The following is a 72,089-nucleotide window of genomic DNA, read 5'->3' as shown; positions in this document are numbered from 1 at the left end:
CCTCTCTCTCCTCTCTCCCTCTTTTTGATAAACAGAGGAATAGGATTACAATTTGGACTGGTCCCGGGGCAGCGTGGAAGCCTGCCCTGCCTTTCAGCTGCATTCTCTGCTCTGGTGAAAAGGAGCAACAAGAACGGCACAAATCTGCCAGACGGGGCTTCCTGGGTGGGGAGTCCTATAGTGAGAGAGGATAGAAGGGCATGTTGTCAAAGAGCAAGGTGTGGAGGTTGGCTCATAATAAAGAAAAAAGAGAGGAAAAACTATTAGATTGAAGCTCTGGTTCGCCGAAATGACAACATCAGAATTTGTCTCTTGCGCTATTAAGCCACCAATCCGCATAGTTTGGGTATTATTTGCAGAGGTTTTGAGATCACTGAAATTTCTGATTTCTAGAAAGGAATTTAGTGCCGCTCACAGCATAAAATATATATATAACGGCCATGACTATAATGCATTATAAAGATACTTTGGCTTGTAGCACTGTATAATTATAGTTATAGGCACTCATAAATATTCATAATACTTTATAACAATACACATAGCACATTATAAAACATTTTGTAAGGTATCATAATATAATTATTGCATATTGAAATAGCAATTCAGTATACTTGTTTTACAATATGATGGTTTATTATGATTCCCAATGTTGTAATACGTTATATGTTTTTCATAATGCATTACAATGTGACTTTAAGTGTATAATTAAGTGGTCATTGATAAAGTGAAAACATATCATTCAATTGAACAACACTAAATATTTTTGAATGTACTTAAAGCAATGACCAATCAGAGTCTCTTAAAATTACATTAAAATGCATTATAACGGATTATAATGAATTATGAAAAATATTGTACTTCTTGGGAATTATAGTAAAATATGATGTCAGTGAGTGACCAGCCAATGTGAATTATTATGGTACTTATGTACTTATAAAATGTTATAATGTGTTATGATTATCGTTATAACACATTTTGAATATTCACTAGTACTATAGCTAATATTATACAGTACTATAAGCACATTATGACACGTTATAAGTATATTTAGAATGTATCATAGACATAGAAAGCGTTACCTCAGTGGTGCAGTGTTACAAAGGACATTTATCCAAGTACCCTGCTGGAGTATTTTCTTTTTATGCTGGTTATGCTTACTGACTCCACTTCCTTTATCCGTCAGATTACATAATCACATAACAGATTATTGTAGGTTTTTATAACATATGATCGTCCTATAAAACTCGCATTGTTATAAATCAAACTGTAAAATAGTTGAAATGAACTCCACCTCTACAGTGACATGCTGACACACACATCAGGTAGTATAGTCAAATAATATCATGTTTTATTCGTTCTATACTCTGTATAGTACTTTTGATACTTCATAAAGTACATTTTTCTGATAATACTTATGTACGGTCAATGTCCAGTAAAAATCCTGTACCTTTTTAATTTTTCAAATAGAATTGAATGATATAGTGCTACCTTTTCCTAGTTCTTACGCTCAATAGACACTTTAATCATCTGAACATTTTTAAAAGAGGAGAACAGGATTAACAATTTGGAAGTACTTGGTTGTTTTACGAAAGTGACAATCCTCAACTTAACTCAACTAATTTTAAATACTCATAACGGAGCATTCAACATCGTATTATTGTTGTTTCTTTAGAGTAAAAGATCTAAATGCATCTACCTCTGTTTATTGTACGCTGTAACATCAATCCATCTACATGGAAACTAGGTAAATAAGAAAAATATTTTGTCATAATCCACACGAATTTTAATATATTTCTAAACGATGAAAATTGCATTTAACATTTACAAGAGAAACTGTTTCACACACTTAATATGATGACAAAGTAGTAGTAATTGGATGCTGGCCTTTTCTCCTCTAAAAGTAAGAAACATTACTCCTGTGATGACAACACAAAAGCTAGCGCTGTGGTTGTTTTGTCACTTTGTTCAAGACACAAAAGGCTCGCTGTTCTTCCAGTCCCCCTTGCCGACTGATTGGGATTTTTTTTTAAACGTTAAATCTGCAGAGAGTGGAGAAATAATGTTGGGACAGCGACCAGAGCAGCAGGGCAATTAAGACAAATTAATTATGGCGCGGGGGGGGGGGGGGGGGGGGGGCTGAGCCCGGCTAAAGCGTGAACCCACAGAGGTGTAAACTTCACATATAAGAGCTCTCCAAGAAAGAGGCCGTGGCACTGGCCCATTTGCTATCTCATTATCTACAAGGAAAAGGAAAATCCCACTTGGTGACCCCGATGCGAAGAGACCCCTAGTCTCGGATTGTAGGCGCGGCTGTCCGGTAAATGCATGGCCGAGCAGAAATGAAACGTGTGCTCCCGCTCCCTAAACCAGATTTCTTCTCCGAAAAGACCCGTTTCCTTCCCTCTCATCTACATGTACATAAATTCCCTTTTCCCGCTAAGATTCGCTCACTGAAATATGTGCTATTCTTCTCTCGCCAGGTCGTTGGCGGTGGCGTCCGGGGAGCTGTGTGTGACCTTTTCTGATTCAGAAAAAAAAATCAACGCCGTTTTTCTGGGACAGTGAAACTCACTAAAAGTTGGAGGAGCTATCCATTTGGTCACATGCATTTTTTAAATATATATTTATATATATATATATATATATATATATATATATATGCAACTCTTTCTTTTGCAATACATTTTTTTGCATAAATATCTTCCATGTGCTGTATTTGTGTGACGTTGGGTGCAGTTGAAAGAGAGAAATACCAAAGGACACACATTTTGCACATTTTGCCCTGCACCTCTGAAGCACTGAGTTGTTAACAAACGATTTAGCATTGTAGCGGTAGCTTTAGCTTATCATATGCATGCGTTCCTTTGTTCCTGGAAGTGAAAACTTGTTTGGCAGCACTAACTCCGAGCGGCGACAATTGTTTTCTTCCAATAGGATCAGGAAAACAGGAAGGGAATCGCGAAACATCTCATCATAAGCTGCGGGCAACAAGTGAAAAACATCCCCAACCTGAATGAGCAGAGACACTGACACAGATCCCCGCTTCATTCTTTTGTAACCAACCAAATCCCTCTTTTCCTCCTTTCTCAGCCATAATATGGCTTCCAAGCGAGGTCCAGCCAGAAATCTTGCGGCAGGGCCGTGAAATAAAGGAAGTGCTGCCATGCCTGACTATGCCAGTGAATAAAGCCAAAGCAAATTGCTTAGGGAGAGTTTGGTCCAATTGGATGCCATCCCTTGGTATGTAATTCCCATGGCGCGCCGTTTGGCAATGGCGTCGCACGCCTCAATCAGGTGTGGGGGCCTGGAGGAGGCCCCGCTCATTTGCATGTCCAAGTATGAGGGGAATTCCTCTTAGGGAAAGGAGCCAGGCTTTGATGTGGGCATTCCCACTTGGATTTACGGGACTAAAATAGACAGTAATGGATCAGTGAAGTCATTCATCACCAGTGAGCGCTTTGCCCAGTCTTCCTTCACCTCCTAAACCACGCTCGGCTTCAAAGAGAGCCGTCCGTTTGAGCTCCTTCTGCCCCGGCCTCTTCGCTGCAGATGAGGCTGATGTAAATGAGCCGGGAAGTGATGACATTAATTTGAGATCTGGTTTGACGATCCATCACCGTCGTGAGGTCAGTTCTACCTGTCGTTGGCAGAATTGGGACACGGGGCTAATATTGCTTGACTTTAAAAGGTAAAAATATTTTTTCAATGTTTTACATATCTGTCATATATCAGAGACACAGTATCTGTTTTTCATTGCTAGCTGGACATCCAAAGTAAAACTAAGTTACTGCCTGTGATATAGAAGTAGCAAATCCACAAATCGACATTTGCAATGAAGCACAACTCACCTAAATTACAATAACGTGACTTTGTTGCTGGTTTTAGCAGCCGTTTCCCACAAGCCCGAGCTCGTTGCAGGTTGAACGTATCTGGCCTCGTGGCGAGCCATGAGGGTGGACAGGATGTGCTGGCGATGGAGGTTGGAAAGATGATATTAGAAAAAAAGAGTGGGTAGATGTCGAAAACAGAGAAATCAATACAATCGTACCCATTAGCTTTTTTTAACGCTAATAAATCCATTGTTGTTTACATTACACGTTGTCTGTCTGCCAGGCCGCATACAGTGGCGTTTATAGAGCTTTTTTATGCTTCGTCAATTATGTTATGTGAAAAGCGTCATTTCAATTTACATCAATAACTTAAATAAAGTGGCAGAAATGTTTATTTTTACTCAACTTTACCAAGAAGTTCTACCGTTTTTGTTCTGTTCGAGTTTGCAACATTCATTTTAAAACCGCCACTGTAATGCGGGAGGAAATGTGTTTCCCTCAAGACGTATATGAGAATGCGGTTTAGTTTTATGGGCACGTATTGTTGAAGGAAACAGGTTTGTCTTGCTGTGGCTAGACACGATTAGGATGAGAGCTGAGAGAGTGAACCAAAACAACGAGCTGAAAGTCGCTAAACTCGTTATGTTGGGCGATGATTCACTGTGGGTTCACCACTGTGAGCGACTCTTTATCATCATACAGTCATTTGAGTTTGTTTTAGTGCAGCTTTAACCAAACCTCCAACCACTGAAGGGGGCAGATCAGAAAATACACATTTGGGACAGTTGGAGGCAATGCCAAACAACGATTTTATTGAAACATTTGCTAAAAAAAACAACACAAATCCACAACTTTGACCTAGCTTTGTGTTGGGTCTCGTGGCTCATCCACTCTGCAGAATATGTGTGTGAGGGTCACGCCGTCTGACACGCAGAGACTTATTTAACAACGCTCAGTCATCCACGGCAAAATGAGTGCTCTATCACAGCGGAGCTGTTCTCCAAGTGACGCTCAGGACACAGAGGGGTTGAGAAGCACTCGTGCATGAGACATTTCACTCGCTGCTTTTGTTTTTTTTTACGAATCGGGCGGGCGAGGGCCCACTTCTTGCTTCGGCGTCTTCGTTTGATAAGCTTACACACGTGTTGGCATGTTAAACTCACTGTCAAAGCAAATGGCCTGATATGGATGGAGGTGTTTTTTAAATTTTTATTTTGTTGATTTGTAATTCATTCCTACTTTTGTACTTTTCATGATTTTTAAGCGTCTATGAAAACAAATTACTTCCTCACCTTAACTACATCATATTGGGTCAGCCCTGCTGGTTTTTGATCTCTCACTGAATTTCTGTGGACATTGAACCCGCCCGCTTTCCACACAGCGCCAAAAGAGTTTCATTACCGCGGCCGTGTATCTTACCACAACAGGTAAACTGAGAGAGGACAGTTGCAGAAGAATGAGGGAGAGAGGGGAGAGACATGGGAATAAAAAGATAAACAGTTTGACCTTCTGTTTCTGCCAATTTCCAGCGGTCGCCCCCCCTCCTTAGCCTTCTCTTTCCCCTCTCTCGCCCTCAGCCCTGTGTCGGACGAATCCTTTTTGGAGGGATAAATAGCACCGCTGCGCTTTGATAGCCCCAGTCCCAAACAGCAGCTACCGATAAATAAAAGGAACTTTCTCCATTTATCTCTGCGAGAAAGAAGTTCCTATTAGGGTCCCCGTAGCCGCGGGGCCTTTCCCTCCTTCACTGCACAGCTTTGTAGATTGCCTGCTTGGTTTAAGGTGCTATTGAGTGCTCACCAGGACAATTACATGCCAGGACCCCCCTCCGGAAATGTCCCTCCCCTCCACTTCCCTCTCCCCCCGTCCTGTACCTCTGTGCCAGTGTTGCAAGCGAGATGCTGTCCGCGATACGGGCCCTGGATGGGAGCGGTGTGTGCGGCGCGTCGTGTAAGTGTGTGTGTGTGTGTCTGGGTGTGTGAGTTCCCTGCTGGAAGAGGGGACAGAGGGGGTAGAGTGATAATGGCCCTCTGAATGGTATGGAATAAAGTATCATTGCTTAGTGCCTGGAGTCAGACAGTGATGCTAATGCAAATGGTTTTTACCCCCCACCTTTCTGTCTGGTATAATGATAGCCCCACAAACAGTATGTATGAAGAAACAGAGCGAAGGAGGTACATAAATAAAAATAGCGCACACCTCGGTGAAAATGACTTTTTGTTGCCTTCAGGCAATTTGAGACGCACCTTTACACTTTCCCTCCAGGCCTCCTCTATTTCCTACTTCTCTTGATATATATATATATTTTTTATCATTTGATAACATAAAGATTAAAGTAGAGATTTCTGCAAGGAGCAATATAACAGTAAAAAAAAGAAAAAGCTTTTTTTCCTTTTTCTAAGAAAGACTTGGCCCTCGACCGGACATGTCAATCTCATTTCCAACAGCCCTCTCAAAATCAAGGTGTTTCTTTTTTGCACATAACATGAGATGCGTGTGTTGGTTACAGGGTGCGGAAATTCCAAGGCTTCACCTTGAGAAGATACTGATATTTTCCTGCGTATTGTCGAGGCACAACCGGATGACACTGGTGTGCTTTTCAGACACGCTGCCTCTCGCCCCCCTGATGAATGGTAGTCTGAAGAAGACGCGAAGAGTCTGAAGCCATTGTTTCATCTTTTAAGCACCAGAGTCTCTGAGGGAAAAGTATCGTCACAATCGAAAGTGTGGGCATGTTTTGAGCCAGAGCGTATGCAGAAGAAGAGAGATGGGGGGGGGGGGGGGGGGGGGGGGGGGGGGGGGGGGGGGTGCCATAAATCTCCTACCACAGAGGACAGAACGGGGAAAGGCTGATCCAGGATCGAGCCGAGGATCTTAGATGCCGGAGCGCCCACAGAAGGCGTCTATCAGAGCGAGGGCAGCCCCGCACACTCATCTCTACAGATGCATCGTTGGGATGCAGAGAGCGGCGGCAGCAGCTTCCCACCACGGAGGAGGAGTCCACCGGACCACGGAGGGGAGACCTGCTGCCGGAGGGCTTCTGAAGACGGCCAGCCTGTGAACTGATAGAGAGGCCGGCGCTAATCAAGTAGCCTCCAGGCCTCTGGGCCCCGCTCCTACATCCCCACTCCTGCGTCTGCCTTCCGCTCGCTTCAGTTTTACTGCCGGAGCCTAAGCTCCTTTTATTTATTTCATGGTGTCAGTTTTCAAAAGGCTTGTCTTTTGTCTTCCGGAAAAGCCGCGCGACTTAGCCGTCCCTTTGTGGAGTGGACTCGCCGTTGAATTGTTCAAATTGTCTCTTGTACAGAAACAAAATCTTAAAATGAAACAAAACACACAATGATAGAAGTCATTATTAGAAATGACAATTAAAAAAAATGACGTGTGTGTTAGGCTAACGGATAAAATGCCCACCTTCGGGGCATTTCTGTTGGAGGCCGAAACTCTTCTGACAGCTGGGGCAGCCTTATATAAACACTATAAATGGTCACCTCCTCACACAATGCCTTTGTAATATATCATTTGGCTTCACAGTGCCCTAATATCTGGGTAAAGTTTCATAAGGGTGCCTTTTTGGCGGCCTGAGCTAAGTGGTCTTAGCTGCCTGTGATAGGCCTGTGTGCTGAGCAGGTTCTGGAGATAGCAGCTCTCTGGTGGCACGGCTTCTCTCACAGGTCCCTGCCTGGCAGAAAGCAAAAGAAAGGGAATAAAGAGGGGCTGGGAGAGAAAGGAAGGAGGCAGGAGGGAATTGACACAGAGCTTGGCGAGGAGCCAGAGCCGGGCCTCCTCGCGTCTAATGTACGAACGGGGATTTATTTAAACAGTGAGAAGAGAGGACAGCTTCACAGTGCCAGATTAATTCCGCTTTTTATTCAGAAAATAAAAGAGTCTTTGAATTATTAAGAGATAGCGGGATTAGAGGCCTCTCTTTCCAACCCCAATCTACGCTCCTTTTAATTTCCACTTTATTAGAATTCTTTTTGAAGTATTTTAGTGTGGACAAAAGGAGAAGAAGAGAGAGAAAGCAGAAAATATTAAATATCAGTTAAACTGCATTAAACATAAGCCCGAGCCCTCATTTTTTTCTCTCTCTCTCTCTCTCTCTCTCTCTCTCTCTCTCTCTCTCTTCCACAGTCATATTGATCCTACTCTTTCACTTCTCAATTATCAACTTTTATTGTAGGTTCAGCCAAGTGCAGAGGCCGATTTTTTTTTAAATGAAACGGCTTCTATCTTCTATTCATCCTCGGGGCTGTGGGGCTGTGGTGGGGTTTCTCGCTCCCTCACACTCCTCTCCTCACTTCACTTGCTTAAACCCCACTCAAAAATGTGTCCGCGAGGGCGATTGTGTGGCGCTCTACAGGAGAAGGAGGAGGAGGAGGAGGAAGAGGCTGCGGTTCTCACGTCCCCTCGGCTCCGGGTCAGCACAGAGGGGTTCGGGGCAGGATGGGATCAACAGGAGTGGACAGGCACAGGTCAGACTGTCCTGGTGAAGTGCACTCCAGTGGACAGCAACAGCCACGTTCCTTTTGACAGAACAAAATCATGTCAAACACTGTCCTCACCGTGCTACCGTCTGTTTACTTAACATGCACTTCATGCAATATTCGCGTCTCGGCTCTCCATCCCGGGAAACGGCTTGGCCTCGCGTTGCCGGCGAGCAGTGTTGCGCCCCCCCCCCCCCCCCCTTCTCTCTGCAAATCTCGGCAGCCATAGGAATTTGATTGTACCGGAGGATTCTCTCTGTCAGACAACCGGTCCATAATCTCTGGCAATTCTTTGTGCAGGAGGATTACCACTGAAAGTGTTACCACATATTTACAACTACTCCACTAACTCTCAACAGGCTCTCCTGCATCCGGCCCAGCCAAAGCTGTAAGCCTACGGTTAACATAGGAAATCAAGCTGAGATTTAGGACATCTCCTCTCCAAATCTAAGGGCAGGCTCTATCTGTTCAAATAATAAGGCGCCGGGGTCTTTCTCGCCGTTGAGTTTAGCCCAGATTTAACCCCGAGGATTACCTGTGTTCGAAAAGAAAAAGAAACACATCTGTTTATGTGCAAAGCACTTGACATCGTGTTCCCCGGGGATAGATCAGTCGCCCCAGCAGTAAACAAGGAGCCATTCATGTGAAAATGATCGCTCTGTAATTAACAATTCAGGTTTACACAAGAGTGAATTGCTCGAGAGGGTGCTGTCTTTTCCCCCCCCCCCCCTTCCCCCCATGATGCAAATACTCCCACGTATATGATAGGAAACAAAAGGAAGCGAACAAATAGTCAAGTTTAAGGGTCATACAATAGACACTGTGTTCACTGCGTCCAGTTTCCTTTGCTCTTTCCGATAGTGAAGCGAAGCGAGGGTCAAGAGGCCGTTTTTTAGCCCCCCCCCCATTTTAGCATCTGTGTCTTATCGCTCCATCAGAGTCCAAGTGTTTCATTCAAAGTCCGACTCGATAGGCCTTGTGTCTGGCTGTTGTTATTGAAATAAACTGGGGGCCTGTGTTGCCACCCCTGCCTGCCCCCCCTCTTGCTTCTGTCTATTCTGAACAAGTGTATCTTCAGAAACACGCCAGCTTGTTATGGTAATGACCTGAATGCCCCCCCACCCTCCTCCATTCTGTGTGTGGGTGTGTGTGGTGGGGGTAAGGCTTCGCTTTTTTGGGGGGGTTCTTCAGGGGGCAAACCCAACAGGACGTGCTGGGGCAGGGCTTTTCATGACAAAACACGGCTTAAATCATCCAAAAAAAACCATATCCAATCAATGTACATGTACAGTAAATTATATATTATTGGAGATTCTCGACATTAAATACAGTTTTAATCAATACAGAACAATGTTTTACACAAATGCAGCTTTTGCCTCCGGTTTAATATCCATAGACGGTAAAAGTAGTCTGTTAACTACAAAAATATTAAAACTGACATCTCGTAATACGTTTTTGTGGCTGATACGTCTGCCACATCTCAAACACACACACACAGACACACACACACACAAACCAAACTATTATGTCAGCCAGACTCGTGGCATATGTAAGATCTTATTTCCATCATTACAAAAATGCTAGGCACAAACTGACAAGCATAACCTGAGCACTAAATGGAAATCACCCAATATCTGATGCTAACAACAGCCAACAGTAGTGTGGAAAAGAGTCGCTTCTTTGACAAGAGAAATCCCTGGCAAATAATCCATCCGGCTATGTCGACTGGATGGGTTCAGGAGGGAAAGGACTACAACTGCGGCCGGGCAGGAAAAATATTCCTCACACAGTCGGTCCTGCTATACTGAGCGGCTATAATTAAAATAGCAATGAATTCAACCCCCAGTCAGGAGCCTCTCTAAAAGCCAATTGTTGGGGCTAGATAGCATATATATATATATATAAAAAGAATTGTGCGCAAAGAAAAATAAACAGAGAACAATGTCAAAACTCTGCGTTGAAAGAATAGCGATAAGGATCACCTATTTAAACAAACCTAATGCTTGACTGCTTGTTGTGAGCCACATTTCATACATAAAATATGTTCTGTCACTGATATTGCCCCCTTATCTAAAGGGAGAGAGGCAGACGAAATTTGCAGCCTGTGTGCGAGCAATGGGCGGTTTGTGGAGAGTGATAGAGGCCCAGAGCTTGGAGATGCACCGCAGATAGCATCTGTCTGTCTGTCAGGCGTGCAGGCGGGCTGGAGCGGTGGGGAAACACGGGGAGACAGAGGGAGGGGAGGGGAGGGGAGGTGGGGCAAGAGACTGAGTGGTTGGGGCGCGCACGGTGTGGACCGGCAGACCAAAAGGCCCGGCCTCCTGAGGAAATAGGTGACTCCCAACACGCCCAGCCCCCCCCCCGACCCCCCTTCCTCTTACATCACGCAAAAAGCCTGTCAAATGCCAGTTCACTTGTAGGATGTTCCCCAGTGGGCCGTGACAACAAAGAGAGGAGAGTAAACAATGCGCAAGCTGCCTAGGCTGCGGCGGGTGGTGCAGTGGATGTGGGGAACGCCAACAGCAACAGGGACTCTGTGTCGTGTTAAGTCCCGGAGGGTACAGTGTCATGTATATATAGACGGTGGTACTGGGCCCCGGAGAAGGTGGAGGGGCCCCATAAAGAGAGCTGGTTCTTCATCAATGTAATGGACGGATTAACGGGGCTTTGAATGTGTTTCAGATTACCACCAAAAGAATATGCAATAGTTAACGAGGTTTCCATTGCTATATATACTCTCAAAAAGGGCAAAACCATCTCTGTCATGGTTTTTATTTATATTTTAGTTTAAAAAATAATCAGTAGCAATCTATAACACAATTACATGCTTACTCTGAATAAACTATTAAAAAGAACTATAAATAAACTATAATGAAAACTATTCAATTAAGTATGCAGTGATGATTGCTGGGTAATATGTATGTTGATGTTGTCCCATGACGTTACTATATACGGTAGTTAGGCCTGGTAGCTTTTCTCTTTGACTTTTCCCAATACAATAGCCGAAGTAACTCGTTCAACTCTAAAATCCTGCACATTCTCAGTAGAATATATATATATATATATATTATATATATATATATATGTCTAATGGTGTGTGTGTGTGCTTCATAACTAGTAACTAGCGTGCATCGTAACTACCTCATGCCACTGTGCAGGTTAAATGTGATGCTGTTAAGGTGGTCATCTTTGGACCTTAACTGTGATCCAATCGGAGCTTTGCCTTTATCACACTGACCCCCCTCATTATGGAGCTGACCTTGGCGTAAGAGGAGCGGCCATGATGAATTAGCCCGCTGCACTGAGAATAGATCAGCACAGCAAAGTCAAGGCTGTGGCAGCCCAGGGGGGAAAGATGCTGTTAGCTGGCAGGACATTTCCCATTACAGAGGGAAAGAGGTCAGGCGACCGCTCAGCCCTGAAGGCAACGCACAAAATAAAACACAGCAAGAATCCTCTTACAGAAGGGGATAATTATCCCAAACCGAGCCACTAATGTGCACTATTGTTTGACGTTTTGCATGTACTATATGTAGGTATTTGCGAGGCCAAGGGTGCACACATGCATAAGTATGCACGTGTGAGCGTTCAAATGCAATTGCTGATCTTTCCCCACCTGGGCTGTGTGAACCAGGCCGGATATTTAAACAGGATTATCTGTTGGAATAAGGTCTGAGATGCAAGATGCTACCGTGCTGAAAAATTCCATTTGTCAGATCACTGGCTTTCATGAATACTTAAGAATGGAGAAGGGGGGGGGGTACAAATCAACTGCTGAGTATCCCAGACTAATTACACTTGTAGAACACAGTGAGGCATATGAAAAATAAATATATGCACTTAATTTAAAGAAAGAGAAGCGCTTTAAAGTCAAATATCGCCTACATTTGGAGGGTTGTAGCGACTCGCGCTAACCACGGAGGCGAACGGCGGAGCAGGAGGGATTACCAGGCGATGTCGCGTTGCAGATGATTGACCTGAAGATGAACACTGCTCCACTTCCCCTCCACCTATTTGCACAGGACTATTAGCGGAACTCAGCTGAGGAGTGAGCCTGATGCCGTGTCAAAATTTGATTCGAGTGGGGAAAGAAAAAACGTACTGGTTATCAATATGCAATGCCATTGTGTGAAATCTCTTCTGGATACCATTGTGTCAGTATTGTCCGGTTAATTTGAGGCTGCTTGGGGAAAAATATCACTATTGTTTATCCAAACTGATCAATATTCACTCGCTCTCTTGTGTGAATTCCGTGTTTTTTTCCCAGAAGTCTAACGGCAGAAACACAGCCATGCACATGAAAGTCACCACAGCTGGTGCTCAATACATCAGTAGACATTGATTAGACCTTGCAATGACATTCATACATTTTACACAACCCGGCTGAGGATCCTTTAACTTCAAGAAAAAAAAAAAGCCCTTTAAGATTATTAAGATCAGATATGACAGTAATGCAAACGACTGCCTTAAAAATCAATGGCATACCTAAGCCCCACTGAGTAATTATGTCTGTGATTAGTATTGATCAGCGACTCGGCTATGTCAAGTTTCCATTTTATTGGTAGAACAGTGCCGAGACACCTGACACAGTGCTGGAGACGAGTGTGTCTACGAAGGAAATTCAATCATAAAGCGCCTGCATGGAGGCTTTTTTTCCCAATGTGGTGACTTAGATGAAAATATTTAACCCACTCAGGTGGTTCTAACTCAAGTTTGTTTTCTTTTCTGTGCACTTTTATGCAGATGAGACAACCATGTGTCCTCAAATGTATACACTGCTTATTAGTTATATCAAAGATGTTGTGCAGTAAACATATTGCTGCCCTTTTTATGTTAACTGCCAGTAAGTTCTGCATTTTTCTGCACCACATGAATCACAGGAAGGTGGTCGACGTGGACGGTGGCTGTACACAAAGCACAGGACTTTGACACTAGAGTCTTGGATTTTGCATCTGGACACCGTGTCTAACAGGCGGCAACTTTCGGTTCTGCCAAGTGAAGCCGATGCGGAAGTGTCTTAAAACTTTCATTCTCTCTACTGACCAGCAGGGGGCGAGGGTAGCAAAAAGAAGTCCGACTGTATAGAAGTCTATGAGAAAATGACTTTACTTCTCATTTAATTTATTACCTCAGTAAACATTGTAAACATGAGTTTATGGTCTAAATCTCTAATTTCAAGTCTTCTAAACAGCATAATGTTCATTCAGTAAATGATGGTCCCTTTAGAGCTTACTGTGATTGACAGGTCGCTCCCGCTACCAGAGCTGTATCTGGCGTCTCTACGTCTCTCCTCTGCATTCCAAATATGGTAACTTCAGTTCATTGGTTGCTAAAAAAAACAACATGGCGACGGCCGTAATCCAAGAGGGATAACTGCGGTCTACAAACCAATGAGTGACGTCACGATGACTATGTCCACTTCTTATATATACGGTCTATGGTGTCTACACAGGCTGCATAGTGAAAACGGCATGTTAGCAGCGCAGCATTAGCTCAGAGCCTAATCCAGAATCACTGTTAATGCGCCGTCAAAAAAAAAAGAAAGAAATACACTTTAGTTGACTGCTACGTGAATAAAGCATGAGTGAAACATGCTTCCTCAGGCTGCATGTCGGCAAACAAGCTTTAGAGACGTTCACATGTCGGTATCTTTTGGACTTGTGCGTACAGCTTGTATAACTGGTTTTGTACTCGCGTCACGACAGAAGTTGTCTTCACCTCTCTTTGCTTTCAGGTATAACCTGATGCCGTCTGTAGCTTCAACAGCAACCCTGTTTCCTTATCTGCATCCACAGTTTGAAACACGATTAAAACAAAACAAAAATGCTACAAAACTACTTGGCTAGCTGTTTGGCATGTGACGGACAAAAAAAAGTTTCAAACATATTTGTGATACGTCGAACGCAGACTTGGAGAAAATAGTGTTTCCCTAAAAATGGAATTTACAGAGTAGTTTTGTTCTATGGGAACGTAACAGGCTGTCAACGGACATTAGAATGGTATCAATGTTGTCATCTAAATAAACATATTTCCCAAAATATGAAAACCGGGAAAAGATTGTGGTTTTAGTTAAATGTTATTAAAGTAACCGGTCTCACGCATGCCTAACCCCACTGCTTCAGTTGCTATGAGCAGGGATTGTATTCCATGCAAAATTGTGCGAATTTGCATATATGTGGTTCATTAAAATGTCTAATTATGTTGATTAAAAAAAGAGTAAATTTGTTGCCTTTATGTTTCTATTGAAACATATTTGCTGGTATAAATTAATAATATATAAGAGTCATTTCTAGGAGACGGTGGTTAAAAATGTTACCACTTAATATTGTTCTGTCCTAATGATTTAGATGTTGTGTTATTATAACTTATTATATTATAATTATTTTCCATTCTTAGCGTAGACTTTTAGGTTTAAGTCACACCAGCACACATTTTTCCTCCACCATGTTCCTCCGTGGTTACGGCCGGAGGGAGAAGAGGCCGAGATCAGTAAGACAAGTGGGTGATCTATAGTCTTTCCCTGAGACAGATTGTCTGGAAGGTTGCAGAGATTAGTCACATCTGGGGCTTTTAAGAATGCTGCAAATTGTGGCCTTTCTTTAACGCGGCCGATAAGGCATTAAATGAAGGGAGCCGCCTTATCAGCCCGCTGCTACCCATAAATCACAATTGCCTGCTCCCCTCCTGTACCCCTGGTGGTTTCTATCTGCATCCTGGGGGCTGGCGAGATCCCACCATCGCTGCCACTACCACCACCACCACCACACAATAATCACACCATTTGCCTCCTAATTCACCCTCTGCAGACATTACATTCGGAGCATTCTTCCATTATGTTCCCCACTCTTCTGTTCTCCCTCAGTCTCTGCTTCTGTCTGTTCTTCTCAGCCTTTTTCTGTCTCCCTCTCTCTCCTTGTGTGTATTCACAAGTCTTCAAACGGGGGAATCATTCTTGCTGCGAGTGCTATCAGACTTTAATCCACAGGAAAAAGAAGAAAAAAAATAACACTGACACTTCAGCACCAATTCAAATGAATAGGATGTGGAAAACAGCCTTTAATGGGATATTGTTCTCCTTTTGTCTCATTCAAACCAAAAGGAAAATAGAGTGGATAGCATAAGCTTTAATGAGCTTGTGTAAGTGACTCACATTTAATTATTTCTTTCTTTCTCCCTCAATAATTATATGGCACTGACAGTGATTTTGTTGTGCTTGCCTGACAGTTGAAATTGCCAAGAGCTCAGGAGCAACTGAAACAAAAAATACTGACAATCCGCTATACAGGAACAATGTCAGAGCAAGACATTCTGTTACAAATGTGGTTTCTAATGAGAAACCCAACAGAGTAACTGATAAACCAACATAGGGGCATCCTTCTTTATTAAAAAAACAAAAAAAATAGCGTAGCTTAGCATAAAGACTTGAAGCAGGGGAAACCGCTATAGCGTGGTTCTGTGCTGTTAAAAAATACATCTAAAAGCCTCCAAAGTGCACTAATTACCTGCCGCCACGGATGTTATGTTTTAGCTGCGGTTCCTGCAAAATTCCTAACAATATAACAGAGCTATGTCTACAATGTTGAAATAATGAACACGCACAAAAGCTCTAAAGTTTCCTCCTAATTACTGTGAGACCTTTCCGCGGCCGTGTGTGCGCTTATCAACGCGTACCTGTGTGGCAGGTGATAGAGGTGAGAGTGGAGGCAGCCCATGTGGCAGCTGATGGAGCAGCTAAGCCCGAGGAGGAGTTTAAAGGCGCGGGCCTTGGCCCGTGCGTTGTGCTGCCGGAGACCTAACTGGAGACAGATTAAGGACTGTGCATTTATCTTTTGCTTGTAAATGAGTGACTGGCCAGTGTTGTTACTGCCAGGCCAGGGTATTGGAACAAGAGGCTTAAGATGTTATCAGAGAATGCTGTGCCTGCAGGCACTCTGAAGATTATAAGGCACGGTGAAAAGACAGTGGGAAAAGTGTTGACAAACAACCAGGGGTTATTATTAAACATTAATTATATGCTAAGCTAACTCTCTCCCTGACCCGTCAACACAAAGCTTATGAGACCTCGGGGGTTCGGCGTCCCTTTATCAAGGTCAGAAGGCATCGGTTCAGTTTGATTGGCTCTGAGCTTAAATAGACAATGAGTATCATGATGGAGCAAAACAACGGAGATACAAGACAATTAGCTTCTGAGAACACTCTACCAGGTTGTTCTTTAATGCAAACCGGAAAAAACTGATGGCTCTGGATCCTCATTTCTGATTGGCTGAGTCAAAAACAGCTGGTGGAGCTGAGCGAGTCTAAAACATAATGTGCCGCAACTGAAAGCAGTAGTCACAACAGAACTTCCGGTTCTGCCAAGTGAAGCCGGGTGCGTAAGTGCCTTAAAATGTGAATTCTCTCTACTGACCAGCAGGGGGCGAATCCAAACGCAGTCTCCAAAAGAACAGCTGACCGGCTACACTCTGACTGAAAGAGTCCAGACTATCTTTGCAGTTAATTATTATCTCTGCCAGGAGAACCGTGCGATTGCTTGAGTGTGTGCGTGCGTGTGTGCATCTCTGTGTCTTTCCACGGCTGATCTGGCCGGTTATGGCTGCATGCCTTTTTATTGCCTGTTTTATACTGTCATCAGCCCCTTTCACACTCGTCTGTTCAAGGCGGGAGTGTTGCACCGTTATCCTGCCTCGCTGTTCTGTATGAAACGTACGGAGGTGGAATTGGGAGGACAGAGTTGTTCTGGCGCTGAGCCGGCAGTGGAGGTAGTCACAGAGCCGAGCCGACGTCTTTATGAAAAGCTGGCATTGCGGGACTGGCTTGACATTTTGATGACATGTTATTTGTGCGCTTCAACCTTGGGAAGATTAAAAAAAAAACAATCCTAGCGGCAGTTAGCAGCTAACCCTACAGCAACCGAGAATGTCAGCGAATTGGGGAGACATTGAGACCCAGAGCTCCTTGCCCTCGGAAGCAGAGGACCTCAGCACAATAGAGAAATGGTTCATTTCAGTGATTGAAGCAAACAAAAGCCAAAATTATTGATTGCAGTATGACGGTATTCTGCTCCTGACATGTGTCGCCAGTAGATCTGGTCAAATGGGACGATGCCAATGAACTCTGCTCTCCGGACATTTTTTTTTTACTGTAGTGGGGGTATCTTGATTTCCATTTTTTTGCATAATCATCTAAATGTATTTAAAGTGCTTTGCATACATGGGCACAACCCTCATTTTGCAAAGACCATGGAGAGAGTATAAACATAGTTGGGCATTATAACACCAGTTATTGTGACTTATATCGACGTCTTGAGAAGCTAAAAGACTTGTTGAGCCATGCCGGCTTATAGCCAGAAACACAAATAACGTGTTACACAGTTTTTGACCTGATTTGCTTCGGTTTGACTAACTGTCCGTTGTTATTCAATCCAGACCTTAATACAAAGTTGATCTCTACTTCTCTACTGCAGTTAAGGCTGATAGGACAGATATTTAGTTAGCCTTGGAATCTAAAATATTATAAAACATTAGTATCCTTACTTAAAAAGAAAGTCATGCCAGTGGTAGTAACCAGACCTTACTTTACCATGAACCTCAGAAGTGTCATGTAATACAGAAGATGTTAAAGGAATACTTCACCCCCAAAATGACCAATTATATATCAATTACTCACCGCATGTTGCTGTGCATTTTTGAAGAAAACGTAGTGTTTTTGGCATGCCTCAACAGAAAATACCAAAACAGACTAAATCCTTGATGAATTGAAGTATACAGGGTTTAACAACTGCTGTCAGGTTGTCTTCAAGAACTCAAGGTGGTGAGGAAATGATACACAAATAATAATTGTGCGGCTGAAGTATTCCTTTAAGAGTTTTTTCCCACAGCTTTTACTCATACCACCACCTGTCATTGTCCCGTATTACACATTTGATGTAAATTTCAAGCAATTCAGACGAACCGTAAAATACAGTTTAAGGGGTACAAAAGGCTTTGGAGTGCTCAGTGATGGTCGTAGTAGCTCGACATGATCATGCTATGTACAAACATGGATATAGTAATGATGTATTGGTATAGAAATCATCCATCTAAGTGCATGAATTACACTTCATACCGAACGTGTTGGGTTGAATCAGACCCAACTTGAATTTGAATGCCTGCGACTCATGACTCACTTTTGGCCTCGACAGCTGCTGTGACACCTTGACATCTGTTCTGACAATCTCCCTTTGCCTGGCAGATAAATAAAATACTGTTTTTCAGGGTTTTTTTGAGTTTCACATCCACTCTGAACCAAAGCCACCAGCAGCCATTGAGAACACTGTGAATGGAGATTACCTCCTGAAATCTCCCGTATCCCTCCTAGACACCACCCAGCTGCGCAGACAGTTACAAATTGGTATTTGGAAGACATGCCTCTGAAGATAATTAGCTTTACTTTCAAGGATTACGCTGTGAACAACAAAACAAGAACTGCAATTTGCAAGACCCGAGGGTGGCACATTGCAGGCACAAAAAACTACAACTTCAAACTTTGTACCATTTGAGATTAAGTAAAGACAGGTTCGACTAAAGGGCTGGTTGGGAAAGCTTTGTAATGTAAAGTAACGGTTTGAGCTGTACTAGTAATTTAAGTGCTGTTTTTATCATTTCATTGGGAGAAGTAGGAACTTCCTTTAATGTGGATTGGTTGAAGCTCATTGGACTTTGGAAAACACGGTGAACTCAGGGAGATCAAATTCATTAATTAGCTTATATATAAACTTTACACATTGCTAAGCAGTGCGTCGATCAACACTGGACAATTTGTTATCCTGGTAAAGATAGAATTTATGTTCTATTGAATTGCATTAGATTTTACAGGTGTACCCAATAAAGTGGCCACTGAATGAATATTCCATTTAAAACAATATCATATTTCTGAGACATTTTTGTAGGTTTGCACGAGTTGCTTGTTGTTGCCTTGAAGCATCTGAACCAATGTCCCTATTTTTTCAGTCGTCCACATTGTGTGTCTTTTTAGCTCCTCTGCACAGAAACCCCCCCCCCCCCCCACACACACACACACACACACACACACACACACAGGTCACTGACGTATTCACGCTATTATGTCCTTGCTGACAGTTAGCTACTACTACTGCATGCAGTTGTGTGAACCAATTTGGCAACACTTCCCATTGCTGGAATACAAAACGCTGTCCTTGAAAAGCTGTAAATGGCATCCGTTTTGGAAAGGATTCGACATTTGAATAATTAAATGCAAACACACTTTTCAATATAGATAAAATAAGCACAAAATGCAACTTGTACGCTGGTTGAGAGAATGAAAACAAAACAGCTTTTTCAAATGTTGGAGTTCTGTTTATTTTAGTGACAGGAAGACCTTAATTTGCCGTCATGCTGTATCTGTGTTTCCTTTCTGGTTAACATCTACATTAGGTCATGTAACCTTTTAACAATACGAGAAATATCATTGGAGGTTAATTAATTCTCGTTAGAGTCAAGGCAAGTGGAAATCTGAAAGCATAAGGTCACTGCTGCCTGGCAGGCTTTCTTTGGAGAGGAACTCAAGCACACGTGGCAGACAGACTCTCACACAGGAGCACGTTGACACAGCGGCGTTTTACACTTACTGCTGCTAAAGGGGAAAATAATATTGGCCATTAAGTCTGTACATCTTGAGTTATTTATACAGAGCTTTCTATGCTTCATTTCCAAGTGCGACTCATTCTGCATATGTGGGAAATGATGATCTATCCACCTGACTGATGAAAAGAAGACAATTACTTGAAACTTCCATAACTTCAGTCTTTTTTTTAGTGACCTGTTCAACAAAACTTTATAAAACACGCCTAATGTGCTTGGAATCGATTCAAAAATAAAAAAATAATAATTGTGTTTCTTTTGTTGTTACTCGATTTTTTGGTGATTTTCTTGTGAAATAAAAAAGATGAAACCTAAAGGGATAAAAGATCACCTGATCCTCATCTGAAAGTCCTTTGACTGAAACAAAGTGATCGGGAAAAAGCTAACATGCTAACTACAGAGTGCACATTTGGTTCCCCCGCGCAAAGACAATGGGTTTTTGAATGTGTTTTGGGTTAGATGTCTGTCTGTGGTTATCACAAGCTTAAGAAATTTAAATGTATTGTTCTACGATATAAAATATGTCAGTAAATACCCCTTTTGTGAATTTCTAAAACTTGCGATTGCTAACATGTGGCTAAATGAGACTGCAAAACGCCATCACACCGACTCCTCCTTCTCAGCCTTGTTGTGTTTATACTCACGCTCACATGACCGTAGTAGTACAGTAGTACTGACGATTATATTCAGGCCTAAAAAATCATACAAGTTCTGTTTATTTGTGATAAGTCTCTTGCTGAACAAAACCACAATATTCCCAAAACCAATGAAAAACTTCCATTGGCTTTTTGTCGAGGAAGCCGGTGCGAAGTTAACTTACAAAAACAACGTCAGCCCTGCAGCACTCTAGTCATGTCCACACTAAAGCTTGTGATCAGGAATCATCAATTTTCAAGGAGTCACAAGGCAATTACTTACAATGCAACTTTGAAACAAATAGCAGAACACCAAAGACACAGTGTAGCTCTCCAGCAGCAGGGACATGCTGAAGATGGTGTCACGGGGGGATGGAGTGGCAAACAGCGAAGGCTGTGTGTTTCCTGTGTTGATGTTTTGGGGACTGGGCTTCTGTCATGACATCAGCTGACCTCATACAAGGACTCGGAGAATGCGGATACAAAGGATGAAAGAAGCAACAGATGTAATAAACCAAGGCTTTTGGGCATTCTGAGCAAGATTATGTTTGCCCTTCTCCCCGTGCCCTCCTCGCTGCACCGTACTTCAAATAATCCTGCAGGAGACGGTGGATTGTGTGTTCCTTGTTAACTTCACGGCTACTGCTCCTTAAAAAAGGTCACAAACTTTGGAAGTGTGAGGCAATAGTACAACCTGGCCACGAATAGCTCGGCTGACACTGTCAGGTTTTGAAATTTTCATTACAGGTCATAGGAAAGCAGGAGAACATTCGTGTTAGATGTCATGTTTTGATGTCGGCCCCTCAGAGTCAAAGAGCAAGGACTTCTTTATACACAGGATTCTGATGTACAGGACGGAGTCATACCAATTCCTGCACTGACCGTGCCTTCAATAGCCCATACTGCAATACAGACACAAGACATTCTTTTATTCAGTGAGGGCCATAGCTGTGATCATAAGGACCATGTTAGTGGCGATGGGAGAGTTTTCACCTCGTAACATAAACAAGAGCTTATAGAATAAATGTGTCTCAACACAAATTACAAAAAAAACAAAAAACACCATGCAGGTCTAAACTGACCTTGAGGGATATGAACTCTTTTTTGTTATTTAAATCCCATTTGAATTTAATTTGTCTCTGAAGTTTTTATTACACTGATTGCGGATGTGCACTTGGTTTTTGACCCATTATCATTATAAGAACCTTGTTTTCTCTCGATATTGTGTAGTCTCCAGTGCATTCACACCTAACCAGGTGTTGAGTTAGTTAGTTTGTTTTTTGGAGGATATTTGGAACAGATATGGTGCCTGGAGGAAGACCCCTAATTACTTAACAGAGAGTTCAAGTTTTCACTAATCCAGTTAAGGATTGCAACACTTATTGGACAGATTGGTAGACGGTCATGGTTCCATATGATGTATTATAAATAGAGTTGTTCTGATGCCAATATGAGTGTTGTAAATGCCTCCGATTCAGCCTAAAATGCTAGATCTGGTATTGGCTATAGTACGCAAGTCCTTGCATCGATCCGATACCTAAATATCATATTATTTATCAGCTAATTTATGCTTCACAGGAGCAACCATAACACGTGTCACTCATTACCCGAAGAAGAAGATGTTTTCACAGCGATATAAATATATTTTACAGAGGCAATCATGACTTGTTTAACTTTTTTCTTTTTATGCTCTGGAATTGGATCTGTACTACTCTGTATTGGCTGATAGGCTAGTTCAGGCATCGCTAGCAAAGTAAATAATGGTATCGGAACATCTTTAGTTCTATTTGGTGATCCCTGCCTTTTCATCGAGTGCCACAAGCGAGTCAAAGTTCTCAATAATCCAGTCAAATATCTCAACATGACATTCATGGATCTCAGATGATGTCAGATCCTAAAGATGTTGGTGATTCCATAACTTCTCCTGTGGCTCCACTGTGAAGTTGACATTGAACCAATGGACCGACGATTGGCTACAGAAAATCATGTTCACCTCAGGATGAACTGTAATCACTATTCATCTAACGCCATAGTCTGTTCAACAATGCGTCCAATACTTTGGTTTATGACCAAATACCTACAAAACAAAAAAATCCACCCCCTCAGATTTACATTGTGTTTACCTCTGATTGGCAAACATTTTCATTCTAACAGACTAAACTAAGATAGTGAACATGGTAAACATTGAACCTGCTCGACATTAACATGTTAGCATTGTCATTGTGAGCATGTTAGCATGCTGATGTTAGAATTTAGCCAGAGTCAAGCCTCACAGAGCTGCAAGTGTGGCCATAGACTCCTACTCCTGTTTATGAACTCATATGTCTCATGATTACAGGTGCTTTTCTTGTCTGACATCTAAAATGAAACAGAGGGCTTTCAATTTGGTTCCTCCCTCTTGCAAATCCTGTTTATTTGTGTGGATATCATTCTGCTTGTTTGTGATGACTCGGTGATCGCTGCAGTGAAATAACTGGTGGTGTGAAGAAAGTCACTGTGTGCAATGCGTGCCAGTGATACTTCCCATCTATTTATACGTCCTTATGTCCACTTTAATTCACGTTCCATGACATTTTCTTCTACTGTAGATTCATTCTGTGACACAAAGGAAATAACTACCCGAAGTAAGCAATCCTGCTTAAGAAAGATATAACAAGTTGATAACAGGTAAGGGAGCACAAGACTGTAATCACAATCACAGAATGTAACCACATATCGGTCATGTGGACAATTTTGTACAAAGGTGAAACACATTTTCTAGAGACACTGCAGGGTTAAAAATGGGTAACTAACTTTGGACCATGCTCATTTAACTCTGGAAGCTGGGTTGATCACTCAAACCAAATATTGCTTCATATTGACTAGAATGCTAATGATTTACCTCAAACATGCGTCATTATTATTTTCATGTTTCCTTTCAGTACAATCTATAAAATAAATATGGTTTAAAGGTACTAAATTAGATATTCAGAGCAATATTTAATTGATGTTTAAATCTGATCAAATGAATGTCTACAAAAAAAAAAAGAATCAGCTGGATTTGATTGACTTTTGAAACCATCTCAAGTAATTTAATGGCAATGAATTCTCTGCACCACCCACAAAATGTCACTGCAGGCAATACGAACCTGTGACCGAACTGTAATCTCTTTTGACTTTCATGTGTGGACGGAACCTTTGATGTCTTCATGCTGCTTGATGTACATGAAGCGTAATGTAATGTTGTACTTAACATAAAGGGATGCACTGTACATGACATTGGCAGCTTAGGCAAAAACAGCTGAAACAAACAGCTAGTATCCTCTCTGCACATACAGTATCCCACAGCCATCTCACACATGATGTAGATGCATACAAGGGTAATCCCGTTTGTCGTTACATTATTTTTGCATTGCACAGGCTTATTTTAATAAGAGGAAAGGGACGAGGTGGTTCTGTCTGTGTGTTGGTCTATTTTTAATATTAACATTTTGAATTGTTTTCATTCTTTCTCACATAACATCGCTGTAAATTTCCTATTTAGCATTGAACTATGTGTTAATTATAACTATGACCAGTGGATGTGGACATTCCTTGCTTGTTTTTATTCTATGCTATTTCATACTTTTACTCCATTACTTTAATCAGTTATGGCAGTATGTTCAGTGGCAATATAAGATTATACATACAAAACATGTCTTATCTTATCAAATATGCTATCTAACCATCCATAGAAATATAAAACCCAACAGTACTTTTGCTGGGTTTTTCTGCTGATATTATGTACCTTAAGTTAGTAAGTTTATTGTATTTAATAAGGACATCATCACAGAACAGCATTCACTCTGTGTTTAATGTTTACAACACCTGTCCACAGCTTTATCTTAATGTCTTTTAGAATTTAAACTTTGACTTGTTCATACCGTGGTATTAAGAAGGGTTTCCGAATAATTCATCCACCACCAACTATTCTGTGTGAAGACGTCCGTTAAGTGGCTTCGGTTTGATGGGATTGAATCATGAATATAAGAAAAGGTATTGCCTGGTGTTATTCATATACTACTTCTTTTACTGGATTGAGTGAGATGAATGAAATAACACTTCCTGCAGTTCAACTTGAGGTTTTGTCAGCTCTAGCATTGTGTGTTCATGATGCAGCATAATTCCGACAGCTTTCACTGCTCTCATCAGAGCAGTGAAAGCTGCTGCCAAGTTGTGTGCCAAATGCGCACAATTCTATCTTGTACGAAATGTGCAAAAATGCAGTTTGGAAACCCTCCATTGATCCTTAATATGTTCTCAGAGTAGTCAGTATGGTCAGATCATTTCATTTGGGTTTTACTAATTACATTAAGGCTCAAGTCAAGTGTCCCAGTAAACCACGACAGTGTGTCAGTGAGCCGCAAGAACAATACGAGGACCCCGGAACTGAAGCAGCTAAATGGAATTCAGCCATCTCTAATTTAACATTTTACACCTGTGCTTTTCCTACATGTCAAAATGTCTTCTGTAAAAAAAGGACTGTTGCCATTGTATGTGAAGCAATCAAAAGTCAGCTGTTACCATCAGAAGCAGCATGTTAATTGTAATCTAGCTAGTAGCCTACTGCCCTTATTTGACAAAAAAAGCAACCATAAAGGATTGAATTGTCTTTATTATTTATCGTATATTTTAATATATTCTCCCAAAATATACTTTTACTTCATAACATCATTGAATTGAAAAGGTCAGAAGAAGAACATCTTTTAGTCTTTGACAGAAGGGATGAATGAATGAATAAGCTGTATTTTTGTCAACATTACTTTAATTACTGTAATTTGTAACAAATGGACTGAGCAGGAACTGAGATGGCTGTAAGGCAGATGCTGGATCAGTAAGATCCTGAATAAATATGAGTAATCTCGCACAGCCAGAGCCGACAGATCATCTATTTAACATGTTAGCATTAGCATGTTGAGCGGAATCAGAGCTGCGGTTCAAAAGACAAGGGAAAAGAAGGCTCATGGTCTACTGATATTGATTACGTTTCTATATTATTACTTTCTTTTTCAAATGTTCCACATTTGACAAGAGTCTAGACTCTGTTCCAGAGGGAGGGTTTTTTTTTATAATCAACACTTAATATATCACAAAATCTAGACAAATCACCCAACATAACATTTTGCACCCCTGTCTCCTAAGACCGCTGTACACTTGTAAAGGTTAAAGGACGTTATCAAGTTCTTTGCTCTCCTCCGGCACAAACCAAAATTCATTTCAGCCTTTTGCAACCTTCAGCGATGCTCAGCCGCACTTCCCTCACCCCCCCTTTTTATTTCTCAAAGCAACATGAAACAAACCAGAGAGCAAGCAATTTTATTGTTCAGTGGTATCTTTAATTGTGATGAAAAGGATTATGTAGATTTTTGTAAGCCTCCTGACAAGACATATTTTAAAGTGAATAGGCCATAGAACAGGAATATGTGTCAGTGGTGGAGGCTTAGTGGAACGTCTTCTCAATAATAGGGTAATCCTGGAGTCTAGGGATCCCTCATTTACCCTCTCAGCCGAGAGATGATGTGCACTGGTCTCCAATTATTGCCCATGGTCTCTTAAAAGACAAAGGAAAGGACTCAGACTGTGTGACTAAATGTCATAAAGATATTGCCTTTATCTTTATTACTTCTTACAGAGAAGTATTGAGCAGCATTACGAGGGGAAAGAAATGTGAAAAACTGTACCTTATTCTACAAACACAAAGAAACAAACAACAATGCAGTTTAGATCACATTGGCAGACGCCTTTGTTCAAAGCGACTTAGAATAAGTGGTTTGTCCGTTCTGGGCTACTGTAGAAACATGACGGCCGGCTCTGTGAGTAGGACCTGCTCCTTACGTAGATATGAACGGCTCATTCTAAGGAAAGGGAAACCCAATGATTGTTATTTTCAGGTGATTATAAACTAAAGAAAACATACCTATCGATATTATATTATATTTCTGCCAATAGATCCCCCTAAAGGCTACATTATAAACTTAACAACGTGATGCATCTTCTGTCCAAAGCCACCAGTCGGACGTCTCTATCAGCTGTCACTAAGTCCCACCCTGAAACTCTAATTGCGTATCAAACTGATAATCATAGAGCCCGACAACGTTGGCAGCATTCATTAAACAGCCATTTCTTTCTCACCGCTTCCGGTTCAAAACTATCGACAAACGTATTGAAATACACTGCTCTGACGAGGTCGCTAATTACGCATCGGCGGCTCACGTGGAGGGATTTCCTCTGGGGATAATGAGCGGTAAAGCCTGCATCTTTTTGACAGAAGCACTTCCTTGGTTTCTCTTTGGGGACAAACTAATTTTTTATTTTTTTTGACCGGATATGCACAAATTCAACAGAACCTGGTGATGTAGCTCCTCTGAGAAGAAATTACAACGTGCAAACCGTTATGCTGTTTATCTATCATTGCTTGATTTCACCAGAACACTAATTAAAAAACAAGAAGTGAAGTGAAAATTGACTTCCCGATGTCTGCGGGTTTGGGCTGTTTCAGTCCACTGACTCGGCTGAAAACAAAGAGTGTGAAATAAAGAACGGAGAGAGCTGTGTGATGTGTGTGGAGGATAAACAAAGACTAATTGCCGCTGGAGGTCAGCATCCCGAATGCATATTCAAAGCGCCGGGTGTTGCCGTAGAATTATAGCGGTCACAGTTATTTAATTACCTGAATGGGCAATTTCGCAGTGAATCTGCAGAGAAAGGGGACAAGAAAAGTTGTGAAGAATTGATGATGGACTCTTTGAGCGTGAGCGAGATAAAATTGACCATGAAATCTGCAGCTTGGGATTAAATTGGTTGGAAGGAGAAGGGGGAGGAAGGTGTGAGACACAAGTGCCTTTGTGAAAATGCCAAGGTTAATTTGCACATCAGTTAAATGCACAATTGTATGGGAGATCTGTTTGGACAAAAGAAGCCCTAATAGGGAGAAATGTAGTAAATAGCTGAGATGGTTAAAGTGATTTGTGTTCCGTTTGGCATTTCTCTCTAAGGGCCTGTGGGTGTACGCAGCTCTTCCTCCTGTGGATTCATCGGGAGTTTTGAAGGACCAAGTCTACTTTGCAAAACATCCTTCTTCATTTTTATCGCTCCGTCGTAAATAACGCATGAACGTGAATGAAGGCTCCAATTGTTTGACCTTTTCAGACATCTGCGAGTAGCAATGCGTCAATGCGGTATTGAAATCCACTTGTAGAAGCTTGAAACTTGCTTGAGATGTTTGATAGTTAACTTTTTTATTTTGTGCCAAGGTTACATTGCCTTTTCTTTTTTTAAAAGTCTGCTTTTGACGGTACATTCAGGGGCTCTCGATAAATACAAAATGCATACATCAACTAAAAAATCTATGGCAAGCGTCGAATAAAAAAACACAATTTTGCGCTGTGCTCTTTGCAATGACTGTTGAATGATCATATTGCTGTGGTGAATCAGAGTCAAGTTCATCTCTGAAGTGTACAGTGTCAGCAGCTCCACAATGACGTGCATAAACTGATAACTGAAGCCAATAAGTTGGATCCATTCTTCCGTGGGCTGACATTAGCACATGAACCGGGTTATTACTTTTTCTTTAGTGTTCTGAATGATCAAGGATACCTTCTGATATCAGGATAAGGGCATTCTAAGGATAACTGATCAGAAAAGGCTTTGGGCCACACAGCGAAGTAGTTAGTGAGCTTGTAAAGTTCTGCTGCTTCTACACTGAAAATGCAAAACAATTCCCTAAGAAGTGCCTGACGAAAGAGACGTTGCATTTGTTGTACCTCACAAATGTTTTTGGTGAATTAAAATGAATATTCACTATCGAGTTATCAAGACTTACGTTGGACAGAAGAGTTTTAATTGTGACAGGTTTTTAACTTAAAATTGGTATGAAAAGTGAATATTATTATATTAGAGGTTAAAAATGCATCACTGACAGTCAATGTCACAAAGAAGAAGAAAAATAAATGATCAAGAAAGAATAAATAGAATTACAGCTGAAAGTGTAATGAAAAGACTTCAAGAGCCTCGTACAATACAAAAAAAATCACTTTTTTTTCCAAAAAGCTGGACATACAGATCTTACAGCTGCAGTGCATGTGAGCTATTGAAACATTTTGCATGCTCATACTCGTTTTGTGCTGGAGCTGCTGTATTTGACTAACCAGTGGCTGAATCATTGGATCTCCAGCAGCAGAGATGAGGCAGAGTCAGAGATGGCTGATATCAACCAACTTATCCAAGATTGCACAATTCAAAAACGGGTGTTGGATTGAGAACAAAATCAACCCCTCTTATTGACAAGAGATGTCATCGACATCAAAGTCCCTCTACTCGACTCTGTCACTTGAAAGAGTCTGGTTGGGACCAGGGTCCAATCCATTGCCCCGGGAGGCCCTTTGTGCATCATGGTAATAGAGAACAAAGAAGGCCAAAAACCTTATGCTGCTAAAATAGATTCACCAAAACCAATCGAGTATATTAGCTTGGAAATGACACGGAGGGACTGACGAGGGTTTCTCGCGGCAGATGGAGTTTCCCCACACCATGAAATTTGTATACTTGGCTACTAAGAAAACAATTCTTGCTGGTACGTTGAGCAGCCTTCCTGTTTTCACTGAGAAAGTGACACTGGGAGAGTGAGCGAGTGTGAAGCCTCTTTAATTGCCTTCGGTCACCCACAACGTTGAACCGGAGCGCCACGCAGCTTAGCAAAGGAACCGGGCAGAGGGCCTGATAGATATTTTATCGCCCAAGTTAACGGTTAATGAATTCCCAAAGTGAAATCTGTCACTTCAAAAATAAAGAGGAAGGCAAATTAAAGGGAGATAGAGAGAGACAGGGGAAGAAAGGAACTGGAGAGGGTGACACAGTTTTAAAATGCCCTATCTTTTGGCCATCCCCGGTTTCTCAATGGAATAAAGAAAACTCAGCCTCTTTCTTCTCCTCTTTTCTTCCCCCACTTTCTTTTTTTTCTCCCTCCCATCCTCCTATCTCTCACTCCGCTTTTCTCTGAAAAAAAATTCTCATGAATGATTTATATGTGTCTTGTTATCAGCAACGATTTCTATAGACCCCGACGCATTCACCAAGACATTTGTGGCGTAATTGTTAATTTTAATGCCATAATGGCTTCAGATGGGAGCCCTGATTAGACATTTATTACACAATTAAATGAAACATACTCAAGAATCACAAAAGCCTTCCGTAATTATTTCAGGCCATTAATAAAATGGGCATTAAATTATATTGGACACAAAAGAGAAGTGAAATAGATTTCCATTAGAGCAATAGAGGCAGAGAGGGGTAATAGATCCTGCCTGAATTCACTCTGAAATTAATTGTTGCCCAGCCTATTTCCACACACAGTGGAATAAATGAATGAGAAAAGAGAGGAAGAGAAGAACGAGTTGGTGGCCGTGAGAGTGAGGGGAGGGGGTTACATTAAGAGCCTCTGATAAAAAACCTTTTGTTTGACGCACTACAATGGACCCTCAATTCAAGAGAGAGAGAGGGAGAGAGAGAGAGAGAGCGAGAGTCAGACCAATTTCAATCTTAGTCCACCCCTCCAGAGTTCTGAGTCGAGGTTATATCCTCTTTTCAAGTTTTGTTTGCTTTTGAATAAACAGCTATCAAAGATCTAAATACCAATGCATATATCTAAATGTGACACTTGGTAGAAAGCAACGTGTGGGTCACAACGAGAGCCGAAGACAACTGCTGTAAAAAAAAAGTGGAACAAATGCACATGACAGGAAATCAATCTTTTCTTTCATTAATAAATGACCTGCCGAGTTGAAAGGAGATTCTTTGACTCTTTGACACCAACTCACCTTCCAGCTATGCCGTGATGGAGGTCAAGCTCAACAGACTAACACATAGCTGTGATCCAATCAAAATCTTTATCTTTCAGGAAAAAAGGTCAGTTTCTACAAAATGATATGATAACAGTCAGGAGTAGAGCTTTTCTTTGTAGTAATATAATTATTTCAGACAGTATATACACTAGCGCACTACCTTATACGCTCACTCTGATGCAGCTGTATATAACTAACAAAGATCTAAGTTTTACATTAATATTTCTATGGTAATATATTTTAAATGTAATGTAAAGTCAAGAAGGAGAGAGCACATACAATGGAAAAATGAACATAATTTATTTTACCCATCTCTGAACAGCAAGATCACGATAGTTAAAACACATCAAAGCCCCAACGTATGGCAACGACTTTCTGAAACCGTTTCCGATGGGAACTCTTAAATTGAACCGTCTTTTGAACTGGCGGTCTCATGAGATCTTCTGTAAACGTGCAAAAAGAAATGGGAAGTGATATCTCACAAGGCTAGAACAGATCATTCAACTCAAATTAATTAATCATTCGCTGATACAGATTCGTAGAATTTTCTTTTTTTTTCTGCCATCAGTCTGTCTGGCCTCAAAAGCTTTGACATTTTTCAAATGTCTCTTTTACGTTATTTCACATTCGAGTTGTCTGTGTTTGAGTTTTTTTCCAATACCTACAGTCCAGCTCCGATTCCTCAAGCAGCTGTTTGTCCCACCTCATAACTGCAGATCCTGTAAACAAAACAGAGAGAAAAGGTACAAGAGGGGGGTTGATTGATATGTATAATTGTGAGACGTTCAGGAGAAGCACTGTAGAATATTGATTTTCAATTCCAGGGTTTATAATTCATCACCTGGCTCACGGGAGCTTTGAGCCATGTCTTGAGGATCAAGTCTCAGACTCAGTGGAGGCACTGGTAGCCCTGTGGTGAGAGATAAAAAAAAGATGTGCTTTCCCAGTAAATGCCACATTTACCTCTGGGTATCTACACTGTAATACAACTACCAAATCCAATTAATCAAAACATTATATTTCACAATATTCTGTGTCATATTTATAATAAAGTACAGAGCCTGAATGTCAATGCTGGGCACGCACTCCAACAGACAAATTATGTCCACTGATGAGATATGGCTTTGGGCTATAATAAGAGTTAATGAGTGAGTATAAATGTGTCATAGGTTCTTATCATGGCCGTTTTACTTTAAAGGAACAGCTGTTATTTAATTTGAGAATTTCTCCAAATACAAAATGTAGTATAACAGTGAATAATATCACAGTTGAGAGCCAGCTGTTGTCAGAGTTGAATCCTGTACATCATTATTTTCTAAGCCATGATGGCATATATTAAATTACCTCTCGCTTCGTATAACATTACACTGATTAATATATGAATAAAATATACAAAATGTACTTTTAAATCAACACAAAAAATGAACCCATTAAGTGATTAACACAACACTGGAAATCATGTTCTTGAGAGAGTTACTCAAGAAGAACTCCATCGACTCCTCAGGACCTTTTCTCAGCACCAAACCCGTCAGAATTCTGTGCCCGCCACCACAAAAACAAGCGTGTGCCAGAGCTCAGGAGGTACAGACGAGGATTCTGGATTTGACAACTCATTTGACCCACAGAACTCTTGACCTGTATATCTACAGCATAAACATCCTCTCGGGTACGGAGGAGGAAGACAGAGGTAAAGGTGTGGTCGTTGGCACAGTCATGACAGGAACTCTTCTCCCAAGGACGGCATGTTTCTCGCAAGGAGTTCAATGTCCTTAGGTGGCTTGGGATGACTCCAATGGAAGTTGGTAATAGGATCTGCATCCAAGATGTGCAAGCAAGGATCCGGGAGCATTCTTTGGGACCACCGGTCAAGAAGGTAGTGTGGAGATTCAGCAGTGCAGCCTCAGAAGGCTGTGGACATTGTAGGAGGGCTGAGAGGCGATGAGGCGTGGTTGCAGTGTTGCTTTGGGACCTGGGGAGTTGAATCAGACAATAGCAGGAACTTGAAAGGACAAACATTGGTGATCTTCTGAAAACCTGAAAGAATTTTGAAGCAGGGCTATATGTTTTGGACATGGACAAGAGCTTTTTTTCCAAGTCTTTAGTGAAAAAAGCTAAAGCGGACACTGTCCCATATCTACTTCTTTCTCCTGCCCTGGGAACACAACAACACACAAAGGAGATGTAGGAGTACTCAGAACCTTGAGTTTATACATACAATACAATTTATACATACAATACAATTTGTATTCCCACAAGTAATGTGGGAATACAAATTTACAAAGGAATAAACTCTAAATTGCAGTTGGAATGCAAACATCTGTGCAGAATTCTATACCTACAAAGGTGCGGTTGATAGCTGCGGGTATAGTGGGGCCTGTGGTCGGTGTAGACAGTCATTATCTCACTCCTAACTCCTCAACTACCGACTCTTGGTCAGTGCCCCACTGCACTTTGATCCAGCTCAAATCTAAACCAACCCTCGTCATCATGAGACAGTCAGAGCAACTGACGTAGTATAAAGAGATAGTCCACGTTGGATGGGTGGAAAGGGTGGTGGAAGGGTCAAACAAACACGGGACTTGCGTCCAGGGGTTTGCTGTCCGTGTCCGGCGTGACACTAGAAGTAAACGTTGACGGGTAGTCGTTAGTGTCATTAGTTACATGACTCGAGTGAGTCGCTAGTAACGCGACTCGTTTGTCAGTTGAGTAAACGTCAACCTCACTCTTTTTCCCAAAGCTAACAAACTGGTTTTGTTGCCTGAACTTAACCTTCTTTGAAGACGGAAGTGTTGTTACAATGCTATGCGACACGTTGTCCCCGACACCTGCAACACTGACACTAGACCTGGTGCGTCATAGTTTGAAGTTTCGGGCCACTGGCCGAGCGTTTGACGAGTTGGAGGAAGTGAGAACGCTTCGGTTTAGTAGCACTTTTTTTTTGAGTGGTTGCAGTCACCCAGACTTCACATTAATTGAATCTGAATCCATCTTTACACTGCACTGTGTAACCGTTACAGAGACAGTAGAGATTTCTAGTCCTTGAACCGCTGGGCCTGGCATGCTTATTGGACATGCTAATCTTTGTAGCTCCACTGAGGGATCAAGGTGTTACCCATACCCAGGAAAACAAGTTTGTTGATCACACTCTTGAAACATCATCAGCCAAAAGCAGATGTGCAATGTCTTGGAGGAAAATTGAAAGGGACGGCACAAGCATTCAGTCTGTGAAGACGAGACGGATCTTCTTGTATTGGGTTAACAGGGTATAGTGCCTTTATCAGAGGAGGACGATTAGCCAACTTATCTTCATCTGTTCAACTTTTCAAAGTTTGTTGTATTGTTCGTGGGGAAGTATTGTGGCTACGGGGGAATAAGTTGATCAAGCAGCGCTTACAGATCAATTTTACATTGATTGTTTCATTATCTCAGCACTATGGTCAAAATGTTTATCGGATGCTTTTTTTTAGACCTTATCACTTTTTAAAACAGGAAACTCATTTTTTTGTGAAACTGTCAAAAATGTGTCCGATTCCCTAACAATTATTAAAATGTATATATGTATGATTTATATATATTGATGCAGGACTATTTATTGTATTTTATTCTGGATATGCATGTTATATTATTGTTTAGTAGTAGTTCAGATTCTCTTTTATACTCCGCAAATCTTATCTAGTGAGTCGCAGTCTCATGTGAAAGGCTCAAATCCCCCTGCAAGGAAGGCCAGCTCTAAATGAGTTTTTTCTCTCTTAATGAAGGTCAGGAGAGAGTCACATCTTTCCTTTTGTGATAATTTATCCCTATCTCCTGTTATCTCTTTTGCCCCTTTAATCCTAATTGTATTGTATAATTGTGTGATGTGCACCTCGTGGTCTTTGAAGTATTGCCCCTATCCTTTCATTCTTACCCGATGCCTTGAACCTTTGTACATTTCCTTTTTTCTGCTCTGCTCTGTACTATCCAGAATAAAAGAGAGAGCAGCTTAAGTTTAGTCATTTTAAAAGACTTTATTCAAGTCGGACTTCTATCTTACTGATAAATTGTAACCACAAAGATATGATATATATATATATATATATATGGATGTTTTCTGTAATGTATGCCCCATGTTGGCAATACATCTCACACACCGCTCATTTCTGTTTCGATTGCTTCTTAGTGTCAATGAATGGTACTTGCAAGCGGATGATGTAAAAAGATCTATTTTATAATGAGCTGAATTTGAGTTTTAGATTTATTTAATTGCTGAAAGACATCCTTTTTTCGGGGACAACATGGAAACAGGGGACACATGTCTTGACCATGAACACCCAGTATTTTAGCGTGTGAATATATAAATGAAGCGGACAGAATACTTTCTACAAACATGGTTGAAAGAAGTTGGTGTTGTGTACCTTAGCTGATAAATGGTTCTGTTTTCAAATTGAACATGTTCTCAAAGAGGAAACTGAGCAGTGAGTGGGCTCTATATCACAGTTGCACCATCCTGCTCAATGAGTGAATTACATTTCATTTGATGTTTTAATGATAACTACAAGTGGACGCTGTGTCTCAGTGCATGTTTGTGCGCTTACATTTTTCGACCATTCTCATTTCCATCAGAGTTCGTTAAAAATTAAGGTGTTGCATATATATTGTGACATTTTCAACGAGAGCTAGTTAGAAGATTGCAATACTTGGAATAGGTCTGTGGATTCATTTACAAACTATAAAAAAGCACGGGCTAATTGCAGCTGGCACAAATACCAGTAAACTGTCCTTCAATCAGGGGGCACATGGTTCAAGCACTTTGTCGTTGCTCTACTTTGTGTGTGTTTTTTGCCCTTTTCTCATCTTTTATGTCCTGTATTATCTCCAATATAGTCCATAACCATGAAGTCACCCATCTATCAATGCTAACAATTCATCTTGTAAATAACAATAAGATACAACAACACAATAGGCAATGCTATAATACATGCTGTATTGACAAGGCACTTGCTAATTTACAGTGAATCCCATACTGAAGCTACAGCAAGGGGACAGACAGTTGGGCATGTTTTGACAACATACAAAATGTGTTTATTATAATTCATGGTGCGAAAAATGTATTAGTTCCAAATATGCAGTAGTTCTTCCACACTGTGAGGAAAAAAATAGGCTTAAAAAACATACTGCTGGTGAGAAAAAAAAAGTTAGGAAAGTTGTAGAGCATGTGAGTTGTGTCTTTCTAATATTTATTTTTTTCAGAGAACCATCACTAAATGGGATGGAAATACAATGAAAGGCATTGAAATGTCAACCCTAGCTTTTAAGAGTTTTTGAGGGAGGACGCAAGTGTGCAGTGAAGAAACCCTCTTACTGCTTCAGCACCATGGACAGTTACGGTGGGGGAGCTTACCTCAATGCTCTCCACGGGAGCCCAAGTTGGCTAATAGGCTCTCTGTGTGTCAGGCCGCTCCCCATTCACTTTTTAAGGCGAGATGGATGGACATGTGTCCTTAGATAATCCGAGTTTTGTGTGCGTGTGTGTGTGTGTGTGTGCGCGCGCGTGTGTGGTGGTGGAGGGGGGGGGGGTCTCGCGCGCCACAAACGCTGTCTCTGTGTGTAATTTTGAATTTGTTGTTTATTACAATAAGTCATTTTGGGGGTTTTAATGGATTAGAATAAACTTTTCCCCCAGTTGTTAGCTGTATAATAATGTATACTGACCCTTAGCTTAAACTTTGTCAGACCTTTTCTAAACCACATCAGAGAATATATACTGTTATATTACATTCCTTTTTTTCTCTCTTATTATTATTTTTTTTAGCTTTCTGTTTATTGCGAAGATCCACCAAATGCCTTAAGTTTGCAGATGTAAAGAAGTGTTTAGCTTTAACTATTTTATTTTATATTATTTAGATATGTTGTGTATCAACAATATAGCTGTGTCAAATAGTCACGCTTATGTTTGACACGAACTGAAGAGAAACTGCAGCTGGAAAAATAAATAGACCTCAACCCTTGACAAATCAAAACCTCCTGCATTCCTCATTACCCCGTCTAATTGTCGAGGGAACTTCCGGGCGTGCGTTTATTAGACAATCGGTTTTTTGAATAAGGAACATATTAGACCCCCCCCCCCCCCCCCCCCCCCCCCCCCCCCCATCCCCTCGTGAGTATACGAGGCTCATCCCCTAAAATAATTCCCTGGCTATCTATTTCATTGATCTCAAAATGAAGCCGGTGTATGTATATGGCTGCTAGACGCCACATGTCAAATTGCATATAGGCTGTTGAGCGACAGATAGCACGACATAATTTAAAAAAACTTCAACAAATGCGCTGAAATAAACAGTGCGAACATGCAGTATACTACCTCGTGGTTGCTGATGAACATCACAACCTGCCGATTGCAGGCATCCGGACGGCGCTTGTGTTGGGGGAAAGTCGGGGGCGTCCTCAGCTGTGGGCGACATTGTTCTGTAGGTCGGGGGGGGGGGGGGGGTTCCTCACCAAAAAACGGGGTTTTGTTTCTTCTTCTATTTTTTTTCACAGTAATTTCAGGGGTATGTAAAAAGAGATACGATGGAAATCTCCTTGTTGCGAGCTACCGATTTGGCGCATGCGTGCGCGGGGAGACGGGGAGCAGAGAGAGAGCGTGAGAAAGAGACACAGATTGGTGTTGAAATATGGGAATATCAGAAGGCAGGAGAATAAACTCCATTTCGTCCTATTTTTTTTGGGGGGGGGGGGGGGGGTTGGTGGGACAAAAATAAAAGGACTTTGGTCGTCTTCTTCCTGTTTGTACGGAATGAAATTTCAATACAAATACATATATGCTTTAAGGTGGCCACATTTCAGCCTTGAAAGTCTTTTACTTGTTCATTTTCTTAATTAATTCGACACGCTCGCATAATAGAGATATGTCAATGTGATGTTAAAGCATTTCTTTGAAGTGGCGTGTGCAGCCTATTTGTGTAACACACACACACACACACACACACACACACACACACACACACACACACACACACACACACACACACACACACACACACACACGCGCGCACACGCGCGCGCAGAAAGATGAAATGATTGCAATATAGGATGTGGTCCACAACATTCGCGTGTGGGTACATGCATATATGTATATATAGCCAGGCCCATACAGGCAAAGACAACCTTATTAAATACATCTATAGTGTAACTGATAGGATTCGCTCTCTCTCTATATATATATGTCTCCAATCACAGCATTTTGGTGGTGTGAGAAAAAGAAAAAAAGAAATCATCTGTCTGTGTTTCGTTTAATAATCACAGCTGAAGGAATCATACATCACGCACATTAGCCCGAGGGCTATTAGGCAGTGGTCCCCATTGAAATTTGCATTTTTAAAACGATCACTCTGTGCCTCCTTAAAACCACACTGTCAAACCAATGCGAGCTAATGCAACAATTATGGGCTCACAATGGCGGCTTTGCAAGCGTTTACAGTTGATGTAACATTTCCGCGGTGTTTGTAATTCTGTCACTGCGCAAGGCGAGCTTCGCGCAAACAAGTTCACATATCAATATGGGTTTAACTGTGCGCGCCCGCGTGCTCGCCTGGCAGGCCGTTTCACGATAAAGGAAATGCTAGTTTTGTGATAGTTATTGTGGCATCCTCTTTAGAGTGACATGCTGGGGAAAAGGTCACACCTGCTGGAACACTGATGCGAAATATGTTTTGTATATTTTTTTAAAATATATTTTTCATATATAATTTGTTTTGTCCCTTCCAGTGCTGAACCCGTTCACATGCACTGTGCTTTTTTGTGACCACCCTGCAGCTGCTGAAGTGTCTCTGAGCAAGACAGGGATCTGCCATGTTATGTTTTTTCATTCAAATTTCTCCAAGAAATTAAGAGCATATTAATATTATTATTATTATTATTATTAATATTATTATTATTATTATTATTATTAGTAGTAGTAGTAGTATCATTATTATTATTATACATCCCATCACTCAAAAAAGAAATACAAAAATATATATAAATCATAACTCTATGGTGTATCTATATGTATTTTGCAATATATTTCTGTGTAAAGCTGTGCAGTAAATCGGCTGCACGGTACAGTCACCTCTCTGGATTGAAGTCAGGTTTTAACTGGAAAATAAGAAAAGGTTGAAGGTCCATGTTTGTTGCGATTCATTACATTAAATGGATTCGGGGAGGGATACAGAGTACACCCCCCACCCCCCACGCGCCCTTTCCTTATTATTATTTTGTATCCTTCTTCTTTCTTTTCTATCTACTACCACCCGGTCTTTGTTTATGTTGTAATGTACATATATATAATTCTTCTCTTTTTGGAGAGGGGGGGGTGGTTGAAGGTATTATAATAACCGGTCTTCGTGCTGATTGGGCGCTCAGGTTGGCGAGTGAACGCCCTGCAGATTATGTCAGATTGCGTGCGGGAACCAAACCAGCCCAGCCTTTGAACTTCACCGCTTTTGGCTCGTATTCACGCTCTTCCGCTCATTTCCAAGCCAGGTGCTTGACGACAAACCTTCAGCGCGCACGAGAGAGAGAGAGGGAGCGAGAGAGAGAGAGAGAGAGAGAGAGAGAGAGGAAGAGTGTGTCGCAGCAACAAAAAGAAAATAGCACTTTTTTACGACTCCAGCAAACTGACTGCGGAACATTGGCTTTCACCTTTGTGGATTTCTTTACATCTTACATGTGTTTTTTCCTCCGCCTGTGTTTCCTGCTGCAGTTCTGAACGAGAGTTGTATCCGGACTTGAACGCGTCGGTGTGTTTTTAACTCTGGGAAAAGCAAAAGCCGGTTCGCTGGATTTTAGTTTTTTTATTTGATTCTATTTCATTTTCGCCGTTTGCCCCCCCACCCCCCACCCCTCTTCCCCCAGACTCAGAACATCCCCAGACGTGGCATGACTGGTAGATCTGGCATCTGGACAGGTGAATAGTTTCCCCTTCCTCCCGATAACAACTTTTTTTTCCCCCTCGTCGTTAACATTGGGGATAAAAAAAGTACACTTTTATTTTTATTTTATTTAAAAAACAACAACCAAGATGTCAAAACCTGCCGATCACATCAAGAGACCCATGAACGCGTTCATGGTGTGGTCCCGGGGCCAGCGGAGGAAAATGGCTCAGGAGAATCCTAAAATGCACAACTCGGAGATCAGCAAGAGACTGGGCGCCGAGTGGAAGCTGCTCTCCGAGTCCGAGAAGAGACCGTACATCGACGAGGCCAAGCGGCTGCGGGCTCAGCACATGAAGGAGCACCCCGACTACAAGTACAGACCCCGACGCAAGCCCAAGAACCTGCTGAAGAAGGACAGGTACGTCTTCCCGCTGCCTTACCTCGGGGACAGCGACCACCTGAAGGGACTCTCCATCTCGGCCGCAGACTCCCTTTTGAGCCACTCGGAGAAAGTCCGGGCGTTCCTGCCGCCCACGAGCTCCCCGTACTCCTTCCTCGACCCGAGCCAGTTCAGCTCCAGCGCCCTCCAGAAGATGACGGAGATGCCGCACGGGTTGAGCCCCGGCACTTTACCGTACGCGTCCTCTTTGGGATACCAGAACGGGCGCGTTCGGCCTTGGGTGCCCCGAGTCAGCACACCCACACCCACCCCGTCGCCCACGAACCCGGGCTACGTTGTCCCGTGCAACTGCACGGCCTGGTCAGCGTCGAGTTTACAGCCCCCGGTGGCCTACATACTTTTTCCAGGTATGACCAAGACTGGGATAGACCCATATTCATCCGCACATGCCGCTGCCATGTAACCCTCAAGACTTTTTTTTGTTTTTTAATTCATTTGAATACTGAAATGCATGTAAATATATTATGGACAGCGCGCCCCATTAAAAAAAAAGAGGCATGGACAGTATTAATCGCCTTGGACTTGTTATGGCGAAAAAAGGAGGAAAAAAACAAACTAACTTTTCCAGAAATTCAACAAGTTCCCGACCTGAGCAAAGGAGTGGGATTTGGTGTAAAGGACGGTGCCCTGTGAACTGTAAGAAATGTAAATGTTATAAACGTTTATGGCAACCAGAAAAAAAGGAGGCCTTTAACTTTATTTATTGTGTACATTTCAATGCCGATATGCTGGTTTGTGTTGATTTTTTGATATAGGGTACTCTTTTATTTTGAAAAAAAAATTGGCTTGCACAATTAGCGTTCTTATTTCCTGTATAGGCCTAAGTAGTCTACATTTTGGCACTCGTAATGTTAGGTGGTCAAAATCAGGACCTATAGGCTGGATTACATACGGGTCATATTGTTTATATTTATCTAAAACCTGGCACATGAAACTAGACGGTCTATTTAAGATGACACACAAAAAAAGAAGAAATAATCATTTACATCCAAATGTTTTATTTTGTTTGTTTTTTACCTGTGGTTCAGTGCTAATATAGTCACCCGCGTCATTTTTGTTTTGTTTTGTTTAGTTTTTTTAAGAAAAACTTCTATTTCAATTCAAGGAGTTACATGTGTATTATCATCTAAGATGGTGATTTTTAAAAAGCTGTCATGTTATGGAAAGGATAATGTATCTAGAAGGTTGATGCCTCCTGCTCTTTGTTCAACTGCTGAGCAAAGGCATTTCGAATAAAGACAATCTGTCTTCAACGCTATCAATTTCCTGTATTTGTAGGTTATTGGGCACTTGAGATGAGAACGATAGCGCAACGCTGTGTGTGTGTGTTTGCGGTCGCTGCGGGGGGAGTTCAACTTGGCAGAGTGAGGCGTATTTTAAATCGAGAAAATACCAAAAAATACCAATAATTTAATTTAATAAATGCTTGCAACGGAAATGATAATTCACAAAAAAACAAATGTCTTCTGTTAAAATAATTATCACAATATATTTTCTTTAAATTTCAAATGTTAGGCCCAACTTGCCCCCCCCCCCACCCCCCAACAACAACAACAACAACTAATCCATACTGTTGATAGGCTCAAAGACAGAACATTAGTAGAAGAACAATGACATCACAAATCAATCCCCTTTTCCCCCAGATCGATCCCGTCCTCTCGTGCGTGGCTTTTTATTTATTTAAGCTGTTCAAACCCCCTGATCCACTCTTGATTATCCTCCCACAACGAGGCTTCATTTATTAATAATTAAATGAAACAGGTTTGAGGCGTGTTCACAGTGCGGTGGAGGTGTGTTTTTATTTCTTTTGTTTTTTTTGTGACTCCGGGATGAACCTGTTGTGTGATCTTTTGATGTTTGACAGTTCAGAGGAGGCCTCCCCTCGAGGGATTCCGCCCGTCCGACTTGTCTGACTGCTTAATCACTTCAAGGAGGGAGCCTTCTTCTTAATTATAGGTTCTACTAATGGAACAACCTGAATGTGATTTCTTTTCTCTTCCCCCCCCCCTCCCTCCTCTCTCTTGGAACTCGCTGGCTGGCCACCACTTTAGTGCGGTTAAAAAAAGAAACTCTGCGTGTGTTTTTACTTTTCCAAAAAAAAAAAAAAAAGGTGTTGCAGCCAAAACCCTGCTAAAGCTTATTATCATCAAGTCATGCACACGTGTTTAAACCCGCCTAAACTTGCAGAAGTGATACAGGTCTGACTCCCGTTAAGACAAAAGTGAATGAGAACAGCTTACAGGAGGAATTATACAAGCGTTGAAAGATTTAAATGTGAATTGTGCACCGTTTATTTTGTTCTACCCTCCTTCCTCTCACTGTTAATGGGGATCAGGATTCGCGGACCGCGGTGTGTCTAGCCTCGCATTAGACGACTGTAGTATTAATTAAAATTTTCATTCCCACATCCAAATTGTTTACTTATCTGCCAGGAACATATGCTGGAGAAGTTAAGATTCGCGATTCTGCACTATTGCCCAAGGTGCAATTCAATCCTGGGGAAGGAAGGAAGGGAGGGAGGGAAGGAAAGGGGGGAGAGGACGGGTAGATTTTTTTTTATGACAGACTTAGTCCTTATCTCGAGCTGTAAATTAGGGTGATACTTCATTGAACCGAATGTGAAGTTTTACATCAAACCCCTAAAGCATCCCAATTCAACTTTGAAATTAGACAATTATAATTACTTTCAGGAGTAACAGCAGACGTGGATATTTTTTTTTCGTTTCTCCCGTGATGAAAATGAGGCCAATAAATCTTTCCTTTGTATACATAACTGTTGTTTCAACACCCTGCTATAGAGTTTTGCTTTGAGTGTTTCCTCTATTTCATTAGCGCGCTGCGATGCGCTCACTATACCTGTAATTATCCAACTTAGTCACGGGAATAGACCGCGGGTTCCAACGCCCTGAAATAAATAACCTTAACGATAAACGGCGTCTTGAGAGGTATAATGGGAGGGAAATTATGATTTGAAATTATAGGCAGGCTTTTAAAAATCTCTCTTTAACTCTTCCTCCCCTTCCACACACCCCTCTTGACGGGTTTTATTGGAGCACAACAGAGAGAATTCAATCTGCCTTATCTCTCCAGGACTCCTTTTCAGCGCGAGATCAGAGGGGGAGAAAAAAAGGAGAGGATAATTGTTCTTTATTTTATTTAATTCAGGTCATTTATATGCCTCATTTGACGATAAAAGTCAACGAGAAGGGGGACACCGAGTATAGCAGGCGCTTTTTTACTTCTTTTCCCCCCTTCACAACATTTCAAGTCCCTCCCTTCTCCAAAAAAATAAAAACGTTAAACAGATCAAACAAAAATAGTGGAAATTTAATTAAAAGCCATGCGTAATTTACATTATTGTGTTTTAACGTTACCCTGAAAGCATCTTCAGAGAATGGAGTTTGATAAGTAGCTGTTGAGAATGTGTTTTTTTGTATTTAGGCGTGCTAATTTCCTAAATCCAAAAAAAAGGGGGGGGGGGGGGGTCCCCTCGAGGAGAGGTTGAAGAAAAAAAAGACTATTGATCATGCTGCTGCTGCTGCTGCTGCTGATGATGATGATGACGGCAGTGTCACTGTTGCTTCTTCTTCTGATGAAGGTGTATAGAGAAAAAGAGATGATCTTATATGCCAAACACAGGCTCACTTATCAAAGATGCATTCATTTTTGGCGTGTGTCAACGCGAGATTTGACACAAATATATATTGAAGACATTTTCTTTTCTTTTTTTTTGGGGGGGGGGGTAAAGCTGATCTCATTTCAGCATATTAAATATTGTCTCCGAAAGACCAAAAAAAAAGAAGAAGAAAATCATCACTGGCTAAATCCTTAGTCTATATCTAAAATTGAATCTGGGATACCATTTTGACGGGAGGAAGAAGTGAAACCGTACAGCTGTGTTGTTTGAAGACGCGGGGGCTTGAATTTGGGGGTCCCTGAATTCTCATTTGAAAGAAATGAAATCGTGAACGAGCTGATAAAGAAAGAAAGAAGAAGAAGAAAAAGGGGGGAAGGGGGATGAGCTGAGAGGAAAAAAAAGAGGGGAATCACGCCACGGTTGTTTAATGCGCCGCGCCAGTCGGGAAAAAGTGATTCACCACCGAGGCTTTATTCCCTCCCAGACACACATGAAGACAGTGCGCGTCTCTGTTTTATTTACCACGCATGCATGTGTGGGCCTACAGTGGTCGGCTCTCTGGAGTTCATCGGATGCCGATGTGGGGAAAAGCATCGGCCGTTGCATGCGTCACTGAGAAAGAAGCGAGCTTGCACGCAGCACTCGCATCCATCAGGTTCGCCTCTCTGCGCCGGTCAGTGTGGGCAAGTTTAGTGACTTTCAAACAATGTTCTCAGTCTTTTTTTCTTTTTCTTTTTGTAATTTATTTGCTGATGACACGCATTCCTTTTTGCACGTGGCAACTTTTCCTGCAGCTGGCAACTTTTCCTGCAGCTTTTCAGGCCTCGTAACCTTCAGCCTGATGCTGCATGGTGCTGATGCTGATATATTTGCGATCTGGAGGAACACATGCTGTCTTCTTCACCTCATTATATTGATATTTATAAATTACTTAAATATTCCCATGAGATTTAAACGTGCATATCACACGTCTTGCACACGTCTTAAATATTTAAACTAAAAAAATGTTTGAATAATATCTGTAATTATTATTATTTAATTATCTAAGCAGGCATTAAGACACATGCTAAATATCATTTAAATGTTCCATCCCCAGGTGTCCTCACACTGTAGTCTCTACAGAGATAAAGGTCGTGCTCACTGCTTAGATTTTTTCGTATTGTGTGACTTTTCGTCACATTGTTAGAAAAAGTCCTCACTGATGTCAGTTTAGTGCCACGCACTCTAAAGGTTTTGGTTGAATCAGGAGTCCCCCCCCCCCCCCCCCCCCCCCCCCCCCCCCCCCCGCAGAGACATCTTCTAGTGGTTTCAAACTTTTGTCTGAATCGTTCTGAGAGACACGGAAGAGTTACAATTATCCAGTAAGACAAAGTATTTTCTTCTTTCTTATCTTGTTAACTATCTTGCGACCCCTCCAAAACCATCTTGTGACCCCTCAGGGGCCCTGAACCTCCAGGATGGGAATCGCTCTTTTTATATACAGTATGTTTCACATTTAGGCAAGATTAATATTTCTTTCCAGTGCAACATACAGCTGGCTCGCTAAGCAGCCATACTTTTTTAAACCCCCCCCCCCCCCCCCAGAAGCTGCTACAAGCTTGTGACCACACACTCAGATTAGTCTGCATTATTTCCTCATGCATATTTATTACTGTGCACGTCCTGCTTGCTCAGACACCGCCCGTACATTAAGATGTGTCATAATTTCAGTAGGCGTGTGAGACGTCACTCGTGTGTGCTTACGTGTGTGTGTGTGTGTGTGTGTGTTTGTGTGTGCGTCATGGTTACCTTTGAGTTATTGTGCTGTCTTTGTTGCTCATGCACTCTCTCCATGCGGCATAAACTTTCCACACGTCAAATCATGCGGACGAATTAGTGTTTTTTCGTTGCTGTCTTTGCTCATTAACACTCCAGATGCCTCTTGAGTCTTTTTTTCTTTACTTGCATCTGCTTTGCCAAAAAAAAATATGTAATTGCAAAATGCTCAGCATAGATGAGGTGCCATAAAGTCACTGTAGTCAGTGATTCTTTCATTGACTTAATGTCTAAGATGAAGTTATAAGCTTTTTTTTGTTAAGGTGTACAGTGTTTTTTTTGTGATACAACAATTCTGCAAACCTGCACATATTGAGTAAAATCTGGATTATATATTATGTCCATTTCTTTATGATAGAAATACATTTCTACTAGAACACTGACAGGCTGCAGGTATGTAAAGTGTGATACAAAACTTAATATGAACGACCGTTATTATCCATTTATCCGTACTTTCTTGAATAAAGTTGTTGTTCTCAGAAAACTAATTGCATCGATTTGTTTTCTTCATCTGATACATTTCGAAACAGTTTTGAAATATTTAGGGACTTTTCCTGATGCTACATGATGTATTTCTGCAGTTGTTTGAGTAGTGGGGAGTCACACATTGCTTTATCAATTACTTTATCAGGAAGCCTATTGAGCGTCTGTACAGTGTGAGCTCACATGGGGCTTTAATCAAAGGTCACGTCTTTAATAAAACAATCTCTATGACATGTGATGCCAGAGGACACTCCCTGCTCAAGAATCAAACACAATGTGATGGCGAGTGCTCAATGGAAAGATGGATATACTGTCAGATTCCAAGATTCAACCTTAAGTGACTTCCTCTGTGTGTGTCCTATAGAGGCTGATCGCAGTCTAAACGCGACCTTACAGTAATGTTACTTGAATTTGACCCGTTGTGCTGCAACACGGTTACCATCGAGGATCCAATATTTATGTATTTTGGGGGGATTTAATGACACAAAAGCATTCTGTGATTGCACTCATATTGCTCATGTTTGAGTTTTTAAAGGCTCATTCTGGTAAAAAAAAATTCCGGCTAAATGCCTAAAAATGTGACAAAGTAAAAAAAAATAATTTAATTAGTTTTTGCCACCTGCCCAAACTACAGAAACTGGATGGTTAAATAAATGCATGATATGTGAAATTTTAAGATTGCTTTAAAAATTAAAAAGTAGCAGAGTTTGGTTGGGCTGTTGTGATTCTGACGTCATGACATCAGTATTTCTAAGATACTGGATACAAATACCTGACATCGCGGTCAGGTAATCAAATGAAGGAGCACTTGTTCGGCAAAACTGATAATCAAGAACATTCAAGCTGATATCTCCAAAGAAGGTAAATAGAGGAAAACACCTCTTCTGATAACAAGTTGTCAAACACACACACTCGCTCTTGAAGGGCGGATGCAGAAGCACACACACACATGAGCCACACACAGAACCAGCCTAGCTGATTTAGTGCCTTCAGCGACTTCAGGTCGAGGGCAGCACTGGCAGTCCAAGCCAATGGAATCCCTTGGTAAAGAGGATGCTAATCGTAGCTTCTTGTGCCTGAGCATGTCTTCCTGGGCCAAATGAGATTAGAGGGAGTGGGATATGGCGAAGCGACGTGCGTGGGGTTCTGGAGGTGAAAGGTAAAGGCACTTATCAGGAGGGTTCCCCCTCGGGGTCCTCGACGGCTGACTCAATCAAAACCCTGCACGCACTTCTCACTGGATTAGACTAATCAGGAAGGAGCAGGGGATGTATAGACCACTTATCTGAAAAAAAAACATTGGGCTCTCTTTCCCTTTGAAAAGACCCTACAGAAATGTTTGTTAATTTTATTTATTACAGGATGCTTGTCGTTGTGGCAATCTTCCATGGAATCATTAAAAAGGGCTCTTCCACTCACTGAAGGCACGCACTGTTTACATGCGACAAAGATAGAGGAGCCTTTGATGTTCCAAATCCCCCCCCCCCTCTTTCACTCATTGTCATTATTATTTATATATTTACTTAGATTTTTTTTTTCTAAATTTATTTCCACCATTTGTGTTCCTCGTGCCACAACAGATCAGACTGATGGAAGGTAGTCAACACAACAAAAGACCCTGAAAGGTATATGAATATTTATTACCGGGACGACTTCAGAGCCAGACAGGCCGTTAGCAGTCAAAAGGAATAGTGAGAAGATAACAGCAATTTTCACACTTATGATTACCTTCAAATTAATCTCCATTTCTTGAAGGGATGTGGGATAGTTGACTAGCATATCTTTCCCTTCTCGATTAAAAAAAGTTATTTAATCCAAGTTTCAGCTACTTGTTTGACAAAATAATCCAAAAAAACAATTGTGGGTTTTAATGGGAGAACATGTAGAAGAGGGTAACATACAGGACATAATGATTAAGGTAATAACACTCCAAACTATTATTGAAGGAAGACTTTTCAATGGATCAGCTGTGGCTCTGTAATTTATCATTCATTATTCCATGCAGCTTCTCTCTCGATTCCAATCATATTTTAAAGCGAGACTATACAACTTTAAAAGGTAAAATAACACATTCCTACTCTTATAAGTGAAAAGTTAATTTATTGAGCAATAAAATATACCTTTGTTCAATACAGTACAACAGAGGGTTTTCCTGCTACAGCCTTACTTGGTCTGGTACGACCATTATCTAATGGCGGCTGAAGTTAGACTCAACTTGGGCTACTGTTACACTATATATAGGCCTATGTATACCATTTATATACATATATCTATATATATAGATATATGTAGCAATGTGTAGCTTGGCCAGCTACACGTTGCTTTTAGTGCATGCGAGTCTCTCTGTTAGCTCCCGCTGGTTAGCTCACGGACGCCGCTTTGCACTGCACTCATAAGGCGGTTACAGCTGATAACGCCCTCCCGACACATGACGCAGTAGCAGAAGCATTGCGCCCACTCTCTGGTCCGCTCCCAGGTAAACACTGCTAGCTCTGTCAGCACTGTTGCCGTTGTTTTCACTGTTAGCACTGTTAGCTTCTAGCCGACGGCTCAGCTGTGTCAGTGTTGAGAGCGTAAACTGTGACGTCGAAATTCTTAAATATATTAGGGATGAATTTTCATGCAACTTAGAGAATTTGCGGAAAACATTGTATGCGAGCAACACTGCAGTCTTTTGGTTATTGAAAATATTTATAATTGTATAAAACATTTATAAATATATAAAAAATATATCAAATATTCTATGTGCAACCCTATACAAGTAATTTACAACAACATGTTTTGAAGGAAACATAATGGCTGTCGGATAATGTTTTCTAGTAACATATAGAGGACATGTTCTGAAATATCATTCATGGTATGTTGCATAAAGGTTGACGCTGAACAAATCAGTATAATGTTCACTGACAACATATTTAGGTAAAAAATACCCGGTCTGCCAATAAAATATCTGCTTAACAATAACAGCATTAGTTAGGTATGGGTATGTTAAGGTATTCACATGCAAACGGTTGTGGAAAGATTGAGTCTGACTTGACTTGTGTGTCAACATTTAACTGGAAATACTTTCACTACCTGCAACCAAAGTGTTTTTGTTTTAATTCTGACCACTCTGGATGCTAAACCTATTCTCTGATGTCAAAGTCATTTTAACGCCCTCGATCACCTGCCTGCAACTTTGGAGCACTACATAAAAATTACACTTCAAACATTCAAGAGAATGTTGCCTATCAATAATCCAGGTAGCAATTATGTAAACCACCACATCAGGAATTGGAAACTTCAGTAGTTTACACGAATCATTTTTAGGGGAAACGGGTTCCTTTTTGGTTTCAACATTTACCTGTTATCATTTTCACTGAACATGCTACTGTACATGTTCTGATGTGGTAATTTATGGTTGTCCTTCCCTATTAATGCTGTAAGTGAATGAATACAAGTGGTCAGGGTCTGATGGAACCAAAAGAACAACCTTGGGTGCCTTACAGCCGAGGTTTTATAATCACTGTGGTTGTTTCGAAATTCTTAAATATATTTGGAATCAATTTGCATGCAACTTAGATAATTTGCGGGAAAACCTTGTAGCAATACGGCAGCCTTTTGGTTTGTATTGATTTACCTTGACTCGGGAGCAAAGACCTGAATGAGAGGTGCCCCTTAACTCTCCATTCAGTCTGTAGAAACACAAAATGATGTTCACTGTACAACATTGTTATCGTCACCAAGCAGTACAGTGTTCATTATGCCAAGTAATTATGGGGGCATATACTTGAGGAAGCGCATAGCAGCAGATGAATAAGATATCAGCCTTGTAGAGAGGCTTGATATGCCGTATTGTTGAAGAATGTATAACATTCAGGTGCCTCCCATTACCTGACATGATAGCGAGCTTCCTACAAGATGCTTGGGTAATTTCAAATTGTCTAAATTTTTACGTTGTTTTTAGAGGCCAAATCATCATATCACAAGCTTCAAAGCTTATAACACACATGTCATGTTAAATATGAATTCAGTGAATGCAGTCACGCTGTAGCCACTACACGACTCTGACTCATGAATCTGATTCCACGGTGTTTTATTTTATTCTTGAAAATGTCGCTGGTAGTAGTAAACATGTTCCCCCCCCTTTAAATAAAGCAGAACTCATCTGTGCCGATCACTGACAAATCCAGTATGTCACTTGCATGGGTGAGATACATAATTGCAGCATGTTGTGTCAAAATGAGATCAGCAGTGACATAGATATTGTGTGTGACAAATGGATGAGCAAAAAATATGCAGCCTGCATGCCTGCCATGCATTTAAAAAATCTGTGTTTGTGTGAATATGCTGGGAATGCGTGCAAACCCAACAAGCAGGAGAACAAAGATTGAAAAGCTATTAAATGTACTTACTTGTTATCTGTGGCAGCCGTCACAGCACTTTCCAGAAACAGTAGTGTGGAAAGCGAAGAGCAGCTTCCCCCAAAACGGGCTTCGTACCCTCACTTCTTCCTCCCCTTTGTTTCGGAGTCAACGTCAGTTTGGAGTGGCCGTCACAAAAAGAAGGGCTTCAAGTGACAGAGGTGAAATAACCGCCGTTGACCGTGGAACCCCACATGTGATAAAAAACAGGATGGAAACCAGGTAGAAAGACATCATTTTTCTTTGTGTTGTTTAGAGGCAGATCACAGCAGCCTGGTTGCGTTACCAACAGCTACTAGTAGGCCTAATGTTACACATCTCTAGGCCCTGGACCGCCTGGTCTAACAGAAATACGTGAAACCACACATCACGATGTGGTGGCACGTAAATCAATGTAAATCAATTACTCATCAATGTGAGTAAAAATGTGTTAAAAAAAGACAGGACCTACAACTAGGATGAGGTGTTTGTGTCCTAAAGGGTTGTTGAGTTACTAGTTTGTAACGTGTTTATATATTGTAGTTATATTTCATTTTACGTACTTATTTTAAGCCCAACCATGAATTTTTTCCGGACCTAAACGTTCAATTGTTAGCAATTTTACACATTACGTGCCACCACCATGTTATGCGCTGTTAAGAGGTCGTTGTCATTTCACTTATTTCTTTGAGATCATGTTGCCCGGTCACAACACACAGCGGCACACTGAAGTTCATCCGCATGTCCTCATAAAATAGGTGGTGATGTAGCGACTACTACTCCTACTTCTACTTCGTGGTTAGTTGATGAGCTACTGCAACTGACAAGGAAACACGCCAGCCAGTCAAGATCATGCTAGCTCTGGCTAGCTCTCTCAGCTTGCTAACTGTCAGTTGTCAAGCTCGTTAGCTTGGTCAATGATAGGATAGTAACTTCAAACAGTTCATTGAAAAAAGGTACATGTATTTGTATCATTAATTACGTTCTCTTTTGAGGTCGGTAAATAAATGTGGATGTTGAAACGCAACTAATTAGCTGCGATAAATTCCTCCATTTTGGAATCTCTGGCTCTCCGTTACCTCAAAGGTCAGCTCTATCAAGACTGTTTGCAATTGGTCAACGGCACAAATGTGCATGACATAAATTCACCAAAGTTGAATCCAACACAAAAGATTTGCAGGGATTAATTTTACCCCAGAAATCCACTGTTTGCATCAATTTAATTAAAACAAATGGATGGGAGACCGAGCTGTATAGTATACTGCAAAACATTATCAGTGCTTAAAAACTGAGTCTTTAAACTACATCTATCGAATTTTTTTTTTTTTTGTAGTTTTTTTGTCGTATAATCACATTGGTCTCATGTTTAGCCTCCTATCTTTTATTAATGGCTTGCAGTGGGTAAAGTAGCACTTTGACCAGTTCTACTGTAGGCTACCTGGATAGCAATAGCAAGCTAGTTGATTATTTCTTAAGCAGACACAAATTCTGGTACTGAAAGGTGAGGCCAATGCAGAAGAGCCTTAACTTGCATTCTCTCTAATGGCCATCAGGGGGCGACTCCTGTGATTGCAAAAAGAAGTCAGATTGTATAGAAGTCTATAAGAAAATGACCGTACTTCTCACTTTATTTTTTACCTCAGTAAACATTGTGAACATTAGTTCATGGTCTCAATCACTAGTTTCAAGTCTTCTTCACTACAGCATGATGGTCTATTTAGAGTCAAATAGACCATAAAGCAGGGTATGCTTTAGGGCGTGGCTACCTTGTGATTGACAGGTCGCTATCAGAGCCTTATACGGTGTACCTCCTCCGCTGTCATTATATGGTTTACTGGCTGCAAAAGTCCAAGATGGCAATGGCCAAATGCCAAACTTGAGGCTTCAAAATCGCAGTCCACAAACCAATGGGTGACATCACGACCACTGCATCCACTTCATATATACAGTCTATGCTCTTAATTAAATAAACGGAAATCCAGAATGTCACTTTCACCACATTTGTCATGTAAACAAGAAACACTGCAAGAAACAACAGAACACCGACTGTGTGAATGTTTTTTAGTGTACATTGAGGTATTCTTGAATGACAGAAGTAGAATGATCACACTTTGCTGCCTAATGTGAGCAGCTTCCTAACCGTATGGAAAGCATTTAGTCTGAACTTGCTGTGACTCGGGCTTCAGGGGTCGGGAATGAGCAACTTGCAGGGGCCACCATGCGAATGTAATGGGGTGACAAAAATGTTTGAGATTCTATGTGCATAAAGCTGAGGCTCAAACTTCCTCTTTGAAATGAAATAGGCCAAATAATCTGAATTCAAAACCAGGTTAGATACAACGTTTTAAGTTTATGGTCAAAGTTCATCCTGTGTTACTGAGATTTTTACACGTATTAGAAAACTCTATAATAGAGGGTGTGAAGCTATGAGGATATAAACTCATTTAATTTCTTGCTTTGCACTTAAGCATTTAATATCTAGTAGGAATGTAACTCGGCAACCCATTCCAGAGTGTTGGTGACTTTTGAGGAGGCTGCAGTGGCCACAGCTCCACACCATCGTATTATACAGGCCTCTTTTGTCTCTCTGGAAAATGTCAAGGCGTAATTGATATATTTCTCACTGTGCTCTTTATCTGTGTGCCATGTTTCAGGTTCTATGATCTGGGTTCACGCTGACCTTTACCAGTGCACTCTTTTCTCTCGCTTTTTTTGGTGCCTCACTGAAAATAGCTCAATAGGATTTCAATGGGGTGTCTTTCATTTGAGACAATCTTCTCTCCCTTCTCCTACCCCTTTGACGATGGCTATTTACTTTGAGATCCAACTTTTCAGCATGTTGTTTGATCTGAGATTTACTGCGGATGCTTTGTCCACCAAAGTCTGACAAAAAAAAAAAAAACATCCTGATCCTCAGCCGTTGATGCTACTGGCATTGGCGCATTTTTACTCAAAACAAACCTGAACATTTTTTGCTCGATAATTAATGGAACAGCTCTCGCTGTACCTGGCACTATTAAATGTAAATGTGCAAATGAGATGAGAACAACATTTTGGCACATGCACAATCCAAAAAGGTCAGAAATGATGTTTACTTCTTGAAGTCAATTATTTCTTCCTTTTTTTGTTTGTCCCGCTGTTTTCACCTTGGTATGTCTTTTTAGTGAGTCCCTTTTCTCTGCCTTTAGAAATGACCATGTACTAGAAACTGAAATGCCATTCCATTGCTCTCTAGGTTAATAGAGGTACAAGAAGGTCACTGGCCTTCATGAGCCAGTTTATGGAACTCAATTAAACAACACAATTACCCTTTTCACAACAGCTCAAACATTTTTGCTGTGGTTCAAATAAAACCAAAACACTGCTGGAGAGTGTGGCAACATGCATAACTGTGTGACCTCGGAAATACTGGATCTTTATTATGTATTGTATAGAATCATGTATGGGCAAAAGGTTCATGCCAAATGATCGATGCACATTTTAGTCCCGCATTCACTTGTTTTACATTTCAACAATTTGGGTGTACACGAGCCTGATATGTTTTAGTGGTTAAGAGTTGCGGCATGCAACAAGTTATGCTATAAGTTTGAACATGAATCTAAAATGTACTGCAGGTTAATGTGTTAACATGGTCACTGAAGGAAGAGAGGAAATCCTGTAAAGTATCAGTACATTGTTGGAAATATAATGTTGTCCACCTGCTACAGCCCTGTTTTGCCATGATCTATACAGAACTGTAGCTGGGGATCCGGGTCCTTTTCATACATAGACTATCTAGAGGCCTAAAAAGAAGGCCTAAGAACAACTTTAGGGCGTCCGTATCAGTTGTCAGCGTAGTTTTGTGCAGCCAAAGTTTAACGAAGACTCATCTGAGGCGGCAGCTTCATTCATCCTGCGATTGTAGGATACAATTTACAGGTAATTTACCGACATTGTTATCAAAAGCATTTTAATATAACTAGAATATAGTGTGTTTATATATATATATTAGTGCTGGGCAAGTTATTGTCGCACTAACGCATTAATTAATTAACGACGCCAATTATTTTATCGCGCGTTAACGCAGTTTTTTTTTAAATTATTGAGCGGACATTAAGCGCCGCCCCCCCGGGTGACACGCCTGGTCTGGAACCCCCCTTCACTCCGTCACCGTCGGTCTCTCCTGTCTCCCACACACGTGCGCGCGATCGTCTCATTATAGGATCAACCGTGACAATATTAAAATACATATTGACGTGTTTTTAAATAAACATATAAGCGCGTGAGAACAAACTGCTCTTAACTGCAACTCTTTATTAGCATAACGTCCTCATGCAGGTTACTGCCACGGTACAGACCCCCTCCAGGTTCCCTTGCTTCACCTAGATTCTCCTGGGTCCTAAGTCCCTCCATGTACAGCATCTTATCACCATTTAGCAACGTACATTTATAACATAATATGTGGTATTTATAACAAATACCACATATTATGGTAATCAGCGTTGCATAGTGTCTGACCAAAATACCAAAAAAAAAGCAAAAAAGAAATGATTCATCTAAATAATTTTTTAGAGTTTTTAAAGTTGTTTTGTTTGTAATATGTATAGTAAGCATATCATTTAGTTATCGCTACTGAGAATTTAACAAACATAAAAACATGATGTAGATAGGTTTGCAGTTTTCAAGGTGTATATTTCAAATTGCATCTATTACACACATGAAAATAAAGTTGTGAAAACCGGCTGAATATCTATTATCAGAATCATCATAACTGTATTTTAACTACTGTGTAAAGGGAATACTGCTGTTAAAAAGCACCTTATTTATTTAAAGTGTTTGCAAACCAAATGTTATTGCACCTTTGTTCATATAGCAGTACTTTTAAATTAAAAGTGCGCAATACACTACTTTTGAATTCATTATTGACCTTTGCACATAACAATGCGATTAATCGCAAAAAAATCATGCGATTAATCACGATTAAAAATTGTAATCGTTGCCCAGCACTAATATATATATATATAATATATCCACAAACAAGACAAATTAATTTGCAGTGTTTTAGCCTCACTAGCACCATCTCAGATTATCAAAGAAGACATTATTAAAGGGACAATACACCCCCAAATTAAAAAATACACATTTTTCCTCTTACCTGTAGTAATATTTATCGATCTAGATAAATCCAGGGACTATATCGACTTGTGGTGCTAAAAGTGCCCCAAAAACAAATACATTTGGGAGAACTCTCCCTTTAAGAAAATCTTTTCATCAACAATAAGCAAGGAAACCATAGGTTAGTCAATTTATGAAGTCATCATTAACTCAACAATTCTCAATTACAGAAGCAGTTTGATGCTTTGGAAAAATGTATACCCCTCTCATGCCTGTACAGTAAATAGCTGTACAGGCTGCTGTTTCCTGTGTTCATGCTAAGCTAAGCTAGCCAGCTGCCGGGTGAAGCTTCATCTTTAGCGTACAGGCGGGAGAGTGGTATCAATCTTATCATCTTAACGAGAATGCAAATAAGCATATTTTCCCAAAAATGATTAAATATTCCTATTCCCTATTCCTTATTGGAATTAGCAGCAATACAGCAAATCGGATAATAAAGTCTGAAATACGACATATTTTGCCTTATGATTCTGTATCTTGATTGCACTCAATTGCATTTCAGTTGCATGCTACACCTTCTTTCTCTACATGTGTTTCCTTCAGGTAATCTTTTTGTGGTGGAACACAGAATGTAATTGTAATTCTCAGGGGTGTTAGTTGAGGCCATTGCCTTTTTCTTTAATAGCTGAGAATGTGCATACACATGACGAGCCACTACTATCTTCATCTCTCTCAGTAAGAGCATAGTGCTGGAAAGCTCCCAGTTGTTGCCGGTCCCGGGTGATGCAGAATGCTCACTTGCTCCTTGTCCTCTTCACTTCCTCCCAGTCCTTATCTCTTGGTCATCCACACAGACTTGAGCTGTCCTGGATTCCCTTTACTGCAGCATTTCTTCTGCACTGCTGACCTTTAGCTCAGGTCATCAGAAATTCCTTATTCAGGCAGCCGATGGGGGAGCTTCGGCTCGCTCTTCTGTTTGAGGGGAAGAAATCCGGGTTATATATATCAGTAAGTCTACAATGTCATTCACTAAGCATATATAAGATAAGCTAATGTGCTGTTTAGGCATGAAGACATGCTGCATAAGAACATGTTCTTAGACCTTGGATATGCTGCAAATATTCATGTATTTTATGGCTTTTTAAACTTCTTAGGTGTTTAATGCAGTTTTTTAACACACAGTCCGACTATTGTAGCCCACTATTGGCTTTATATATGTATATATATATATACATATATATATATACATATATATGTATATATATATATTTGGTCAGCTTTGTCTGTTAAACGACACAAGATGATATAAAAGCAAAGTAGGAAAGATGTTTCTGCTCTGCAAAAGTATGATTATTTTTCAGAATGTGTTTTAATATTTGTCTTTTACTTGTGGATTCTGTGAATTTTATCTTAAAAAATAAATATGCTCAAACTGCCCTAACTACAGTTATGGTTCCCAAGTAAGCATTTGCTTGTTTTAAAAAAAACATTTGGGAACCACTGAGCTAACTAAAGACTGCATTGTGTAGAAGGAAAGCCACAGATAATGAGAAATTGTTTTACGACTGTATTTTTGTCTCTGAAAGGGTTACAAGTTAATTATTATCAAATGCACAACCGTTCTAGAAGCATCACAGCGTTGTCAATGAAAATGTTGGGTCCAACAATGCTGATTAAATATGTAACAAAAGAAAATAGATGTTACTTTAAAAGTAACATATGTTTGTGGTAGAAACTAATTGCAAACGAATAAGCTGAATATACAGGATTTATTTCTGGGATTTTCTTTCGTTACATATTTAATCAGCATTGTTGGACCCAACATTTTCATTGACAACGAGGCTTCTATAACGGTTGTGCATTTGATAATAAATAACTTGTAACTTGTAACCCTTTCAGAGACTAAAATATAGTCGTAAAAACTATTTCTCATTTTCTCTGGCTTTTATGACCTGTGGCCCTTTAAAACAAAGCGATGCGTACTTGCGATCCCTGCCCGTGGTTTTGAACCTGAAGCTGCTGACTCTCTCCACCGTCGTCCCGCTGATGAAGAATGGGGCGTGTCTTTCTCCCCGTGTTTTCCTGTCGTCCACAATCGGCTCCTTAGTTTTGCTGACGTTGAGATGGAAGATGTTGTCCTGGCACCAAGATGTCAGGGCTCTGACCTCCTCTCTGTAGTCCGTCTCGCCGCCATCGTGATCGGGCCGATGACAGCTGTGTCGTCAGCAAACAAAATGATGGTGTTGGAGCTGTGTGTGGCCACAAAGTCGTGCGTGAACTGGGAGTAAAGGGGAGGGCCGAGCACGCGGCCTTGTGGGACGCCGGTGTTGAGGGTCAGGGTGGAGGAGGTGGTGGTGATGATGAAGATCATGTAATATGATAAAGAAGCTCAACTTTCAGGCCAACATAGAGAAGATGTCCTCAGAATGGAATGGAAATGTTAACATCTACACCTCTATCATAACTGAGCAAATTATCTGCCCAAGAAGATCATTTATAATGATTGAAAGGTCCAGAAGAGCAACCAAATGGTGCTTGAGGTGAGATTGAGGTGAGATTGGTGCTTGAAGTGACTGCTTATAATAAATGTATTCTCATTTACCTTGGGCCACTATTGTATAATATGGCAAGTTAAAAAATGAATTGTTGATTTATTGACTCATTTTCACACCAACTTAACGTACTGATTGTCTTTATAGACAGTGCCAACTTTGTCTATTTAACAGCACAATGAATTGTTTTGCCTACTTGTGCCAGCTGCTTATTATGTGTCAGACCCAAACATCCTGACCATATTTTTTAGTTAACATGCAGAAGTTTCAAGGCCGACCTACTGTATATTGTGTAGTTAAAGTATTGAAATGTGTTTGTGTTGATTTCCCAGCAGCAAAAATGGTTATTGGCTGAACGAAATTAGATTCAGTGAGGAACACTGACAGATCTGAGGCATGTGCAGCTGTTGTCATTTCCACAAGGACTCATTGTGTAGTTGAATTTGTAATCCCCTTTGAAATGCAAAAATATGCTTTATATATGATATGGTTGAATGCATCCAATTATGGCCTTTAATTTTTTAATGATTTGCTCTTGAAACATATTCCAGGCAAGTGTTCCTCGCTAAAATTATTGTTCTCTTTAATCTTGCTCTGGAGTATGGAGTGAGGGGGAAACTACACGGACCGAAATGGGCTTTCATAACTTAAGTGAAAATCACCCAACCTCACACAAGTGTTAGGCTGATGGCCTTGCAGTAGTGTGTCATTAGCATTCATTATAGTCCTATAAGCCAGAGTAATTACAGGCCCAAGTGCAGGGAGGAATAGCAGTTTACACTGCTAGTAATTTGATTTGCATCTACGCTAATAACTTCTTTTGTGTGTGTTTATGTGCCGTGTCAGAACACAAGTGCCATTTGGCTGCAGGCTGTATGAGGCAAAGAAGAAAAAAAAGCCTTTTAAATTCTAAGATTGAGTTGCCTTTGCTTTCAGCACTCGAAGCTCTCAATCTGCTAAAGCGTTCAGATTAGCGTGATCACAGAACAAGTGATACTGCATTTTTCTGAAAGTCGGTTTGATGGGTTTTGAGAGGAATGTGGGGCAGTAAAGGAACAGGAAAGCAGACGGGCAGCTGAAAGTTTCTCTGTAACATTTTTCTATGCAACCTTCAAAATGTGTCATTATTCTAATCTTACATTAAGGTGACGTGGGATCCCAGTTGTGCATTTACTCATGTTTCATGACCTTTTAAGTTATCTGATTACCTCCGTAAAAAAGCATAAACACATGCATTTTCCTCACAAAAGGTACGGGAATTACTTTCTATCATAACTGCTTCTGTTTAAGGCCATTAAAAAGTGAACGCCAATGTTGCCACAAGTCGCTCGTATCCTGTTCTGCATGTGCACCGCTGGGCCCTGAGGGAACTAATACCTGTGGTGTCTGGGCAGTGTCTTCAAAAGAGCCAGGCTCCCTCTTCTGATGACTGACTGAGAATAGAGGAGCATTCCCCAAAGCTGATGAGGTCACAGGGTTAAGACTATACTTTTGTTGGGGGACAATGACATCCTATTTACCTGGCGGGGTCTTGCTTTCTTCTCCATGCAACTGTGACCTCGGTGTGAAAACCAGACCTTTGTCTCCTTGACAAATAGAGACTCAACGTTCAGATTCGCTTGGTTTCACCTCAGTGGCCCCTAGCTGCGAGGCCTGCGGGCTCCTTATGTGGTCACAATGTTGGCCTCTGCTGAAGATGTATCTGGATCTTTTGATCAGGTTTACAGGTTCTAGCAGTATACCCTGAAACCCATGTATACGTGTAAGTGTTTGACCCAATTTTTGAGTCTAGGGGAAGGTTTCTTCCTGATTTTAAAGCTGCAATAATCACTATTTTTTAAATCATCAGTCAGTTGAGTATCTGGAAAGTAAAGTTGCCCATGCTGATACTGCTACTGAAGTGCCCACAGAGATTTAACACCAGACTTTGCAGTTCCGCTAAGCTTTACGTAGCTAGCATCCTTTAAGTCGTTGTTCTGGTTTTACAGCCTGTAACTTCAATATTTTGTTTCAGTCTCACAGGTCTGATCGGTGTCATTTCAAGATGCAGCAGGGAGCCGATTTTAGCTATCCTAGATAAACCCACCTGATGCTAACTGCCCAGAGCAACTCGGAGGTGAACATAGAGAAGCACTTATCTGCTAAAGATCCAGGTAAGTGGTGGAGACCAAAAACAGAGCTAAAATGAGAGTGAACATGGGACTTAACTTCTTAAACTAATACATGTGAATGGCTGGATGTGTAAATAAGCAGCTGTTTGCCGACATGTTCCCCATATCAACTTTTATAGGTGTTAACTTGGCAATGTTGTGTTTACGGTGGTCAAAGATCAGTTATTGCAGGTTTAAAGACCTGAGTTGAGAAATACATGTCCCTGCGTCCCTGCGCTGATCAGTTTTCACTTGGTCTTTCTTCCTCATCTTGACCCTGGGGTTGCCTGTATACATGAATCCAAACTAATATGATTTGGGATAGCTTACTCCTTCAATCATATAAAAGGTTGTAGTGGTTCGCATGGCAATATTACGACTCAAAATCGAAAGTATTTGGATGTCCGTTGCCAAAAAACTTTGTTTGCGTTTCTAAAGAATGTGGTTAAGGTCTGATAATTATTCATTTCTAATTATTTTCCTTTCAGATCTAACAATGCGATTTCACGTTGAAATGTGTCACATGACAAAAGCTAACTGCTGTTTCTCGGGGAACTTTAAGAATGCCATTGCCCCTACTCCTTCTTTGTGCTCACTTCTTTTGGCAGCTCCTCAAACAATTTCAAGAGAAACTCATTATTTCCTGTCCCACATGAGTTCTTTCATAACGCTTTCAATTCATCTCCTGATTAAACGTCTGAGAAATATATTTGAGCAATATTGGCTTGTTTACCCGCAGGTGTTGATAAAATCTCATGGCACTGTCCCAACTGCTTTTATCATTAAGAGGAAGTCAGAGGTGTAAAGGCCAGTGAGTCGGTGAGGAGCCACGTTAAATAGGGCGATGCCCTGACCATCAATTCTGCCACCCACTTTGCCTCTATGCTCTGGTAATGTATTGGCACTGTCACTGCAGAGGTGGAAGACAGCCACTTCCTGTCGGAGCAAAGCTATTCACTCTCAGACCGAGTTCAAGGCTTTGACAGCTTTTTAAAGAAAATAACGATCGTTTTACTTCTTGTTGTTTTCTGGTCTTTTAGCATACACTGCATATGTTAATACAGTTTGAATAGCAAGTTGAAACCAAGAGCTGAGCTTCTTTCTAACCCTGGATGGTCATCCGAGGATGTCGGTTATGAAATCCACCTGATAGCGAGCCCCCGGAGCCCTTCCTCTTCCGTTTACCCGCTCTCCTAATCCGCCGCTAATGGTTAGCAATGGAGGCCCAGAGGAAGATTCAACCGCTGGTGTGTGGAAATCCCTGCTGGAGTGGGAGTGTCGCGCTTGAGGAAGTGCTCAGCGAAGCGCGCCGGTAGACAGCGGCGGGACCCTCATGCCATGTGCACCAAAATGCTTCAAGGTGACCCGGCAACACGAATGTACACGGCCACACACTCGCATACACACTCGCGCGGAGGGACACACACCGGGGGGGACACAAAGACACACACTTTGATTGTGATCGCTGGCAAAAAGCTGTGCTGTAAAGAAGGGATCTTCCCTTTCGGAAAATGTTCCAAAGCGGTCACATTGTCGGAGATGAATTTGATTTGTCGCTCCCACTCGGCTGTGTGTAGTAGTTATGGGTTCTCGTGTATTCTGAAACGGGGATATCTGAGACAGGAAATCGACTCTCGGTGAGATTTGACAATGAGACAGAGGCAGGACCCAGACGGCAACGGAAACAAAAGGCCTGAAAGAAGTGTTCAGTATCAAACCGACTGCAAACCGCCCCGAGGCGTTTAGAGCAATCGTAGGGAAGCGGCAGAGATGTGATATAGCATGATAGTACATAAACTACTAATTAAATGTTTCAGGGTTGCAGCCGTGTAATTTCCTTCATCAGCTGATAAGGGACTTAAAGGTTTGTTCTCGCCGCCTTCCTTCCAGTGCTTTGGCCTGAGCTTTGTTAGCCTTTGATGGATGGTTTAATGTCATTATTTCACAGGGTGACTTTTCATTCAGATTTATTGTCCCTTGAAGGCAAAGTGCACGTAAAGGAGCCCGGCAGAGGCCACGTTGTTTCACCTCGTTGTCTTAGCCCTGGGGCCCGAGGTCACGTTCGTATGCCATTTGTTAGCGTCTGCGTAAGTGTTGGAGGTCTGACCTTTGACCCCGCGTGTGTTTGAGTGGGATGCAGGTGTCAGCGTCGGACAATGGCAGGGTGACAGGACACGCTGATACGATGTCGGCCAGCACGTTTGCCGCAGGCCTTTCTTTGGCGACAGCGGTCCTGTCTTTTAAGTCCTCGCTTCCTATTTTGGGATGAGATTTGAAACGAAGCTATTGTTCAATCAAGAGTTATTTTCCCTACATAATAAACTCTCTCTTTCAGTTGAGTGCTACAAGAAGTAATGTTGGATATGTGCCCGTTTTTTGTGCATCAGTGTGTGTGTATGAATGCGTGAGGGGGGGGGGGGAGTTGATTTGCAATGCATAAACTTATGTGAGCTTAACTTGGACGCGTGCGCTCACAAAAATACCAATTTGGGATTTTATTCTTCTACGGCAAAGTATGTTTCACGCTGTCCTCCTTGGACCAAAATGGATGTCGGAATGGGCGGAGGGGGGGGGGGGGAGGTGCTAATCTCAATGAAGAGAAGGGTAAAAAGAAGATTGATATTAATATCAAATCAGGGCATGTGTGGGAGAGGCAGCGTAGCGCGAAATGCTCAATCTAAACCGGCGGGGACGCCTGTCGACGAAGCACTAAATGTGGACTGACCTCCTTAACCCGTCCACCAGGATCCTTTCTGCTGCAATAAATAATAGAGGATCGGTGGGGTCAAGCGAAGCACCACTGGGTGGCCTGCTCCTCCCACATGAACCGGGGGCCTGTTTGCTGATCACCCTCCGGAGACACAATGCACAATGTGTCCCAGAAGCCTCAATCAATTATTGATGCTTGATGAGAAGGGGAGCCAAGACAATCTCTTAACTTCTAACTTGTTGGCGATGCGAAAGTGAGATTGAATGGTCCCAGACTACGCGGCGCACCCTCCGGGTTAATTGTGGTTAAGCATCATTTGTGTGCACGCAGTATGATTGCCGCCCGGGCACAGCTGAGATGAGACTGACCCCTGAAATGAGCGCTTTGAAATTGGTTCCGAGCACATATTTTGTCTGGAGTGCCATTAAATTGTGAATTTATTCAAGCTCAATCTAGCAAGTGTGCGTTCACGGACCTGAAATATTTCAGCTACTTCTGGTGTTTTCCCCTCTTTCTACTTTTTTTTTCCTTCCTCTCCAGCCACCGTGTTCACTACTTCACCTCCCCCCCTCCCCGAAAACTGATATAGATGCTGAACAAACATGTACAGATCCAAAAAAAAACAACTCCCCGCGTAGTCTCACGCTTCAGCCTAAATGCATGTAGTGTCCTAAACAGAGATTATCTGGGCGACTCATCGTGATTGTCTTCCCCCCTTTTTTCGCTCCCAGGTGGCGGAGCGAGGTCCACGTGTTTGCACAGGCACAGCAGCAGTCCCCCGGGGGCAATGCTGCTGCAGCTAAACTCTCTGATGCTTCTGATCGCACATCACTCCATGTGCCTCTGTGTGTGTGTGTGTGTGTGTGTGTGTCTATCTATGCATACAACACACACACGCTGAAGGTACAGTTGATAGACTATATCACACCCTATTACGCCACAAAAACATGGAGATAGCGGCTGGTTTGTACGATGCTAATCTATTTCGTGGAAACCCGGTTTTACCTGAAAAACTCGCGAGATAATCAAACGCGAGATTTCCTAATCTGCCTGTTTAGATATAATAGATATAATATTATGATAAAGTAAGGAACAATTGAATTGCATTAGTAGCTTTTGTGCTGCGAAAGCTGACTGATTTGCCATCACTTGGATCCATGACAGTTGTTTATTGATGCCTCGGGGCCAGACGACAAAATGATGAATAGAGAGGAAGTAATCAGAAGCACTCTTGAGATGCACCGCAGATACGCTCTCTCCACCGGGTCTGCTGCAGTGCCATATAACAATTAGACTGCCGGATGATTTTATTAATAGTATTATTCCCATTAAAATGCATCCTGTCAAGAGAAAAAAACAATTATTGACCTGGATTTTTTTTCTGCTTTATTCTTCTAATCAAATTTAAAATCAAGAAATTGTGCACTAAACTGAAAACAATGTAAGGGGGGGGGGGGAACTGTTTAATTCCACTTAGCAATCGACTATTTCCTATTTCCCCCTTCGTTTATCTTGAGGTCTCACGCGGTTTTGGTTTGTGTGGGGATATTGGTGCCCAAGGTTAAACACATTCACGTCTGTAGATTGCTCAGCTTTACACAATTAAAGAGAATTCAACTCTGTTTTTTTCTTCTTCTTCTTTTTCTTCTTCTTCTTCTACCCAAACATAATTACAGGGTATGGAATGAGTCATAGCGGAGTGTTACAGACTCAACAATGGTGGAGGAGAAACTTGTTCATCCGATTGTGACTGCCAGAACATTGCCCCGTGGAGACAGGAGGGAAACAACCGCGCACACACACATGCAGAAGAAGAAGAAGAAAGAGAAGAAGAAAAAAAGCAAATCCAAATTCATCTCCTTATGCTTTCATTCTTTTATTTGAATACAGATGCATTCACTCCTGTGTAAGTCTCTCTTTTAAAAAATGCTCGTCTTGACTTTTTTTCATTTTTTTTATACAGTAAAGCTCTATTTACTGTTTAGGGGTGCTGAATGCCAAAGATTTCGTCTCATTGTGACAAATTTCCTGCTGCTCGGAGACAGTGGCGGACTAAACTTTCTACCCCCCCACTCCTTCTTTTCTCGGGTAAATAGAAACACAAGGACACAAAGCGTGTTGGGGGGGGGGGAGTGGAGGAGGTTGCTTGCCCCCTTTGGGAGGATTTGCCCATGAAAAATATTTTTTGTAATCAGTAATGAATCAAACAGATAATAAGTGTTTAAGAATCTGTGAACCCTATGGAGCGTGTTCCCTTTCCCCTTTTATCTGATGCAACTATCGGCTGTCTTGTCTTTATCAGCTTACAGTATGGGATGCCACACAGCAGCAGCAGCAGCAGGGGCACATGATGGAGGGGGGAAAATGCTTGACTGCAGTGCCCTCTTGTGGCGGCTGGCGGCACTTGCGCTGTAGAAACTTGAGGAGAAGTCTTCAAAGAGAGAGTTCACTGAAGTTGTGTTGAGCCACAATAAAACGTATAGTGTTTAATATATACTTTGTGTTCTGCTAAGACTCAAACACATATATATTTATAGAGTCTCTTCTCTTCTTCTTTTGGATTATCCATAAACAAAGAGTCGCCATAATGCTAGCATGGGAAGCTAGCAAGAGACGGGTACCTCTGGTCAAGTTCAAAGTGCCTCCCGGAGCCAAAGCCTCACGCCTTGTTTTTGGCTTCTTTTGTCCGCCCCGCCTGCCCAAATGAGCCTCTCTTCCCCCCGCCACGGGGCTCGGAGAGGACAGGAGATAGGATTATGCGATGACTTGTGTTCGCCGATGATGAACAAGCCCTCGTTAGCGGACACTTTAATGTGTGGACAGATAGCGCGCTCATTAGCTCTAGTAATGACCACTTCACAGTGCGCTGCCGCTCTAATTGCATGTTTTTGTTCTCTCCGCGGCTCGAGCGCTGCGGAGAAGGAGGGGTGGGGGGACGACACATCTCCCTACCGTCCCCCCGTCCAAGAAGTGAGCCGCTATCGCTTCCCAACTTCCTGTCTTTTCTCCTCCTCCTCCACCCCGTCCATCTATCACAGTTTGAGGGACACAGTGTATATTGTGGTCGCCGCTCTGTCGGAATGAGGCATGGCAGATTAGAAGCTCCCAAAAAAAAATCATGTCGACTAAATGGAACAGATGAGACTGGCTGAAAAACCACTGGTATTGTCCCCGTAGCTAGGGCAACTAGGGGTTCCAGCTCAATTGTACCTCTGTCGATTAATTCAGTTATGCGGCAGTAATCATTTTTGAAGATATTGAACGATACGATGGAGGACTGGATATATGAAAGAAACTTAAGATCTCACCTTTTGATGCAGAAAGAGGGGAAAAAAGCATGAGTAGCTCCCAGCATCAAAAGCCCTAATCACATCATATGTTCTGCACATAAAAAAAAGCCTCTCTGCTCCCCCCCCCCCCCCCCCCCCCATTTTATTTCCTCTGCTGTAGTGATATGTCATGTCAATGGTTATATTATGCAAAAGTGCTGTCTTTTTTTATTGTGAATTCCACATCGGGTGGGACATTTGATATGTGGGCTCAGAGGGTTCTGATGCCCTTCTATTTTCCTTGATTTCCCTACCAGTGGGACATTTCTGCCTCCGTATTCTTTCATGTCCCTCCCTTCTCTGAAAGTAAGTTGTTTATTCTCCTCGATGACTATCTGCGGCTCAAAAAAAAAAAAAAAATCTTCTGAAAAGACTTCTGAGCAAATCTGTTCAGGCCTGGTCCCTTCTTTTAAATCTGAGGCTTGGGTAGAAGCCTACAATGGCTTAGAGTCCTTGGAGGAGGCAGCTTTCTTTTACTCTCTTTCTCCATTCCCCGTCATCTTTGTGATACTTGTGAACACACAGCTTTGTGACAAGGAGCTAACTTAAATCAATTTAAAACAGCTTTTGAAATGCCTTTCGATATGCCATTGTGTTTACTTGAAAAAGAACGAAAGGAGAATCTGAATTGTAACATCTGTCATATTGGTTGCCCCCCCATCCCCCCACCACCCCCCTCCCTCGCGGCTTTCGTCACACACACACAATGATGTATTGATCGATTCAAGTCCATTTAGGTTTTGAAATAAATATTTGAAAAAAAAACAAACAAACGTATAATCTATCCCGGCTAGAAAGCAGAGAAAGCGGGGAAAGAAAGAAAGAATCGGAGGGGCCTGCAGGCAAACAAACGCATTTAAAGACATCCAGAGCACAGAGGCAGCCAAGCTATGCTAAGCCAGCAGGATGATTCATTTAAGCACATCTCCCGTCTCTGTAAGCGCCACAGTCATTGTTGCTCAGCTGTGTACGCCGCAGCTTTTTGGGAGAACCCGCGTCGGTCATTCTTTCGGAACGGCGGTAAAAACTATCAAAGTTTGCCCGAATAAAGAGCCGCTCGCTCAGTTCATCTGGCTACTGTATTTCAGGGCCTTCGGCTTGAGTGCCTCCCGCTCCCCGGGAGGATCAAGTGCCACTCGGAAATCGTCGGAGGCGCCGACCATGAAAAAAGACCTTAGCCTCGTGTTCCACATTGTATCTCATAGACCATCGGCCTCTGCGCACAATGCGACTCGAGACCCCTCCGAGTGACATCTTAGTACGAGCAGAGCGGGAGAATTGCGGCGAAATACCTCCTTTGCAGAAGCCAACCTGAGCTACAAGCAAATCCTTTTAATCCAGTACAGTATACTTAAGGACTGACCATTGGTAAACCCCAGAGAAGAGAGAAGTATTAATAAGCTGTCACAAGGCTTACTCATTCTATGATTTCCACAGACACTTAACTGCCATGGTGAGAGGCAGGGGAGGGCTCGGGGATGAGTGCTCACCCCTGATCTTTACCCCTCTTAAAGCAGTAGGGAAAAAATGGAGGCAGGCAGGGGATTATGGAGTGCAGTAATTGTGGAGAGGTGTTGGAGTCAGGATGCAGCGTTTCTGCTGGATTAAGACAAGAAGACAGGCTAATCTTGGATTGGGAGAGGAGACACAAGGGTCGGAGTTGTTCTGGAGCCCCGAGGCCGTTTTGGGAAGCTTAAGTGGCAAAAAAAAAGAAAACGGGACTGTTTATCCACACCTCTCTTGTGCTGCAAGACGGCCCTCTTCAAAAAAAAAAAAATCATCTTTTTGCATATTAAACAGACCCATATGTTGTCGTTTAGCGTGATAGAAGCAGGACGTGAGACGTGAAGTCTAATTTCTCCTCGCCGCTCTTGTTGCTGACGTGGGGGGAAGGATGAGACTTTGGAGAATGGTCACTTTCTTCTTCTGCGTTTTTTTTCACGCCACCGCTGACATTCAGCAGCCCTTGATGCTTATTAGCAATAATAATAAATGATGGAAAAACGCTGGCAAATTGCGTTTTTCCCCGACTTTATCCCCCCCATTTGCCTTCCTCTTTGTGCCGGCACAGTCCCCGGTGCTTCCTCACTCCAGTTTTGTTGTTGTGCCTCCATTGTCTCCCTGAGGGGAGGTGACCCCGTGTCTGTTGGTTGTATCAGCAGCCCTGCATTGTACTCAGGGGGGGATTTAGACTCTCAAAGCATCTTCCCGCTGCAGCTTTCCCAGCAAACACCCAAAGTGGTATCTCGCCTTTTCTCTCGCTCAGACATTAATCTTGCTCTACCCTTCTACATCAAAAATGCTTGTATTGTCGGGGAGCGCTAATGTTTGCCTCCTATTCACTATATATACACATATATGTATTTTTGTGTCTGAGGGAATCAGTCGAATGCATTGTTCCCAAATCATTGTAATATCTATTTAGAGTGGCAACAGCACTGGCTGCCGATGCTCAGTATTCATGGAGCATAAACCAGTCTTAAGACTTAGAAAAGCTGAAAGGGCTTATCCCTATATTCTTAAACTCCCCTCTTTTATGTTGGTCTTAGGCATTAAGGATAGGATTGTGAATAGCAATTGTTCAACTGCTGCACTGAGAGTGAGTGTGTATACGTGGGTGGGGGTGTTTTATTCCGTGGCAAAATCCTTTTTCCTTTTCTCCCTTCTTCTTTTTTTTTTCCCAACTGTGAATATTAACTGTGTTCTTAACTCTTAACAGTGTATGGGACAGAGTAATGTGCTTTTAAGGATATATTATGTGAAAGATTTTCCACTGCATACACTGCCGCTTGAAATAAGAAAAGGCTATTTTATGGAGCCTGAAAACAAATTTGCCACGGCAGAAGAAAAAGAGGAGGGAAAAAATAGATAGAACTTTGCAGTATCAAGTCGTCAGCAAACAATGACAGAGAGATCTCAAGGGGGCTGGGCAAATCTTTAAAAAAAAAATGATTGCATCCTGCTCTTATTTATCTATATTCTTTCTTTTTTTTTTTTCTCCCGTCGCTATGTATAAAACCGTGCTTGGTCTTTCTTCAGAAAGTGTGTAGTGCTAATGCATTTCAAAAGCCCCTTTTTCAAAGCACAATAGAATATCGCCATAGAAGTTTAGTGGTTCCGCTAAAGAAAGTGGCTCAGTCATTGAGAGCTGTACTCCATTGTGCCCGAGCCTAAGACATTCTCGCTGTGAAGTCGCCATCGTTTCTCAGTTTTCATAGCTGCGGCTGGAGTTTAAAAGGTTGTCGGGGGGGAAAAAAAGCTTACATATTTCTGTGTTGCCTTATAACCCGTCATGATAATTACCGTTGTGAATCTAGTTGTGTTGGAGGCACTAATGTGGGGGAGAATAAGATCTGATGTGACAAGAAGAATAGCAGATCTTCGAGTTAAGTTCCGCAAAAGGCTGAATCGGTGTCCCGGAGATTGAGTTTTTTGGGGCCTTAATCTCTGCGTGGCCTGTATAATAAACATCTGTTTCATTTATGTGTAAGGGAAGGATTGAGGATACCATTACTTGTACTGTAAAGTGCAGTCAGCTGTGTATAATCAAAATGGAGAGTGGCACTTGGGGGATTGTGACAGCTGCAGCCACTCCTGTTGATATCAAACAAGACCTTCTGAAACCTTAAGGATGAGTTAGCACGAAACAAATTGCTCCTAATTGTCAGGAGGATAAATTGTGACTGTGAGCGTTTGTAATTCTGTCAGCTACCGTTCACCCCCCCCATCTCCATTCATCTGGGCCCGGGCGCTTTAATTGAGAGGGTCTGGACTGGCTGAGTGAATTGGTAATAGAAATAAGGACCCAGTGTGGATATTTTAATCAGCACTGACTTCTGTAACCGGGGCAGAAATGAGCCAGCGTGCCATGGAGTGGCAGGCCATCCATCTCCAGAGCCTCAGGTGGAGATGGAGGAGCGGCTTCTCCATTGGATGCGACAGTCACTCAGGGGGGCTAATGGCTCAGCACTCGCCGCTGATGGTTATTGGGATTTATGCTCCCCATCAAAAACAATAAAGTTATACCTCTCTGATTCGGCACAGGCAGCGCACAGAGAGGTTCTCACGGTGAGACACAAGAGGTTACTGTTGGGCTAATGCTACCCAGTGGTGCAATGTCAAGCACTGTACTTTATGAAAGGTGTCCATTCTCTGCTGTTTTATACTTCACTATATTTCAAAGGGAAATACTTTTTAGAGGTACTTATACCTGTTAACAACTATAGTTACTTTAGATTTTTTCAGACATGTGGTCATGAAATATGATGCGTAGTTATAGATTGAACTCAACAGTATTTGAAGTCGGCTAGATTAATTGATGCATCAGTAATGAAACTCCAATGATATAATATATTTAGCATATAATAAATAATTCTGCCGCATGATAAAGTACTTTTACTTCTGATACAACATTAGTATTTTGTACTTAAAGTAGCAATTTGACATTTTTGGGAAATAGAGTTAGATGAGAAGATTGATACCATTCTCGTGTCTAATAGACGTAGATGTGTACAAAATAATCAAGCTACAGCCAAGATATTAGCTTAGGTTTGCTTAGCATAAAGACTGGAAACGGGGAAACAGCTAGCCTATAGCTCTGTGCAAAGGTAAACAGATAAATCACCTTCTAGCACCTCTAAAGCTCACAAATTAAAATATGAAATCTTGTTTTTTTTAATCCGTACAAAAAGTGTAAAAACGACGTGGTTGATGTTTCGACAAGACTGCAGGAAGTCATTGCACCGAGCCAAAAAACAATAGGAACATAATCCACGTGATGATGCAACATGTAGTTTTTGTACGGATTTAAAAAATGCGACACAACGCGTTAAAAGAGCTTTAGAGGTGCTGGAAGGCAGATTTTGTTTGTCTTTGGACAGAACCAGAATAGCGGTTTCCTGCTCCCCGTCTTAGGCTAAGCTAAGCTAATATCTCCTGGCTGTAGTTTCATATTCAATGGACAGACGTGGGAGTGGTATTGATGTTTTACAAGTGAAGGCTATTTAATTAATTTAAAAAAGTACATTTCAAAAATTTTAAAAGCAGCACTTATTACAGTGTGGTGGGACTACTTGCAGTCAAGTAGGATCCGAGTACCTCTTCCACCGCTGTTGCTAGTTCAGTTTAGCGCTGCTGACGACGACATGCATGTGTGAGGCTAATCATTCACTCCACGTCTGCAGTATTATTACACATGACAGCTGAAGCCCCATGTCCATTTAAAAAACACATATTCTAGAAGTTCATAAACAGGCCGACAGGACTATTTATAAAATTGGGACAACGAGGAACAGATCGGAATGTGTGTCTATTTATTTAGCTCCAGGATATTTGGTGTGGCCCCCCAGCACATGCTAACTTCTACATATTCTAATTTGTCCTTGTCATGTTTATCATTAATCTTTGGCCCTGGTTTGCTTGAGACATGGTGATTTGTTGAGAGGTCCCCCGGGAGAACTAAAAACATTCTCCAATATGATAATGGCATTATGCCCGCCTCAGTGAAAATGTGTCATATAAATTATACATTATCAGTGACTACATGCATCATATGTTGATATGACAGTCTACGGCGAAACACTTGGATGTGTCGCTTATAATGCATTTTCGCGATGCCTGGGCCCCAGATAGGTCATCTATCGACGCTCAAGTGTGGTCTTTGATTATAGAACATAAATAAAGATCATATTTATTCATTTCGAACCCTTTGCGGTGACAATGGCAAAGGCGTGAAATAATACACTTCAAGAGCGTCATTGACACAGTCGGATTGTATTCAGGATTTCTCTTGTGTTGCACAATCAGAATTTGACCGTTATGTGACGGACACACTCAAAGTATGAAGTTCGGGAGGTTGTTGGTAACATAAACATGGTCCTGTTTGAGGTGATATTAGCTTCCTTTCCATTAATCATTAATTTGACAGATGCATAAACTGTTTGAGGCTGTCGCTTGACAAAACTCATCAATCAAATGATACAGTGCAAGCGCACTTGATATTATTGGGCATTATTCACCATTGTCCCTCAGTGCGTACACTTTTTGAACATCATATATCAATCACGTGCATTGTTAACTATTGATTATTTCAACCAGGCGGAATCACAAGATTAAGAAAGAATGATTAATCATTTT

General features: G+C 41.6%; 1 protein-coding gene across 1 annotated transcript; it reads left to right on the top strand.

Annotated features, from left to right (window-relative positions):
• The first annotated feature begins 38,965 nt into the window (after positions 1 to 38,965).
• Positions 38,966 to 41,060, top strand: sox14 (SRY-box transcription factor 14). Its single transcript, XM_079158068.1, is given in 3 exon segments — positions 38,966 to 40,008; positions 40,011 to 40,051; positions 40,053 to 41,060. Coding segments are annotated over 3 exon segments (714 nt in total). The 5' UTR covers positions 38,966 to 39,488; the 3' UTR covers positions 40,206 to 41,060.
• Positions 41,061 to 72,089: the final 31,029 nt, after the last annotated feature.

The sequence above is a fragment of the Pholis gunnellus genome (genome assembly GCF_910591455.1).
Source record: "Pholis gunnellus genome assembly, chromosome: 4".
Taxonomy (NCBI): domain Eukaryota; kingdom Metazoa; phylum Chordata; class Actinopteri; order Perciformes; family Pholidae; genus Pholis; species Pholis gunnellus.
Note: the sequence above shows the minus strand (reverse complement) of the source record. Positions and strands in the feature narration are given on the sequence as shown.